Source organism: Oncorhynchus mykiss, chromosome 18 (assembly GCF_013265735.2).
Source record: "Oncorhynchus mykiss isolate Arlee chromosome 18, USDA_OmykA_1.1, whole genome shotgun sequence".
NCBI classification, from domain to species: Eukaryota; Metazoa; Chordata; class Actinopteri; order Salmoniformes; family Salmonidae; genus Oncorhynchus; species Oncorhynchus mykiss.
The window spans coordinates 51,402,365-51,474,453 of record NC_048582.1 but is presented as its reverse complement, the minus strand read 5'-3'; the positions used below and the strand labels follow the sequence as shown (position 1 = coordinate 51,474,453).

At 43.1% G+C, this 72,089-nt stretch overlaps 2 protein-coding genes across 2 annotated transcripts; one reads left to right on the top strand and one right to left on the bottom strand.

Annotated features, from left to right (window-relative positions):
• Positions 1-22,195: 22,195 nt before the first annotated feature.
• On the bottom strand, positions 22,196-40,738 carry LOC110496467 (ubiquitin-conjugating enzyme E2Q-like protein 1). The gene is made up of 3 exons (XM_021572394.2): positions 40,374-40,738; positions 39,134-40,053; positions 22,196-22,954 (listed from the first exon to the last, which is right to left on the bottom strand). The coding sequence occupies exons 2-3, from the start codon at positions 39,860-39,862 to the stop codon at positions 22,823-22,825; spliced, it is 861 nt and encodes a 286-aa protein (XP_021428069.1). The 5' UTR covers positions 39,863-40,053; positions 40,374-40,738; the 3' UTR covers positions 22,196-22,822.
• Positions 40,739-45,077: 4,339 nt separating this feature from the next.
• Positions 45,078-47,714, top strand: LOC110496466 (mediator of RNA polymerase II transcription subunit 10). The gene is made up of 4 exons (XM_021572393.2): positions 45,078-45,392; positions 45,886-45,969; positions 46,585-46,687; positions 46,950-47,714. Exons 1-4 carry the CDS (start codon positions 45,271-45,273, stop codon positions 47,043-47,045), a joined length of 405 nt encoding a protein of 134 aa, XP_021428068.1. The 5' UTR covers positions 45,078-45,270; the 3' UTR covers positions 47,046-47,714.
• The last annotated feature ends 24,375 nt before the right edge of the window (positions 47,715-72,089 follow it).

The following is a 72,089-nucleotide window of genomic DNA, read 5'->3' as shown; positions in this document are numbered from 1 at the left end:
TCAACCATTCTCATGGTGGCACATTGGTAATAATCAGTGACAAATATACCTAAGCAGGGCTTGGTTAAAACCCTGGATGGGAGACCAGGGTAGCTGTAGATCAGTGGTCACCAACCTTTGAGTTGAGATAACTTTCTGAGTCAAGTTGCAAGCCGAGGTCTACCACTGATGTTTTTTTAACACAACGTAAAAAACGTCCCTATGCAACATTAACCTATTAAAAACAGTACTGTAGTAATGAGGTTTGTGCAGTAGGTTATAGGCACAAAACACTACAGCATATTGTCTGAATTGCCCTGCCAATGCATTCTTGTTAATCTCAGATAATTAAAAAATATATATATTTCAACAATTGAAACAGGCTATATGATCACACCAGTTGTTCTATTACTTGTGAGGCACAGCTGAGGTAACAAAAAGATTTGAGCCTGCATCTGATGGTCTCCACTGACAGTCTCAGTGGAGGGAAAGGACAGCAGACCGGGTGCGCTCCTCATCCTCCGCTCTCCTTTTCCTCCACCGACACTGACAAAGTTCTACTTAAGTCGTTTTTTTGGGAATCTGTACTTTCCTATTTATATTTTTTTCAACTTTTACTTCACTACATTCCTAAAGAAAATAATATACTTTTTACTCCATACATTTTCCCTGACACCCAAAGTACTCATTACAATTTGAATGCTTAGCAGGACAGGAAAATGTGGTTTAAATCACATGGTCATCCCTCCTGCCTCTGATCTGGCGGACTCACTAAACACATGCTTTGTTTGTAAATGATGTCTGAGTGTGCCCCTGGTTATCTGTAAATAAAATAAACTCAAATGTGGCTGTCTGCTTTGCTTAAGACAAAGAATTTGAAATTATTTATACTTGTACTTTTGATACTTAAGTATATTTTGCGATTACATTTACTTTTGATACTTAAGTATATTTAAAACCCAATACTTTTAGACTTTTACTCAAGTAGTATTTTACTGGTTTACTTTCACTTTTACGCAAGTATGACTATTGGTTACTTTTTACACCAGTGCTCCTATGTCCAGAGAAAGTGAAATATTCCTTGATATTAAAAAGACCCAAGCTGCTAATAATAAGCCTATCGATACATTTTCCTGCAGCTGCAGTGCTGGTTGTAGCACAAGTGCATGTTATAACTTATGTAAGTGTTGAATAGAAAGTGTTGACCGTGCCGAATAAACTTAAGAGCTCAAAAACAGCAGCTCTGCTCTATTTGTTGACACTCTAGTCATAGATTTTATACTTTTTTAAACTGTATCAACTGTATCAACTGCAGTGACTTAGTTTTACGTCTGCTACATTACTGTAGACAGTAATCTGAGCCATCCGATTGGCCAGTGGTAGGCCTATAGTGCACTTGAGTTGCTCCCCCAGGAGCACTGTGTGCCGGGTAGGTGCGCAGTGCAGCTGAATCTGGTGCACCTACCCCCAACAGTACAAGATGAATAAATAAAAAAATTGGAACACAAGGTTTATCTCTTGGTTTTTTACAGAAATGTTTGGCATCGACCAGGAATGCCTTGGCGATCGACCGGTTGTTGACCACTGCTGTATATCAGTTCCCCAGTAGGAGGTACTGACCAGCCTATTGTTTTGTTTTCTGATAGTGGATATAATGTTGACGATCTGACGTAAAGTTACAAGGTTTGTCTGTTTTAATTTGATTACCCTGTGGTTGAAATTTCACCTTCAAAACAATTCCATTTTTCAAATCCAATGTATTTTTCACAGATTCCACATCGCAATATTGATTCCACCAGTTTTTGCACAGTAGGACTCTGGGTCTGCCCTCAATGTGTCCCGTTAAGATGATCTGTTTTAGCCGTGATGAGGGAGGGCGTGTGCTCACATGCAATTTAGGAGTCCCACCTCAGGCAAACAGGGTATTATAAATCAAGCCATTCTTCAGGGATAGAGAGTCCAGAGAGATAAGATCACCTTGAGGATCCCCAGTGCAGTCTGCATACACACATATGCAATGGAACAACCCCCCCCCCCCCCATCCACACACACACACACACTACGATCCAAGCATCTGAGAGCATTAGGAAAAGTGTCTAAAAATATTTTTCTTCCCACATGGACTGTGCCATATAAAATATTTATAGTGACTCCCAGTCCTTTAGCTCTGGCATTGATGCAGCACGACTCAGAGGGTGTGCATGTGTGTGCGCAGGAGTCAAGTTCAGGTTCTAGATCCCAGGCCACCACACAGACAAGGTTTAAGGAAATTTGTTTACTTCAAATAATAATTTTGGTTACACCATTGCACACAATACTCAGTCCCAAACATAATGTACATGCTTCTACTCATGGTGGCGCTTCTACTCTAACACTCATCCTGTATTTGCCCGTCGGAAGTCGTCGCCAGTCATTCCTCATCGTCCATTTTCATCAAGTGGGGGGGGGGGGGTAGTAAAACATGCATGAGCAGGGAGACATTCTGAACAGAAGTAGTCAACCAGACTCACATGTTTAAGGGTTGACCGTCCTGCATATAGTATCTGCCTATAGGAGAGTGTGGTCGACTCAGGTCCCCATCTGGCTGCAAGGTCGTTGGTGGCTGGGGTGACGGCGGCAGCAGCAGTTTGGCACTAGTCTTACTCCTATAGCAGCAGTCCAGAAATGAGTTAGAAGCTCTATTATAACCAAGCAGGTTCTTCTTAGGTCAATGAGGCCCAGGTGTGGCAGACCGAGGCCAATTACCGTCTCCCAAGGAGAACAGCTGTTATGTTTGAAAAGAAGCAAACCAACACTTGTTCTCAGTTGAGGCTAAACGAGTAGCATCTCACATACAACAGAAATAGAACAACCAAATCACCTAAGGACTTCTGATAACAACAGATAAAACAGACTGTGCAATTGATGATGCGAATCATAGATGCTATACCAATCAATCAGGGATAAACACAACAGACCACCAGCCAAAGGGGATGGGTCTACATTCAATAAAATAAGAAAACAAGAGAAACACAGCAAACCAAGGTAAATCATGCAAAGTGAAATGGCAGACGTTTTGGGAAATGAGAAGTCACTGCAAACTCTAAATACATATTAAATACACACAAAGAAGGCTTGTCTATAATTAGAGAAAATCTAGGGAGGGTAGCATGTGTCAAGTGTGTACCAGATTAATAGAAAGGAGACAAGGATACAGCAGTTTGTTTATATATTTGGGGCCAGATGGATTACCAGGACGTGTAGGTCACTTGACTGACATTTTCAACTTCTCCCTAACCGAGCCTGTAATACCTACATGTTTCAAGCAGACCACCATAGTCCCTGTGCCCAAGAAAGTGAAGGTAACCTGCCTAAATGTCTACTGCCCAGTAGCACCCACGTTGGTAGCCATGAAGTGCTTTGAAAGGGTGGTCATGGCTCACAACACCACCATCCCGGAAACCCTAGACCCACTCCAATTCACATACTTTCTCAACAGATCCAGAGTTGGCGCAATCTCAATCGCACTCCACACTTCCCTTTATCACCTGGACAAAAGGAACACTGACAGTGGCAAGAAAAAGTATGTGAACCCTTTGGAATTACCTGGACTTCTGCATAAACTGGTCATAAAATGTGATCTGATCTTCATCCATGTCACAACAATAGACAAACACAGTCTGTCGCCATCAAGAGCATCCTGACCAGTTGCATCACTGCCTGTCATGGCAGCTGCTTGGCATCCGACCGTACTGAGGCCAAGCTTCCTGCCATCCAGGACCTACAGTTGAAGTCGGAAGTTTACATACACCTTACCAAATACATTTAAACTCAGTTTCAAAATTTCTGACATTTAATCCTGGTAAAAAAAATCCCTGTTTTAGGTCAGTTAGGATCACCACCTAATTTTAAGAATGTGAAATGTCAGAATAATAGTAGAGAGAATGATTTATTTCAGCTTTTATTTCTTTCATCACATTCCCAGTGGGTCAGAAGTTTACATACACTCAATTAGTATTTGGTAGCATTGCCTTTAATTGTTTAACTTGGTTCAAACGTTTTGGGTAGTCTTCCACAAGCTTCCCACAATAAATTGGGTGAATTTTCGCCCATTCCTCCTGACAGAGCTGGTGTAACAGAGTCAGGTTTGTAGGCCTCCTTGCTCGCACACGCTTTTTCAGTTCTGTCCACAAATGTTCTATAGGATTGAGGTCAGGGCTTTGTGATGGCCACTCCAATACTTTTACTTTGTTGTTCTTAAGCCATTTGCCACAACTTTGGAAGTATGCTTGGGGTCATTGTCCATTTGGAAGACTCATTTGCGACCAAGTTTTAACTTCCTGACTGTTGTCTTGAGATGTTGCGTCAATATAGCACAACATTTTCCTTCCTCAAGATGCCATCTATTTTGAGAAGTGCACCAGCCCCTCCTGCAGCAAAGCACCCCCACAACATGATGCTGCCACCCCTGTGTTTCACAGTTGCGATGGTGTTCTTCAGATTGCAAGCCTCCTCATTTTTCCTCCAAACATAACGATGGTCATTATGGCCAAACAGTTCTATTTTCATTTCATCAGACCAGAGGCCGTTTCTCCAAAAAGGACGATATTTGTCCCCATGTGCAGTTGCAAACCGTAGTCTGGCTTTTTCATGGCTGTTTTGGAGCAGTGGCTTCTTCCTTGCTGAACGGCCTTTCAGATTATGTCGATATAGGACTCGTTTTACTGTGGATATAGATATGTTTGTACCTGTTTCCTCCAGCATCTTCACAAGGTCCTTTGCTGTTGTTCTGGGATTGATTTGAAGTACATTCATCTCTAGGAGACAGAACGCGTCTCCTTCCTGAGCGGTATGACGGCTGAATTGTCCCATGGTGTTTATACTTGTGTACTATTGTTTGTACAGATGAACGTGGTACCTTAAGGCGTTTGGACATTTCTCCCAAGGATGAACCAGACTTGTGGAGGTCTACAATTTATTTTCTAAGGTCTTGGTTGACTGCTTTTGATTTCTCCCATGATTTCAAGCAAAGAGGCACTGAGTTTGAAGGAAGGCCTTGAAATACAACCTCCGACTTCTTCTCCCCAAAAAATGGTCAAAAACTCCAGTCACCCAAGTCATAGACTGTTTTCTCTGCTACCGCACGGCAAGCGGTACCGGTCTAGATCCAAAAGGCTCCTTATTAGCTTTTATCCCCAAGCCATAGGGCTGAACAATTAATCAAATGGCCACCGGGCTGGCAACCCCCCCCCCCCCCCCCCCCCCCAATTTAATCAATTTTATTTTATTTTGAATGGTAAGTATGTGAAGTGATATGATTCAAATATCTGTAAAGCTGGTGTGATGATGACAAGTCAAATAACAACCCATTGCGATATGATTTATATACAGTGCTTCATATATTATTAATTACACACACACCACACGTTCATGTATTAAGAGGGGGATAACATTCATTATTTAACATTATGTCCACAGAAAGCAGTGGTGGTTGTGGGCCTGAATTAATAATGTATAAAATCAAGAATGAAGACTACTCAAAGACTATTTGAAGTATCATGGATTCCCCAGTATCACAGAAGATGCATACAGTGCATTCGGAAAGTATTCAGACCCCTTCCCTTTTTCCACATTTTGTTACATTACAGCCTTAGTCTAAAATAGATTCATTTGTTTTTTCCCCTCATCAATCTACACACATATCCCATAATGACAAAGCAAAAACAGGTTTTTAGAAACGTTTGCAAATGTATTACCAATAAAAATGGAAATATCACATTTAGATAAGTATTCAGACCCTTTGCTCGAAATTGAGCTCAGGTGTATCGTTTCCATTGATCATCCTTGAGATGTTTCTACAACTTTATTGGAGTCCACCTGTGGTAAATACAATTGATTGGACATGATTTGGAAAGGCACACACCAGTCCATATAAAGTCCCACAGTTGGCAGTGTATGTCAGAGCAAAAACCAAGCCATGTGGTCGAAGCAATTGTCCGTAGAGCTCCGAGACAGGATTGTGTCGAGGCACAGATCTGGGGAGCTCTGACAGAGGTCCAGAGTTCCTCTGTGGAGATGGGAGAACATTCCAGAAGGACAACCATCTCTGCAGAACTCCACCAATCAGGGCGTTATGGTAGAGTGGCCAGACGGGAGCCACTCCTCAGTAAAAGGCACATGACAGCCCGCTTGGAATTTGCCAAAAGGCACCTAAAGGACTCTCAGACCATGAGAAACAAGATTCCTTTGGCCTGAATGCCAAGCGTCACGTGACACGTCTGGATGAAACCTGGCACCATCCCTACGGTGAAGCATGGTGGTGGCAGCATCATGCTGTGGGGATGTTTTTCAGCAGTTGGGACTGGGAGACTGGACAGGATCAAGGGAAAGATGAACAGAATAAAGTACAGAGCGATCCGTGATGAAAACCTGCTCCAGAGCGCTCAGGACCTCAGAATTTGGCCTAGGTTTACATTCCAAAAGGACAATGACCCTAAGCACACAGCCAAGACAACATAGGAGTGGCTTCAAGACAAGTTTCTGAATGTCCTTGAGTGGCCAGCCAGAGCCCGGACTTGAACCAGATCGAACATCTCTGGACAGACCTGAAAATAGCTGTGCAGCGACGCTCCCCATCCAACCTGACAGAGGTTGAGAGGATCTGCAGATAAGAATGGGTGAAACTCCCCAAATACAGGTGTGCCAAGCTTGTAGCGTCATACCCAAGAAGACTCAAGGCTGTAATCGCTGCCAAAGGTGCTTCAACAAAATACTGAGTTAAGGTTATGAATACTTACTTGATATTTCAGGTTTTTATTTTTAATAGATTTGCAAAAATGTCTAAAAAACAGTTTTTGCTTTGTCCTTCTGGGTTATTGTGTGGAGATTAATGAGGGAAAAAAATGAATTAATCCATTTTAGAATAAGGCTGTAACGTAACAAAGTGCGGAAAAAGTCAAGGGGTCTGAATACTTCCCGAACGCACTGTACATGTAGATACACCAAGAGCCCTTAGTGGTGGTCAAGAAATATCTAACTGAACATTCCTAGATAACCTCTACTTAGATGGTGATGGTTCTAGAATGGCTGTAAAATTCCATCTACAAATGTGTAATAGAATGCGATTCTATGGGGCCTCCCGAGTGGCGCTGCGGTCTAAATCCCTTCATTGAAGTGCTTGAGACGTCACTGCAAACCTGGGTGTGATCCCAGGTTCTGTCACAATCGGCTGTGACTGGGAGTCCTATCGGGCGGAGCACAATTGGCCCAGCGTTGTCCGGTTTAGGGGAGGGTTTGGCTGGGGGGACTTTACTTGGTTCATCGCTCTCTAGTGACTCCTTGTGGCGGGTCAGGCGCCTGCAGGCTGACTTCGGTTGTCAGTTGAATAGTGTTAATTAAGGAGCGCGGTTTGGCGGATCATGTTTCGGAGGATGCATGACTCAACCTTCACCTCTCCCAAGCTCGTTGGGGAGTTGCAGTTCTCATTCCTTATACCATGGCATTGTTGAATACTAATTTCTGATTGGATTGAAGGGCATTCTAGAGTGTGCATTATTTCCTTATAAAGCATTGGTATATTTGCACGGTATAATTCAATGTCTATAGTTAATTTTTACAGGTTTTGTTTGAGCTGGTTTAAAAAGCAAAATATGAATTGAAACCTGGACTGGAGTATGGACCTCAGCTCATCTTTCAATCACCCATGTGGGTATATGCTCCTTAAAACCATTGAGGAAAATGCATGTGGGTTTTTGCTCCTAAAAACCAATGAGGAGATGGGAGAGGCGGGACTTGCAGCGTCAGGCGCCACATAGAACCAAGTTGTAACATGCTGACCACATCACAAAATAAACAAAATAAATGAACACACATATTATTCAATCATTGCACCCACACTGATCGTGCGCGTCAATGCGGTTCTATTAGTTTTACTTGTGAATCTTGATGTGCTGCAAGTCCCACCTCTCCCATCTCATTAGTTTTTAGGCGCATATGCCAATGTGGGTGATTGAAAGATGAACTGAGGTTCGCACTCCAGTCCAGTTGGTGGTGGTAATGCACCTTAAAGTTGGTTGCCAACCACCATATAAAGTCCAAAGAAGAAGAAGAAGACTGAAGGGGGAGAGATTACTAGAAATTAACTCGGTTTACCCTTTTATCTGTGGATTAATTGTCTGAGTAGAGGACCTTGTGCATTTCAGGTAAAATAACAACCCGGTGTTTATATCCCAGGACAAATGAGCTAGCAACAGCAAGCTAGCTAGCTAAATTGCCATTAAATGTTTAATGCTTTTTGATGTATCCTCTAATTTACTTGGTTTAGAGTTCATTTTGATATTTCAACCTGCGTGTCTTGATCGCGTCTGGTGTAGGTGGACAAAATTAACATGTGTGCGATGGTGCACGTGGATGAGCTGTCTGGTCAGCATGTAAGGAAGAATTTAACATCCTTCTCCAACTGTTTTATAGAAATGGGAAGGGTGAGCAGTACAGCATAAGTAGCTACCTGGCACTCCGGAGTGGGCTGAACAAGTTTCTAACTGACCCACCCATCGTCACAGCTGGTGCCTTATGAAGGACACTGAATTTACCACCTCAAATCATGTATTTCTGGGCAAAATCAAACAGCTAAGAAGGCAAGGAAAATATATCACAAACAGCCACCCTCCCATCACCGATAAGGACATGGCCCAGCTCCAAAACTCCCAGGCTCTGAATCCCGCAACACCAAGGGGTCTGGCCCAGAAAGTGTGGTTAGACCTCCAGTTACATCTGGGTCAAAGAGGGTAACAGACAACTAAAGCCCAACTCATTCCTCGTAAAAACAGATGAGAACGGTCTAAGGTATGTTGTTCATAGCCTGTTTGTGTTATTTCTAAGTTGCACTCATAATTAGGCTACTAGAAAACTATATTATAACAACGCATTCTCTCTCAGATACACCACTTTTCCATATAACAAGGCCACAACGAATCATCTGGACCCAAGGGGAGAGGGCGCAGGGAGTCCAAGAGGGGATTCTGGTTTGAGCAGCCAGGGAACCCACTACGCCCGGTTGCATCACTGGGGAAATATCTATCGAAATGCCTGGAGAACGCCCTTGCATTTTATCTCCACCCAAGGAGAGGGGATCAGGGACTCGATCTGGTACATGTCAGAGCTGATGTGCGTAAACTATCTGGCAGCACTTTTACCCAAGATCTCCAGGGCAGCGGGAACAACTATATACACAAATCCCAGCATCAGGACCATGACAGTCCAGAAACTGGCCAATGTTGGTTCAGAAGCGAGGGAGATTATGTCAGTGAGTGGGCATCGGTCCATAGCTACTGGCGTCCCTCAGTTATAGACAGAAAATGCTGGAGCAACATCCTGGCCGAAAACAGAGAATACTGCAGCACCATCAACACCCAAAAGGCTGAAATCAAATCAAATTGTATTTGTCACATACACATGGTTAGCAGATGTTAATGTGAGTGTAGCGAAATGCTTGTGCTTCTAGTTCCGACCATGCAGTAATATCTACCAAGTAATCTAACAATTTCGCAACAACTACCTTATACACACAAGTGTAAAGGAATTAATAAGAATATGTACATAAAAATATATGGATGAGCGATGGCCGAACGGCATAGCAAGATGGTATAGAGTACAGTATATACTGTATGAGATGAGTAATGTAGGGTATGTAAACATTATATAAAGTGGCATTGTTTAAAGTGGCTAGTGATACATTTATTACATCCAATTTTTTTATTATTAAAGTGGCTAGAGATTAGTCAGTGTGTTGGCAGCAGCCACTCAATGTTAGTGGTGGCTGTTTAACAGTCTGATGGCTTTGAGATAGAAGCTGTTTTTCAGTCTCTCGGTCCCAGCTTTGATGCACCTGTACTGACCTCGCCTTCTGGATGGTAGCGGGGTAATCAGGCAGTGGCTCGGGTGGTTGTTGTCCTTGATGATCTTTTGGCCTTCCTGTGACTTTGGGTGGTGTAGGTGTCCTGGAGGGCAGGTAGTTTCCCCCTGGATTGTCTTTATTTTGTCTGAACAGTGTCTGGACAAGAGAGCACATTTTCTCTGCATTGCAAAATCGCTCATCATAAGCTCATTGATATAAATGTATCCACATAAATCTAACTAGGAAATAGCTACTCTGCTGTTATTCTGTCTGCACTGTTTGACGTGACTGTAAGTTAGCCGTAGTTGCATAGATAGCGAGCAAGGAATAAGGATGTTGTCAGCCAGTATGGCAATGGAATATTTAGAAGGAACAACTCGGTCGCGTCCATGGATACAGTATATATGTCATCTATAGAGGAAGAATTATTTATTCAACAATGATGCTTATGTAGCACCCTGTGGTGTAGATGATGGATTGGGCCTTGGCACACCTCAGTTATCCTGGATCAAAGTCTAAACAACATTTTCTATCTTTTTTTAATGCATTGGGAGTCCTAACTTAGTCATACGAGTATACATCCAATTTCTTTTTAATGCACTGGGCCGTGATCTCACTCGCAAAAGAACACAGACAATCTTCTTTTTTTTTCTCATGTAAATGGTTTCACTACACTGAACAAAAATATAAATGCAACATGTAAAGTGCTGGTTGCATGTTTCTTGAGCTGAAATAAAAGATCCCAGAAATTTTTCCATATGCACAAAAACCTTATTTCGCAAAGATGTTGTGCACAAATTTGTTACATCCCTGTAAGTGACAATTTTTTATTTTGTCACGATAATCCATCCACCTGACAGGTGTGGCATATCAAGATGCTGAATAAACAGCATGATCATTACACAAGTGCACCTTGTGCTGGGACAATAAAAGGCCACCCTAAAATGTGCAGTTTTGACACACACCACAATGCCACAGATGTCTCAAGTTTTGAGGGAGCGTGCAATTGGCATGCTGACTGCAGGAATGTCCACCAGAGCTGTTGCCAGAGAATTGAATGTTCAATTTTCTACTATTAGCCGTCTCCAACGTCAGAGGATTAGGAGTATTTCTGGCTGTAATAAAGCACTTTTGTGGGGAAAACAAATTCTGATTGGCTGGACCTGGCTCCCCAATGGGTTAGCCTGTCTCCCAAGTGGGTGGGTCTATGCCCTCCCAGGCCCACCCATGGCTGCCTAATGAATTCATTTAAATCGACTGATTTCCTTACAGGCTGACTACACCGCTCGCGTCGCGTGCACGAGCGTTGCAAAATAAATTTAGAAATCTATATTATTCAATTATTGCACCCACACTGCTCGCGCGCTTCAACAAGCGTCTGGGTTGGGGCCAAGGGCTGAAATAGAAGTCAGTTTTATTTCTGACGCAGATCGCACTGCAAGTCCTGCGTCTCCCATCTCCTCATTGGATATACCCATGTGGTTGACTGAAAGACAAAATAGGTCGGTGGCGGTAATGCACGTAATTTATGAAAGTTGCCAATCGCAATATAAAGTCAAGAGAAGAAAAATCCTGGAAGGAGGAGAGATGACTAGAAACGATTTGGTTGACCGTGTTATGTGTGGATTAATTGGTGGAGTAGAGGACCTTGTGCATTTCAGGTAAAATAACAACTCAATGTTTATATCCCAGGACAAATTAGCTAGCAACAGCAAGTTAGTAAAATAGGACAAATTAGCTAGCAAGTGCAAGCTAGCTAGCTAAATTTCCATAAATGTTTAATGCTATTCGACCTGTCCCCAAATTAATAGAATTGTTTCAGAGTTTGTTTTGATATTTTAACCTGCGTGTCGTGATCGCGTTTGGGGTGGGGGGACAAAATACAATTATGCACGATGGCGCACGCGCGCAGCCGGTTTGGGTTCCGTGTTATATAAACTGTAACTAAGCAAAATCTTTGAAGTTGTTGCATGTTGTGTTTATATTTTTGTTCAGTATAAACAATAATTTACTGGTATTCATGTAACTTTTTATCATGTATTATGTCATTCAGAATGAGTTGTAAAAGTCCGAAATGGATCATGTATAGTTTATCGATGTACACTACCTGACCAAAAGCATGTGGACACCTTCTCATCCTACAACTCATTCCAAAATCATGTACATTAATATGGATTTGGGCCCCACTTTGCTGCTGTAACAGCCTCCACTCTTCTGGGAAGGCTTTGGACAATGCTGCGGGGACTTGCTTACATTCAGCCATGAGCATTAGTGAGGTCGGGCGCTGATTTTGGGCAATTATGCCTGGCTCTGAGACTGCATTCCCATTCATCCCAAAGGTTTTCGATTGAGTTGAAGTCAGGGCTCTGTGCAGGCCAGTCAAGTTCTTACACATCGATCTCGACAAACCATTTCTGTATGGACCTCGCTTTGTGCATGGGGGCATTGTCATGCTGAAACAGGAAAGGGCTTTCCCCAAACTGTTGCTACAAAGTTGGAAGCACAGAATCGTCTATAATGTCATTGTACAGTGCCTTGCAAAAGTATTCATCCCCCTTGGCGTTCCTATTTTGTTGCATTACATCCTGTAATTGAAATGTATTTTTATTTGGATTTCATGTAATGGACATACACAAAATAGTCCAAATTGGCGATGTGAAATTAAAACACTAACTTGTTTAAAAAAAAAATGTTACAAAAAAATAGAAAAAACGGAAAAGCGGTGCATGCATATGTATTCACTCCTTTTCTATACAGCGCCTTAATAAGACCTGGTGCAATCAATTACCTTCAGAAGTCACATAATTAGTTAAATAAAGTCCACCTGTGTGCAATCTAAGTGTCACATGAGCTGTCACAGGAAATCAGTATATACAGTTGAAGTCGGAAGTTTACGTACACTTAGGTTGGAGTCATTGAAACTTGTTTTTCAACCACTCCACATATTTCTTGTTAACAAATTATAGTTTTGGCAAGTTGGTTAGGACATCTACTTTGTGCATGACACAAGTAATTTTTCCATTTTTAATTATTTCACTTATAATTCACTGTATCACAATTCCAGTGGGTCAGAACTTTACGTACACTAAGTTGACAGTGCCTTTAAACAGCTTGGAAAATTCCAGAATATGATATCATGGCTTTAGAAGCTTCTGATCGGCTAATTGACATCATTTGAGTCAATTGGAGGTGTACCTGTGGATGTATTTCAACGCCTTCCTTCAAACTCAGTGCCTCTTTGGGAATTGATGGGAAATGATGTAAATATATCACTAGCCACTTTAAACAATGCTACCTTATATAATGTTACTTACCCTACATTATTCATCTCATTGACATACGTATATACTGTACTCTATATCATCATCAACTGTATCCTTATGTAATACATGTATCACTAGCCACTTTAACTATGCCACTTTGTTTACATACTCATCTCATATGTATATACTGTACTCGATACCATCTACTGTATCTTGCCTATGCTGCTCTGTACCATCACTCATTCATATATCCTTATGTACATATTCTTTATCCCCTTACACTGTGTACAAGACAGTAGTTTTGGAATTGTTAGTTAGATTACTTGTTATTACTGCATTGTCGGAACTAGAAGCACAAGCATTTCGCTACACTCGCATTAACATCTGCTAACCATGTGTATGTGACAAATAAAATTTGATTTGATTTGATTTCTTTGCTTGACATCATGGGAAAAATCAAAAGAAATCAGCCAAGACCTCAGAAAAAAAATTCTCCACCTCCACAAGTCTGGTTCATTCTTGGGAGCAATTTTCAAATGCCTGAAGGTACTACATTCATCTGTACAAACAATAGTACACAAGTATAAACACTATGGGACCACGCGGCCGTCATTCCGCTCAGGAAGGAGACGCGTTCTGTCTCCTAGAGATGAATGTACTTTGGTGCAAAAAGTTCAAATCAATCCCAGAACAACAGCAAAGGACCTTGTGAAGGTACTGGAGGAAACAGGTACAAAAGTATCTATATCCACAGTAAAATAAATCCTATATCGACATAACCTGAAAGGCCGCTCAGCAAGGAAGAAGCCACTGCTCCAAAACCGCCATAAAAAAGCCAGACTACGGTTTGCAACTGCACATGGGGACAAAGATCGTCCTTTTTGGAGAAATGTCCTCTGGTCTGATGAAACAAAAATAGAACAGTTTGGCCATAATGACCATCGTTATGTTTGAAGGAAAAAGGGGGAGGCTTGCAAGTCGAAGAACACCATCCCAACCGTGAAGCATAGGGGTGGCAGCATCATGTTGTGGGGGTGCTTTGCTGCAGGAGGAACTGGTGCACTTCACAAAATAGATGGCATCATGATGGAGGAAAATTATGTGGATATATTGAAGCAACATTTCAAGACATCAGTCAGGAAGTTAAGGCTTGGTCGCAAATGGGTCTTCCAAATGGACAATGACCCCAAGCATACTTCCAAATTTGTGACAACAGCTTAAGGACAACAAAGTCAAGGTATTGGAGTGGCCATCGCAAAGCCCTGAGCTCAATCCTGTAGAAAATGTGTGGGCAGAACTGAAAAAGTGTGTGCGAGCAAGGAGGCCTACAAACCTGACTCAGTTACACCAGCTCTGTCAGGAGGAATGGGCCAAAATTCACCCAACTTATTTTGGGAGGCTTTTGGGAGGCTACCCGAAACGTTTGACCCAAGTTAAACAATTTAAAGGCAATTCTACCAAATACTCATTGAGTGTATGTAAACTTCTGACCCACTGGGAATGTGATGAAAGAAATAAAAGCTGAAATATATCACTCTCTACTATTATTCTGACATTTCTCATTCTTAAAATAAAGTGGTGATCCTAACGGACCTAAGATAGGGAATTTTTACTGGGATTAAATGTCAGGAATTGTGAAAAACTGAGTTTAAATGTATTTGGCTAAGGTGTATGTAAACTTCTGACTTCAACTGTATACACTTGTTCTGAAATGCCCCAGAGTCTGCAACACCACTAAGCAAGTGGCACCATGAATACCAAGGAGCTCTCCAAACAGATCAGGGTTGGGTTATAAAAAAATATAGGAAACTTTTAACATTCCACGGAGCACCATTAAATACATTATTTAAAAATGGAAAGAATATGGCACCACAACAAACCCGCCAAGAGAGGGCCGCCCACCAAATCACACAAACTAGGCAAGGAGGGCATTAATCATAGAGTCAACAAAGAGACCAAAGATAACCCTGAAGGAGCTGCAAAGCTCCATGGCGGAGATTGGAGTATCTGACTCTGTATCTGACTCTGGTCAGATGAGACTAAAATTGAGCTTTTTGGCCATCAAGGAAAACACTATGTCTGGCGTAAACCTAACACCTTTCATCACCCAGAGAACACCATCTCACCATCCCCACAACATCGTGCTGTGGGGATGTTTTTCATCGGCAGGGACTGGGAGGGATACTTCTTGAGGAAAACCTGTTTCAGTCTTCCAGAGATTTGAGACTGGGACGGAGGTTCACGTTCCAGCAGAACAATGACCCTAAGCTTACTGCTAAAGCAACACTCAAGTGGTTTAATGGGAAACATCTACATGTCTTCGAATGGCCTAGTCAAAACCCAGATCTCAATCCAATTGGATGGAATCCAATCTGTGGTCTGACTTAAAGATTGCTCTACACCAGCGGAACCCATCCAACTTGAAGGAGATGGAGCAGTTTTGTCTTGAAGAATGGGCAAAAATCCCAGCGGCTAGATGTGCCAAGCTTTGACATTGGCATGTACAAACCCCCCCCCCCCCAAAATCAATTTTCATTCCAGGTTGTAAGGCAACAGAAAATGAAAAATGCCAAGGGGGGTGAATACTTTCGCAAGCCATTGTATGCTATAGTGTTAAGATTTCCCATCACTGTAACTAAGGGGCCTAGCCCGAACCATGAAAATCCACCAAACTTTGCAGTTGACACTATGTATTCGGGCAGGGAAACTTTTTCTGGCATCTGCCAAACCCAGATTCGTCCTTCGGACCTGCCAGATGGTGAAGCGTGATTCATCACTTCAGAGAACACATTTCCACTGCTCCATTGTACATGGTGATCTTAGGCTTGTGTGCGGCTGCTCGGCCATGCTCGGCCATTTCATGAAGCTCCCGATGAACAGTTCTTGTTGCTTCCAGAGGCAGTTTGGAACTGGGTAGTGAGTGTTGCATCCGAGGACAGACAATTTTTACACGCTACTCGCTTCATCACTCGGCGGCTTACCACTTTGCGGCTGAGCTGTTGTTGCTCCTAGACGTTTCCACTTCACGATAACGACACTTACAGTTAACCAGGGCAGCTCTAGCAGGGCAGAAATTTGACTAACTGACTTGTTGGAAAGGTGGCATCCTATGACGATGCCACATTGAATGTCACTGAGATCTTCAGTAAGGCCATTCTACTGCCAATGTTTGACTCTGGCGATTGCATGGAGGTGTGCTCGATTTTATACACCTGTCAGCAACGTGTGTGGCTGAAATAGCCAAATCCACTCACATGAAGGCGTGGCCACATACTTTGTATATATAGTGATATTTTAGTTATAGTGTGATGACAGAAGTCTACATGATATGTATAGTGACGTTAAGAGAGTGAGAGGCTAATTACTTAACATAGTGTTTTTAATGTTCCTAGGGGGTTTCTAGGCTTTCTCGGTTTAACATCTCCAGATGTTCTTCACAAACTCCAGAGCTCTGAAATATTCTATTGTATTCTATTCATTTGTACTTGTTTCTATTCTTTTCTATTCAGATGACATGTGATAGGTACATGTGAGATGTACCCTCCCTACTGTAAGTGACTTGGCTGTATGTGTACTCGTAAATGATCATATTAAATCAATCAATAAATACAATCAATCGACCACTTCCTCTCTGCTGAGCCAATCCAACCTGGCACAGCTGGCTGTGAAGGACTCTGGGAAATCTCATCAGCAGTCTACGGGAAACAGTGAAGTCACTCAGCTAGTCACATGTAGTATAGATAATGCTATTCTGATAGGGGATGCCTTCCACTCTCTCTCTCTTTCTCTCTATATCTCTATCTCACTCCCTATATATATATCTCTCACTCCCTTTCTCTCAATCTGTTTCTCTATCCTTCTCTCTCTCTCTCTCTCTCTCTCTCTCTCTCGCTCTCGCTCTCTGTCTCTGTCTCTCTCTCTGTTGTTGTTGTTTTCTATGGTTCTTGTGTCAAGGTAACCTTCAGGGGCTTGTTCCTTGTCTTTGACATTTTAGTGCCTTGGTGTGCATCACAGTGTGTGTGTGTGTTTTGTCCTGTTGTGAGAGAGCCACTGCCCAAACAGAGACACAGCTCGGCAGACACTATTAACTGCTGTGTAGAATAATATAATAATATCACAATAATATGATAATCAAGTCTTATAGCTGATTGCTAATTTGTTTACATTGTTGTTTCCTCTTTAGTGAGCACAGTGTGTTGTCATACAATACAGCTGCTCTCCTTTCCCTCTCTCTCTCTCTCTCTCTCTCTCTCTCTCTCTTTTCTCTGCCTCTCGTTATTCTCTGTATATCTGTTTGTCTGTCTCTCTCTCTTCTTTTCCCTCTGTCTCTGTCTGTCTTTCCACACTATATTTCTCTCTCTCTCTTTTCCCTCTGTCTCTCTGTCTGTCTTTCCACACTATATTTCTCTCTCTCTCTTTCCCCTCTGTCTCTCTATATATAATTGGGTGATGATAGAGAGACAGAAACAAGTGTGCCCATTGATCAATTAAAGGTTTGTGTGTGTGTCCTTCTGTTGCTAATGAAGGTGACTAGGTCACTGTTCACTCTCCTGACACTATCAGTTAGACTGTGATGTGCTGAACTTGTGTAGCCCACAAATGAGTCACACACACACACACATACACACACACACACACACACACACACACACACACACACACACACACACACACACACACACACACACACACACACACACACACACACACACACACACACACACACACACACACACACACAAAGGCACTCTAACACCAGCAGTCCTTGAGATATAGTCATCCATTCCACATAGTCATCCATAAATGATGTGTTAGTGCAGTATGAAGCTATTACTCATCCACTACGTCCAAACTATCTCCCTGTGCTGCACCATGTCCTCCTGTCCCTCCTGTTTTCAACCTCCCTAACTGAGCACCCTATCAGTCCACTGGGCCAGCCATAAACCTGCGCTGCTTCACTGTTTGTGTATGTGTACTGCATTTTTGGTATGACACCATCACCTAAAAAGGCATACACAAGACCCTTAGATAGAGAACCATTGAGCAACTGCAATATTTCCTTGTATGCCTTGGAACGTTTTATTTTATTTTTATCCCTAATTACTTGTTCCTTCTTGACTTTTCTGGGTCATTATTGACAGTACTTCTTTGTGTTGTGTTGGTGTGTAGATTGGGATGGAAACTCCACTCTCTGACATGTATTTGAGAGGATGAAGTAGTATGACAGGTAGACTAGTGGTTAGAGCGTTGGGCCAGTAACCGGAAGGCTGCTGGATCGAATCCCTGAGCTGACAAAAAATATGTCCTTCTGCCCCTGAGCAAGGCAGTTAACCCACTGTTCCCTGGGCGCTGTGGATGTCGATGAAGGCAGCCCCCTGCACCTCTCTGATTCAGAGGGGTTGGGTTAAATGTAGAGGACACATTTCAGTTGAATACATTCAGTTGGACAACTGACTATTAATAGCTGAGTGACTGTAGAAACATAGCGTGCTAGCCTAGTGGGTTAATACACACACACACAGAGGATGAAAGCTCATAGAAGACATTCTGTTCTGATACCACTTGAACCAGACCTGGTGACTCTTCAGATAGCAGAGACAAAAGATGAATTTAGCTAAGCTCTGAGACAATGGAGAAAGATCCTGTGTTTCAATATAAAACTGGAGCACAACGGAGACCAAAGTGGGTCTAAAGTGGGCCAAGAAAATGTGTGCAGCAGTATGTAAGTTTACCTCTTCAGGAATAACTTTTCCCTCTGAAAAACAGGTGAAAACTTGGTAAGTCAATGCTTAGTACATTTTTGGTAGAGATCCTAACATTGGACGCTGTTGGCTGTGCCTCCACTATTCAATGTACCGTAACTACTCCGGAATAGCTCTAAGGAAAAACAAAGATCTTGGACAGTGAAGAGATAATGATTCACATGGTCATGATGACATGAAAAACATCAACAAAGATCTTGAATAGAGAAGAGATCAATAGATACATTTTTTGTGTATCATGTGAGTGAATACAAACAAAACCAGGTCCATTCATCAGTTTCAATAAGCTGTAACTTTTATTGCACATTCCTGTTTGGTCTTGCAACGACCTTTCACCTTTTGAACTTTTGACCTCGGCCTGGACTAGACACTTCAATCGGGAGTAGGGTGAAGTTGCCCCAAGAAGCTGATCTAGGGGCAGATGTGCGTATTCCATTGTAATCGTGAAGGTTAGGATTTAGGCAGGGTAAGCTGATCCTAGATCTGTGCCTAAGGGCAACTTCTACCCGAGCAGTACCGAAGTCTGGAACCAGAAAAAGAAGGATGGACATCAGTGATATCACAGAAGGGAGTAGGAAATACACGTGAGAGCAGATCCGATTGATCCTTCAGTTCCAGTGGGTTCCATAGAGTTCTGCTCCCAGTGAGATTAGTTCCTGGAGAATGTTGACATCATTGTCTAGTCCTTCTTAATCTGGTTCTTTGAAAGTTCCCTACAAAATATACAACTGAACACCCTCCTTCTGACACAGATAAGCATCATCATTCTTAGTTCGGATTTATTTCTCTTTTTCTGTGACAATACCTGCGACATGCTTCAACATCTTCATTTTGGCAAACCACAAATAAATTAAAACACAAACATTCAAAGAACATAACGTGAAAGTATTTTTTAGGAAGTCGGAACGAAAAATCTAAATACAGAAAACGTAAATCAAGAGAACAAGAGAAGATCAGCATTTTGCTGTTCGTGTTTTACCCCGTCGTCGTTTTTTCCGTTGTTTTTCTTGAAAAAAAGATAGCTAGCTACCAATCACTTACCACATGCAGATATAATACAACAGAACTGATTCACCCAGTTAGTGTCTGCAAACTAACGATCTAAACTATATCACAAAATGATTCTCTTTAAACCAGCAAACACCCAATTTGGAGATATTTTGTCTTATATTAATTCTTAATTTTACAGTAGTTTTCTCCTCTCATCGTAAGCACAGAGAAACGCCCACAGCCAACCCTGACTTGACTGTCCCCAACAGAAAAGGAAGAAGACAGTCAGCACTGACTTAGGCCTCATCCCATTGGCACCCTAATTCCTACATAGGGCTCTGGTCACAAGTAGTGCACTAGATGGGTAATACAGTAGGGTACCATTTTAAAACGTACCCTTTCTCATGATTAGATACCAGATGGGGATGTCTTTAACTGTGTCCAAGAGACCGTCACACACGAGACAACCACTCTCACACACATATCACCCCCCTGATGATGAACATCGTCTATAAGGATGTACTGTATGAACATTGCTTTACACACAATGTAAAACAAAAAGTGAGTTTGTCTAGAACCCCCGACCCAGCAGTGCAGGGTGTGTGTGTGTGTGTGTGTGTGTGTGTGTGTGTGAGCAGAGCAGAGCAGGAGGTGTGACGTCATCACTCTCACTAGTTATTCATCTGACAACTCTCTGGTCAAATGTCACAGCAATTAGCAACTAGCTCCTTGTGGTGCTCATTTCCAGCCACATATACTGTACAGCATAACAAGAGGGATGTTGAAGCTACAGTGTGTGTGTGTGTGTGTGTTTGTACACACACACACACACACATGCTTTTTTTCAGCCATTCTGGATTCCAGCTGACATTTCGAGGAGCTGGCGGTAAACATCAAAGTTTGCATCCCTCTCTCCTTCCCTCTATTCCTCCCTCTCTTCCTCCCTCTCTCCTTCCCTCTCTTCCTCCCCCTCTCCCCTCTCTCTCCTTCCCCTCTCCCTTCCCCTCTCCCTCCCTCTCTCCCTCCCTCGCTCCTTCCCTCTCTCCCTCCCTATCTCCCTCCCTCCCTCCAGACATTAATCAGGAGCTCACTGAGACACAGTCATCTCTCAGAGGGCACTTGCTTATTATTCCACCACTCCATCCTCGCCAGAGTTCTGCTCTGTCCATCCTAATTTAGGGATGTTATCATCACACACAGCCACGCTGGCAGGTGTGTGTGTGTGCACGCGAGCCAACGCTAAATGCTGAGTGTGCATGTGATGTACCAATGCACACACCTTTCAGGGGCCTGATTATTAGCTTGACCATCTGGTACCTAAATCATGGATTATGAATTATAGCTGCTGGTCTTCATCTATACATGATAATGTGACCAGAGAGAGAGAGAGAAAGGGGAGAGAGAGAGAGAGAGACAGAGAGAGAGAGACAGTGAGAGAGAGAGACAGTGAGAGAGAGACAGCGAGAGAGAGAGAAAGAGAGAGAGATAGAGAGAGACAGAGAGAGAGAGACAAAGAGAGAGAGAGAGAGACAGAGAGAGAGAGAGAGAGAGAGAGAGACAGTGAGAGAGAGACAGCGAGAGAGAAAGAGCGAGAGAGAGAGAGAGAGAGAGAGACAATGAGAGAGAGAGAGCGAGAAAGAGAGAGAGAGAGAGAGAGAGGAGAGAGAGCAAGAGAGAGAGGAGAGAGAGAGAGTGGAGAGAGGAGAGATAGAGCAAGAGAGATAGGAGAGAGAGAGAGAGAGATTGCTGTGGTTGACTGTCATTCTATTAATCGTACAGTCTCTGCATATAAAGCAAGTGATTTTTTTTCTCGTTGGAAATCAATAACCGTCTACGCAACACACTGAGGTCTAAATTTAGCCACAAAGAGAGAGAGAGGAGAATTAACGATAGAAAGCGAGATGGAGAGAGAGCACAGCTCTACATACATTACAATCTTCATGTTGCATTGAACTGTGAAAAACAGCACAGTCAAAAGAAAAGAACAGAGGAGAGAAAAATCTAATCAAAAAGAAGGGGTGAATGCATGAGCTGCCGTCCTGCACTGCCTGTATATTAAACATCAGCAGCCTGGTCTGTATTTAAATGATCAGGCAGACTGGATGGACTTCAGTTCAGTGCATTGTAGTGTCAGCTTAGAGAGAGTGATGAGGGATAAGAGGAAGGAAGGTGAGATGGGAGGGTGGGACAAAAGAGGAGAGGAAGGAAGGTGAGATGGGAGGGTGGGACAAAAGAGGAGAGGAAGGAAGGTGAGATGGGAGGGTGGGACAAAAGAGGAGAGGAAGGAAGGTGAGATGGGAGGGTGGGACAAAAGAGGAGAGGAAGGAAGGTGAGATGGGAGGGTGGGACAAAAGAGGAGAGGAAGGAAGGTGAGATGGGAGGGTGGGACAAAAGAGGAGAGGAAGGAAGGTGAGATGGGAGGGTGGGACAAAAGAGGAGAGGGGATACATCTCCCTCTTCTCAGTAGTCTTTCACAGTCTTTCCACAGATCCCCACACAGTCAGTGTGGGTGTGTGGTTGGTGTGTGGTTGGTGTGTGTGTGCGTGTGTCGGAAACCCAATCCATCAACCGCTGTGACAAACACTCCGCTGACACACACACACACACTTTCCTGAATAAGTCTGTTCACGCACATCCCGCAGAACCTTCTACTCAGCCGAAGGAGGGATGAACGCAGAGAGAGAGGAGGGAGGGAGGAGTGCAGCGCAGGAGGGAGGCTTGATGATGACGAGATTATGACGATTATCGGCAAAGTGAAGACGAAGTAGGCAAGCGTTCCTTTATTTGTTCCTTCTGAAGTCTCAGTGAGCTGATGAAGACAACAACAAGAAAAAACCCAAAGCAACCGAAAACAACTGGAGCGGTGGAGTGGTATGGTCAAGGAGGAGGAGTCGAGTTAGCGTGGTGTGTCATGGTTAGCATGGCTAGCTAGCGTCATGGCCCGGCCCGTCACCTCAGCCGTCAGACACTGGGGGGGAGACCCAGCCATACTTCTCGTGGGTCTTCACCAGACTCTTAAAGGTGGCCTCCGCCTCTTTACGGCTAAACGCCTTCTTGGACTTCCCTGATTTTCTGCAGATACGCCCCTACGGAAAGAGAGAGAGAACGAGAGGGAGAGAAGGAGAGAAGGAGAGAGAGATGATTAGTAGGGAATTGACGTCATTGATACATTGAAAACACACCCACACAGAAAGAGAGCGAGAGGGAGTGAGAATGAGTACAGTATCATCTGCATTCTACAACCTACTGAGTCAATTATTGCTGAGAAAAAGAGAGACCCACAACCATCAACCATCCTTCCACAAGCTCTCTTGGTCCAACTCCCCAAGGTGACTACTAAGTCAGCTCTTTACATAAAAAACACTTCCTTGTCACAGATATTCAACACCCTTATGTCACCAGTACTGCATCAAAAGGATGAATATCCTCATAGGGATGAATGGTAAAATTATTTTACAGGTGAATAATAACATACACTACATGACCAAAAATATGTGGACAGCTGCTCATCGAACATCTCATTCCAAAATCATGGTCATTAATATGGAGTTGATCCCCCCTTTGCTGCTATAACAGCCTCCACTCTTCTGGGGAGGCTTTCCACTAGATGTTGGAACATTGCTGCGGGGACTTACTTCCATTCAGCCACAAGAGGTCAGGCACTGATGTTGGGTGATTAGGCCTGGCTCACAGTTGGTGTTCCAATTCATCCCAAAGGTGTTCGATGGGGTCGAGGTCAGGGCTCTGTGCAGGCCAGTCAAGTTCTTCCACACTGATCTCGACGCTGATCCCCACACTGATCTCAAAGGAATCCCAACTCTGATTTTTTGCCAATTATTTGTCATATTTGATATGTATAAACAGCAACAACAATCTGATCTTTGATACATTCCCAATGATACATTACGCAACCTCTGTCTGGACGCAGATTTTTTTCCACATGACTTGCTGTTACCAAAACAACCACCCAAAATGTAATGGAACAGTGACAGAAAATGGACTGAAAAAAGATCAGACATGAAGAACAAAAACTAAATTGGGTTCTTACGGCCCTGCAATATATCGGCCATCAGGGGAACGCGTTCAAAGAATGTTATGGAAGCTACTATGCTGCTTGCATTGCGATGCGTCCAAGCTCAAGAATCAGCCAGCTTTAATTCTCAATGCCTGACACGCACTTTCATTCTATCTTGTGAATTGAAATAATTAAAAATAAAGTTGATTTTGGTTGTTTTCTGTGTAGCAGGTAGAATGTCACATTGAGTGACATGTGTAGTGTAGTGTTAGGGTGGATGTGTAAACAACGTCTTTCACTTTCTTGAATGGGGAAAGATATGCTATCATCTAATCAAATGTGATAAAATAAACAAGCCATCCAAGGTTTTTATTAATAAAATATATATATATATATATATATATATATATATATATATATATATATTATTTACAAATTCTGTATGGATCTTGCTTTGTGAACAGGGGCATTGTCATGCTGAAACAGGAAAGGGCCTTCCCAGACCATTATTCCTCCTCCACCAAACTTTACAGTTGGCACTATGCATTGGGGCAGGTAGCGTTCTCCTGGCATCCGTCAAGCACAGATTCGTCCATCGGACCGCCAGATGGTGAAGCGTAATGCATCACTCCAGAGAACGCGTTTCCACTGCTCTAGAGTCCAATGGCGGCGAGCTTTACACCACTTCAGCTGACGCTTGGCATTGCGCATGGTGATCTTAGGCTTGTGTGCGGCTGCTCGGCCATGAAAACCCATTTCATGAAGCTCCCGATGAACAGTTCTTGTGCTGATGTTGCTTCCAGCAGTTTGGAACTCGGTAGTGAGTGTTGCAACCGAGGACAGATTATTATTATGACCTATGTGCTTCAGCACTCAGTGGTCCCGTTCCGTGAGACTGTGTGGCCTACCACTTCGCGGCTGAGCCGTTGTTGCTCCTAGACATTTTCACTTCACAATAACATTTCTCTAGCAGGGCAGAAATGTGACAAACTGACTAGTTGGAAAGGTGGCATCCGGTGGCGGTGCCACGTTGAAAGTAACTGAGTGCTTCACTAAGACCATTCTACTGCCAATGCTTGTCTATGGAGATTGCAACCTGTCAGCAATGGGTGTGGCTAAAATAGCAGAATAAACTAATTTGAAGGGGAATCCATACACTTTTGTATATATAGTGTATACATGACCACGGTTTTGGTGGTGAAAGCTCAGGTGCTTTGGATGCTGTTGCAACATTAGATTAATGTTGAAGGAAAGAGAAAGGAGAGAAAAACCCAAGATGTCACTCTCGATTGCCAGAGAGAAGGAGCTACTCTGGAGACTAGATCCTCTTCTCAGATCCAACAATGAAACATTTCAACATCACAAATATGAAAATAAAAAATATGGGAGATAATATTCTTGCGATGGCTGCAAAAAGCGTCCCACAAACAATTGAGTTAGTCAAAGAAGCAATTCCATCCAAACACAATCTCCCATCTTGGTAAAAAAAAAAACAATAACAACTGTATTTCCTACACACACAAAGGCTAATAATATACAGTATGTGGGAGAGGAGGAAAGAAGCGAGTGTAGGCGTTGCATGTGACGCTAAAGCTGGGATGATCTCTTAGCAACAGTGGCTCAGTCTTCTCTAAAGAGGATTGTGTGGGTGGGAGAACAAAATGACAAAACAAAAAAGCCCGGACTTTATCTTCAAAATATTAATATTTAGCCTCAGAGCCACAATAAGAGGCATACTAAAGCTAATATAAGATGCATGGCTGATTCTGCTTTTGGAGGCGTCGTGTGTTGTCTTAAATGACATCATCTAATTTATGATTCACCTCTGGAGCATAACGCTTTGAAGAGTCAACTCACACACACACACACACACACACACACACACACACACACACACACACACACACACACACACACACACACACACACACACACACACACACACACACACACACACACACACACACAGAGAGAGATAAAGTGAGAGAGATAGAGGGAGGGGGAGGAAGAGAGAGACAGAGCAAGGGAGAGAGAGAAAGAGAGGGAGGGAGAGAGTGAAAGAGATAGAGAAAGCGAGAGAGAAAAAGCGGGAGAGAGGGAAAGAGACAGAGAAAGCGAGAAAGACAGAGAAAGCGAGAGAGAAAAAGCGAGAGAGAGACTGAGAGAGAGAGACGATTAAACGAGCGGTTAGTGTGTCTGTACGGTCATTTTGCGTCAAAGGGATCAACCAAATCTCAGTAAGGCTCTGGTCAAATGTTGTGCACGATGCTGACGCTATCTGCAAATCAAATCAAATCCAAGTTTATTTGTCAAGTGCGCCGAATACAACAGGTGTAGACCTTACAGTGAAATGCTTACTTACAGGCTCTAACAAATAGTGCAAAAAATGTATTAGGTGAACAATAGGAAGGTAAAGAAATTAAACAACAGTAAAAAGACAGGCTATATACAGTAGCGAGGCTATAAAAGTAGCGAGGCAACATACAGACACCGGTTAGTCGGGCTGATTGAGGTAGTATGTACATGTAGATATGGTTAAAGTGACTATGCATATATGATAAACAGAGAGTAGGAGTAGTGTAAAAGCATCTGAAATAGCACCCTATTCCTTATATTGTGCATTATCGTAGGATGCAATTTCAGAACCATTCTTTGTCTGGTCAAAAGTAGTGCACTACGTGTGGAACAGGGTGTCTATTGAGACTCTGTTTCAGATTCAGCCATTTTGTGTCAAATGGCAGGCTTGTGTGTCTGGTCAGACATTTTGTGTCTTAAAGATTCTGGGGATGAGTAGGATGGGGTCATAATGCTGAGTGGCCAGGTGATTAGGAACACAGTTTCCATGTCTAAATGTGCTGGTTAATGAGACTCAGTGACTAAGACAGACTAGAACAGGAACATAATAAGAACAGGAGGATCATCAGCTCAGAAGGTGGGACCTTTCTCCTGTCTCACAGAGGAGACACACAGACATTAAGGCTGTATCTCAATAGTCAGAGTAGTAGTAGGCCTACTCTCTCCTCACCTCCTTCTCAAAAACCATTGGAGGTGAAGGTTAAAGAGAAGGGACCTTTGGCTTTCTCATCCAATGGGTTTGAGAAAGAGGCAAGGAGAGAGGGTACGTGAGGAGTATGCAATTGAGATTCTCCCATAGACTATTGAGATTAGTGATGCACGGATATGACATTTTTGGCCGATACCGATATCCAATATTTTCCCTGACAAAAAAAACAACACCGATAACCGATATTGACAATTTTTGCAGCCTTTTGAACATTCTAGAACAGTTAAATAGTTAACACACACACACACACACACACACATGGACGCAGCAGTCTAAGACACTGCATCTCAGTGCAAGAGGCGTCACTATAGTCCCTGGTTCGAATCCAGGCTGTATCACATCCAGCCGTAATTGGGAGTTCCATTGGGCGGCGCACAGTTGGCCCAGCGTCGTCTGGATTTGGCTGGGTTAGGCCGTCATTGTAAATAATAATTTGTTGTTAACTGATTTGCCTAGTTAAATAAAGGTTACACACACACAGACACAGACTGACCAAAAAGTTATTTTGTTGGCATTTACGTATGTCCCCATTATCAGTAAAACATAATCAAAACCTATTTATTTCACTTACTATTTAACACTATTTGACGTGTCAAATAAGTTTGTTTACCAATCAGGACCTGGATATGACTGCACGTCACATAATTATTTAACGCATTCATACATTTTATATGTAGTTATTACACATTGATTACACTATCAATCGTATTTCATATGTCACAATGACTCATCGATACGTAAGGATTTGCCACAACAGTGGACTTTTCGGTTAGCCTTCAAAATAAAAGTATGGCATAATTCTACTATTTGTGTTCATTTGCATCACTGTCAATGACATACATTTATTTTGAAGGCAAACCTGCAAATTCCAATATTGTGCCTAATCCTTATTGTGGCTAGCTTCACAACACATAACCCAGTCCCGTCGAGTCTCACTCGCCAGATGAAGCTAGTTGGCTGCTTATAACGTTAGCTTTGAGCAACAGGGCCAAGTAGCTGGCTAGCTATTTATTGTCAACAACAAGTGGCAACCTAGCTAATACTTACTTACAAGGATTCCTAAATCATTGCTAATAATAAAGAAAATGACTGCAGTTTCTACTGGTCATTGTTTTCAGGCTGGTAGTATTGGTGCTAGCTAGGTACCAAGCTAAAGTTAGCTACCCCAGAAGTTGCGGTCGAACAAATTATGCTTTATTACCAACGCGGTATTGTAAACATATCGCTCGTGGCTCTCCTCTGTGAGACAGGAGAAAGGTCCCACCTTCTGAGCTGATGATCCTCCTGTTATTATGTTCCTGTTCTAGTCTGTTCTAGTTTGACACGCAAAGACCCATACGGCGTTCCATTGTATGTATGTTGTGACGCTATTACTGTGTAACTCCGGTAGGGCAACATCGGAAAAATAGCGCACTTGGTAGTGTTAACCGGTGCTCGACCAGTCGGCGAAAGCCAACATCCCCCACGTCAGAGAGCGGTTGACTGTCAAGGGCAATGAATTCCATTATCTTGGCTTTAATGGATTTCGCCTTTGAGTTGTCTCGCTGAAATGTTGTTACTTTTTCAAATGACTGCTTGACTTGTTGACTGCTTGACCCACACAGCAGATATTGTGGGCTAAGTTGGGAATGCTGTGTTTCACGTATAGCGCAAAATTTTACGAGGCGTCATTACGTCATGTACCTACGTTATATAGGTATGCACGTCACCTTTGACATCGGTTTTGCACATCAGTGTTAAACTAGACTTCCGATATGTTCACCTATATATCGTGCATCCCTAATTGAGATGCTCAATAAAGACACTGTGTCAGCAGTAATGGCCACCCTTTCTCAAAACCACTAAAATGAGTTGAAAAGTGAGAGAAATGTATTGCTGTTTTACCAGGCAAAATAATCCAGTGAAGACTTATGACTTCGAGACAGACAAAGCCTCTTATCAATAACTCATTGAATTCCTGAAACATAGGACCCATTCCAGAGAGGTGACAGCTCAACTGGGCGAGACTGTTTAGCTTGCCTAACCTTGGTATAATCATGTCTGTGTTTTAATAATGTGCCAGTTGACTCTGTTACAACCACTGATTTATATATCCACTAGATAACTGGCAGGGGGCACAGTTTTGAAGCCACTGTGCCTTCATCTCGGCACTCCCCCACCGTAGTAAAAAAATATTTTGAAAACTATAGAAATGCATTTATTAATGTCTACATTCATTTTTGACAAATGTATTTTATTATAGACACCTTAATGCAGACTTTTAAATTATATTATATGAACATTTTTTTTTTATTATATAAAATCATTACCCTTAAAGTATAGTTTTTGGAGATTACTATTGTTACTGCCCCCACTACAACAAAAAATACTTGAAACATTAAATTGAAATACTATATAATTCCATTAATTCCTATGGAGGACTGCTCCTACTAGGGAGTGCAAATATGGCCGACCGGTGGCTTCAAAGCCTCTCAATGGCTAATGCATAGCATCAAAAATCCAGGGTTTATATACATCATTGGTTACAAGGTTTGTGGCCATCTTTGCCATGGAGAGAGGTTGCCAGGGCGATCGAGAAGAGTCATTACCTTGGTGATTAATACCAGAGGACGACTGGCCAGTGGCCATTGGTTTAACACACAACCATTATTAGAACAATTTCAATACACACACGCATGCACAGCTAAATTCATCAACCTCATCAATTATGACCAATTAAACAATTAACAAATGACATTCAAAACAATTTCCTGAATTGTCTTGCACTGATTTAATTAAACTGGATATCACAGCCATTTGAGAGCTAAGCCTTATTTCCCCTAATCAACATTGCCTGGAAGAGAGCAATGTAGAGACTGACTACCGCATTGTTTACATTACATCAATGAACAATATCACAAAACCGGCCAGCACACTCCATTAACGTGTGACGATTATGTCTGTCCCCCTAGCCACTGCACAGCGATTATTTCCTTCCCCTTGGCTGTGTGACGATTATTTCCGTCCCGTCTGCCCTGTGCAATTGGTATTTACTTCCTTCCTGTGTGTGTGTGTGTGTGTGTGTGTGTGTGTGTGTGTGTGTGTGTGTGTGTGCGTACGTGCGTGCGTGTGAACAAAATAGGGACTGAAATAACTCGTTCCAGCCCCAGGCATGTCCGGGCTGACTGACGCTTAACAAGACTGAAATAACAGAGAGCGAGAGAGAGAGATAGAAAGAGAGAGAGACAGAGAGAGAGGGTGAGAGATGGAGGGAGAGAGGGAGAGAGGAAGAGAAAGAAGGAGCAAGAGAGATGGGGAAGAGAGGGAGAGAGAGAGAGAGAGAGAGAGAGAGAGAGAGAGAGAGAAAGGTGTGTTTGTGTTTGTGTGTGTGTTACATCCAGAGTGTGCTTGAGGCTGTACAAAACAGTTGTCTATCATTGTTAATCTAGTTCACTCAAGCCTTGCTTGCTCACATCCACAGGGACACACACTAGTCCGTTGTGTGAAGTGAAGTGGTTGATGGGTAATCTTGTGAATGGAGATCAATGGGCTGGGCGGCGGGCACTCCGATCAGGGCCCCAGTGTATCTTGGTAAGAGGCTTTGGGCTTGGGATTATTGCGTAACGCCTAGCTGCATGTGCCAGAGAATCGGATCAAGCTAGAGAAACATGCTATGGTACTGGAGAGCTGGGGATATTGTCAACACATCACTGAAGACTTGTTGACTGTGGAAATTCATGTGTAATATGCAAATAGTTGTGGATTTAGTGATGTCTGACTGTGTGTAACACGCAAGTAGATACAGCACCAGTCAAAAGTTTGGACACACCTACTCATTCAATGGTTTTTCTTTATTTTGACTTATCTACTTTGTAGAATAACAGTGAAGACATCAAAACTATGAAATAACACATATGGAATCATGTAGTAACCAAAACAGCATTATCTCAACCAGCTTCACCTGGAATGCTTTTCCAACAGTCTTGAAGGAGTTCCCACATATGCTGAGCACTTGTTGGCTGCTTTTCCTTCAGTCTGCGGTCCAACTCATCCCAAACCATCTCAATTGGGTTGATGTCGGGGGATTGTGGAGGCCAGGTCATCTGATACAGCACACCATCACTCTCCTTCTTGGTCAAATAGCTCTTACACAGTCTGGAGGTGTGTTTGGTCATTTTCCCGTTGAAAAACAAATGATAGTCCCACTAAGCCCAAACCAGATGGGATGGCGTATCGCAGCCAAATATTGTGGTAGCCATGCTGGTTAAGTGTGCCTTGAATTCTAAATAAATCACAGACAGTGTCAACAGCAAAGCACGCCCACACCATCACATCCACCTCCTCCATGCTTCATTGTTTCTTGTCCCAAGAACGTTTCTTCATATTATTGGTGTCCTTTAGTAGTGGTTTCTTTGCAACAATTTGACCATGAAGGCCTGATTCGCGCGGTCTCCTCTGAACACTTGATGTTGAGATGTGTCTGTTACTTGAACTCTGTGAAACATTTATTTGCGCTGCAATCTGAAGTGCAGTTAACTCTAATTAATTTATCCTCTGCAGCAGAGGTAAGTCTGGGTCTTCCTTTCCTGTGGCGGTCCTCGTGAGAGACAGTTTCATCATAGCGCTTGATGGTTGTTGCGACTGCACTTGAAATTGACTGACCTTCATGTCTTAAAGTAATGATGGACTGTTGTTTCTCTTTGCTTATTTGAGCCGTTCTTGCCATAATATGGACTTGGTCTTTTACCAAATAGCGCTATATTCTGTATACTACCCCTATCTTGTCACAATACAAATTATTTGCTCAAATGCATTAAGAAGGAAAGAAATTCCACAAATTAACTTTTAACAATGCACACCTGTGAATTTAAATGCATTCCAGGTGACTACCTCATGAAGCTTGGTGAGATAATGCCAAGAGTGTGCAAATCTCTCTTCAAGCAAGGTGGTAACTTTGAATCTAAAATATATTTTGATTTGATTAAAAAAAAATTGGTTACTACATGATTCCGTATGTGTAATTTAATAGTTTTGATGTCTTGACTATTATTCTACAATGTAGAAAATGGTAAAAATAAAAAAATGAGTGGGTGTGTCCAAACTTTTGACTGGTACTGAATATAAAGGGTGAATGGTTTCTAGACTTTTAATAATCTCTTCCTGGTAAAAGATGAAGTGTAGAAAAGCAAAACATTTGAGAGTGAATTTGGTCTTTATTCAACAAAGGTCCTCTCTGGACGTGGTTATGTTCATGGCCATCATGACCACTGACCTAAATAGCTGTGATAATGTGTGATAACGTGTACTCCGAGCATGCGCTGACTAACTGGCAAGTGTCTTCACTGACATTTTCTGAATCTGTAATACCAACATGTTTCAAGCAGACCACCATAGTCCCTGTGCCCAAGAACACTAAGGTAACCTGTCTAAATGACTACCGACCCGTAGCACTCACGTCTGTAGCCATGAAATGCTTTGAAAGGCTGGTCATGGCTCACATCAACATCATTATCCCAGAAACCCTAGACTCACTTCAATTTGCATACCGCACCAACAGATCTGTATATAGCAATGATGTCGCTCTTGCTGCTGATGATTCTCTGATCCACCTCTACGCACACAACACCATTCTGCATACATCTGGCCCTTCTTTGGACACTGTGCTAACAAACCTCCAAATGAGCTTCAATGCCATACAACACTCCTTCCAACTGATTTTAAATGCAAGTACAACTAAGTGCATGCTCTTCAACCGATTGCTGCCCGCACCTGCCCGTCCATCTAGCATCACTACTCTGGACAGTTCTGACTTAGAATATGTGGACAACTACAAATACCTAGGTGTCTGGTTAGACTGTAAACTCTCCTTGTAGACTCACATTAAGCATCTCCAATCCAAAATTAAATCTAGAATCAGCTTCATATTTTGCAACAAAGCCTCCATCACTCATGCTGCCAAACATACCCTCGTAAAACTGACCATCCTACCGATCCTGGACTTCAGTGATGTCATTTACAAAATAGCCTCCAACACTCTACTCAGCAAACTGGATGTAGTCTATCATAGTGTCATCCGTTTTGTCACCAAAGCCCCATACACTACCCACCACTGCGACCTGTATGCTCTCGTTGGCTGGCCCTCACTACATATTCCTCGCCAAACCCACTGGCTCCAGGTCATCTATAAGTCTATGCTAAGTAAAGCCCCGCCTTATCTCAGCTTACTGGTCACCATAGCAACACCCACCCGTAGCACAAGCTCCAGCAGGTATATTTCACTGGTCACCCCCAAAGCCAACACTTCCTTTTCCCGCCTTTCCTTCCAGTTCTCTGCTGCCAATGACTGGAATGAATTGCAAAAATCACTGAAGCTGGAGTTATATCTCCCTCTCTAACTTTAAGCTTCAACTGTCAGAGCAGCTCACAGATCACTGTACCTGTACACAGCCCATCTGTAAATAGCACACCCAACTACCTCATCTTCATATTATTACTTATCCTCTTGCTCTTTTGCACCCCAGTATCTCTATTCTCTACTTGCACATCATAATCTGCACATCTATCACTCCAGTGTTAATGCTAAATTGTAATTATTTCACCTCCATGGCCTATTTATTGCCTTACCTCCCTACTCTTCTACATTTGCACACACTGTACATTTTTCTATTGTGTTGACTGTACATTTGTTTATGTGTAACTCTGTGTTGTTGTTTCTGTCGCACTGCTTTAACTTGGCCAGGTCGCAGTTGTAAATGACAACTTGTTCTCAACTGGCCTACCTGGTTAAAAAAAGATGAAATAAAAAAATACAAAATAAAAGATCCACAGCTGAAGAAATCTCTATTGCACTCCACACTTCCCTTTCACACCTGGACAAAAGGAACACCTATTTGAGAATGCTATTCATTGACTACATCTCAGCATTCAACACCATAGTGACCTCAAAGCTCATCACTAATCTAAGGACCCTGGGACTAAACACATCCCTCTGCAACTGGATCCTGGACTTCCTGACAGGCTGCTCCCAGGTAATAAGGGTAGGTAACAACACATCTGCCACGCTGATCCTTAACACGGGGGCCCCTCAGGGGTGCGTGCTCAGTCCCCTCCTGTACTCCCTGTTCACTCATGACTGCACTGGCAGGCACGACTCCAACACCATCATTCAGTTTGCTGATGACAACGATGAGACAGCCTATAGGGAGGAGGTCAGAGACCTGGCTGTAGGGTGCCAGGACAACAACCTCTCCCTCAACGTGATCAAGACAAAGAAGATGATTGTGGACTACAGGAAAAGGAGGACCGAGCACGCCCCCATTCTCATCGACAGGGCTGTAGTGGAGCAGGTTGAGAGGAGACTGGAAAGATTTGGCATGGGTCCTCAGATCCTCAAAAGGTTTTACAGCTGCACCATCAAGAGCATCCTGACTGGTTGTATGACTGCCTGGTATGGCAACAGCTCGGCCTCCTACCACAAGGGCCAATTTCAAGTTTTCATAACAATCGGTAATCTGCATTTTTGTATGCCGATTATGGCCAATTACATTGCAATCCACGAAAAGAATGCGTGGCAGGCTGACCACCTGTTATGCGAGTGCAGCAAGGAGCCAAGGTAAGTTGTTAGTTAGCATTAAACTTATCTTATAAAAAACAATCAATCTTAACATAATCACTAGTTAACTACACATGGTTGATGATATTACTCGTTTAACTAGCTTGTCCTGCTTTGCATATAATCAATGCTGTGCCTGAAATTGTGTCACTTCTCTTGCGTTCAGTGCATGCAGAGTCAGGGTATATGCAGCAGTTTGGGCCGCCTGGCTCGTTGCGAACTGTGAGAAGACCATTTCTTCCTAACAAAGACCGGAATTAATTTACCAGAATTGTACATAATTATGACATAACATTGAAGGTTGTGCAATGTAACAGCAATTTATAGACTTAGGGTTGCCACCCGTTCGATAAAATATGGAATGGTTCCGTATTTCACTGAAAGAATAAACGTTTTGTTTTCGTAATGATCGTTTCCAGATTTGACCATATTAATGACCTACGGCTCGTATTTCTGTGTGTTTACTATATTATAATTAAGTCTATGATTTGATATTTGATAGAGCAGTCTGACTGAGCGGTGGTAGGCAGCAGCAGGCTCGTAAGCATTCATTCAAACACCACTTTCCTGCGTTTGCCAGCAGCTCTTAGCAATGCTTGAAGCACAGCGCTGTTTATGACTTCAAGCCTATCAACTCCCGATATTAGGCTGGCAATACTATAGTACCTATAAGAACATCCAATAGTCAAAGGTATATGAAATACAAATGGTATAGAGAGAAATAGTCCTATAATTCCTATAATAACAACAACCTAAAACTTCTTACCTGGGAATATTGAAGACTCATGTTAAAAGGAACCACCAGCTTTCATATGTTCTCATGTTCTGAGCAAGGAACTTAAACGTTAGCTTTTTTACATGGCACATATTGCACTTTTACTTTCTTCTCCAACACTGTGTTTTTGCATTATTTAAACCAAATTGAACATGTTTCTTTATTTACTTGAGACTAAATTGATTTTTATTTATGTATTATATTAAGTTAAAATAAAAGTGTTCATTCAGTATTGTTTTAATTGTCATTATTTCAAATATTTATAAAAATCGGCCCGATTAACCGGTATCGGCTTTTTTTGGTCCTCCAATAATCGGTATAGGTGTTGAAAAATCATGATCGATCGACCTCTACTACAGAGGGTAGTGCGTACTGCACAGTACATCACCGGGGCCAAGCTTCCTGCCATCCAGGACCTCTATACCAGGCGGTGTCAGAGGAAGGCCGTAAAAATTGTCAAAGACTCCAGCCACCCTAATCATAGACTGTCCTCTCTTCTACTGCACGGCAAGAGGTACTGGAGCACCAAGTCTAGGTCCAAGAGGCTTCTAAACTGTTCCTACCCCCAAGCCATAAGACTCCTGAACACCTAGTCAAATGGCCACCCAGACTATTTGCAATGCCCCTCTTCTACGCTGCTGCTACTCTCTGTTATTATCTATGCATAGTCACTTTAAGAACTCTACCTACATGTACATATTACCTTAATTACCTCGACACCGGCACCCCCTGTATATAGCCCCACTATTGTTATTTACTGCTCTTTAATTATTTGTTATTCTTATCTCTTACTTTTTTGGGGGTCTTTTCTTAAAATTGCATTTTTGGTTAAGAGCTTGTAAGTAAGCATTTCACTGTAAGGTCTACTACACCTGTCAGACAAATGAAAATGTATTTGATTTGATAATGCTGATAATCACAAACGGTCAAACCACTTCTAAAAACCATTCAGTGCTTGAATTGGAGCGGTGCAGCTCGCATGTTCTACAGCTTGAGTACCACTTATAGAATATTCTCTCTAAGATATGAACTCTGGTACTGTCAAATTAAAGAACCAGCACCTTTTTAATTGGTCTTCAATCTGAAAACCTAAAGTCTTCTTCTGCTACCCTGGGGTCTAGTACACATCCATGTGGAAACCGTAGGAATCTATTGTCTTTCAACTGAGTAATTACATCATCGTCCCATTCAGGAGATGGTTGTTATTGGAGGTGATCATTTCTATCTTAGTGGAAACACAGTACTAGTGGCACTACAGGAGGAATTACTTTGTGTTAGTTTCACATTCAGGATGTGGCAAACCAATCACATGGGAAATCAGGAAACACACATACAGAGATGCACACGCACACACTTGCATAATTAATCAATATTGTTTTCATTAGCAAACTGGAGGAGGAAGGCACTGGGAAGTTAATTAGTGTATACTGACTGCAGAGCTTCTCTCTCTCTCTCTCGCTCTCTCTCATTCTCACTCTCTCTCTCTCATTCTCTCTCTCTCTCTCTCTCTCCCTCTCCCTCTCTCATTCTCTCTCTCTCTCTCTCTCTCTCCCTCTCTCTCTCTCATTCTCTCTCTCTCTCTCTCATTCTCTCTCTCTCGCTCTCTCTCTCCTTCTCTCTCTCTCTCTCTCTCTCTCATTCTCTCTCTCTCGCTCTCTCTCTCATTCTCTCTCTCTCTCTCTCTCTCTCTCATTCTCTCTCTCTCTCTCTCTCTTACTATCTCCCCACCAGAGTGTAATCAGAGAGATAAGATGGAAAAACCAACCGACTAATCCAGATAATGACATGACAAAAGGTCTTCACTCTCATGAGTCATTTCTAGAACCTTGTGATGTTCTGTCTTGACTGATACTGAAAAAAAAAGAAAAAAGAAAATGGTGTACTCTGAATACTGAATGTGTGTGTGTGTGTGTGTGTGTGTGTGTGTGTGTGTGTGCGTGCGTGCGCGTGTGTGCAATTTTAAGGCCTCAACCAGTGGGATGGAAATGAGAACCACTACGTTCACAGCTGCTTCTGCTCACAATGCATCATTAGGATCTAATTGGCTCGTAATACATTATACATGTATTAAGTGTAAATGAAATACTTGAGATGACGTGTACATCGCCAATCTATATTATTGATATCTTTGCTATGGATCCTTTGGGTGTTTTTCCTTACATTGCCCATGCATTTACGATTGTGACCACATCTTATGTGTCAATGTACCTGAATTATTTGAAGTGATATGCACGATATCAATGCATAATATTGAAAACAGAACCACCACACATACCTTTGCTTGACATTGTCCATTAGTCTAAGCATATTTTTCTTCCTCTCTAATAATTCATACATTCAATAGACCTATAATAACACCTGCGTGACCCAATGTCAACTGGAATTCAACTGAAATTCCGTTACATCATCAAAGGGAAAAGGGAAAAACTACCACTCTTAGGTCACTGGAGGGAAATCTGGTGACATGCTTACATAAATTCCTCCTGTCATAACGCTGTCATAACAATGACGTCACATGTGACGGGCAAACCCGAACCGTCAGCCAAAGCAGCTAGATTCAAGGAATGACAAGCAATAACGTTCAAATGCATGAAATGCTCTACTTGTTCATGTGGTGTATTTCATGCATCAGCATACTGATTGAATAGGATCAGGTCAACAAACATGATAAATTATAGGGAAATGATCATATTTGATGACAGAGGGGGTGAGCATGTAGCAGTGTCTGATTTACATAAGTTCTGCTCAGTCTGTCTCTGTCAAAGAGGACAGGACAGGCGAGAGCACAGAGGAGAGACAAGCTACTGACTGACTGGATGATGCTTGGTCAATGTGGTTCCAATGACTTCATAGGCTACCTGCAGTAGTTTAATGACATTTTTTATTACATTTTTTACATATATGATTTCAAATCATTCCTGTAGGCTTGAGGAAATGAAACCCCCATGCACATGTATTCTATATCTGGCCAATAATTAGATGATCTGGAGTGACCTTGTCATTTCTATGATAGACATTTTTCCCCCCCTTAATGGTGAGGATTTCTGGAGGTGATAAAAGATGATGCATTCCAATCAGGAGATAGGAGGAGGAATATACATCTCACACAGAGTAGAGAACATTCAGAGCACAGCAGCGAAATGGCGGCTGTAATGTCACAGCTAAAGATTAATCACGTCTAAGATGGGGAGATGGATTCCTGCCTCTCTCTTTCTCCCTCTCAGAGCTGGGTGAGAGATTTAGGTCTCACTAAATGAGATCTGTATCACAGTAAAACACCATTCTGATTCTGCTCAGTTTGGCAGATATGAGCAATGGCAAGCTGCAACTAACTCTCACAGTCTCATGACAGAATTAGACGTTCATCCAAGTTTCTCAAGCATCAAATTTCAAAGTTTTAAGGTCAAGTTAAGGCATTAACTCCGAAATCCTAAAGTACAGGCTGACGTTTGGGATAGGGTTCAAACAAAAATCTAAAAAAAAACTTTCTATTACTGGATTCCAAGTTGCAACCTTTGGAATCAGAGGCAGGTTTTTTTGCCCATCCATGTCCACAATGCAGTAGAAAAATAGAAACCTACTTGAAAGTTACAGTGCTCAGACATGGATGGACGTCGAATACTGACTTGTATCATGGGTGACCTAGCTACAACTACTTCGTATTGACAGGTTTTATGCAGTATGGATTCACTAAATTAACATTATGCATGTTGCATGAGTGTCAGGTATGAACATTCAACACTAAATATTCAGCGTCTGCAGCGTCTAATGTTTCAAAACACACACGGGAAGAATGCATTAATAAAACAAATATCCTCACCTGTCCTTTTACCAGACTTGCAGCAAATTGTCTCATCACGGCTTCCACTGTGTAGGCGCTGGACCATCCGCGGGGGGTTAACAACTCCATACATATCGCTCCACCGTCCAGAACGTACCCGTTTTCCAACCGGGGGGTGAGCACCCGCATGAATGGCGGAGAGAAGGGGAAATTGTCGGGGAAAGAGACATTCAGCAGAATGAACTCGGTGTTTGTTTCTTTCATGTCCTGCCACAGCGCCGAGTCTTTGTCCACCTGGTGGAGCTTGACGTTCCAGTCAAATAGATTGTCGTCGACCAGCTCGACCGTTATAAAGTTGTCTCCCAACCGCCGGATCTCCTGGAGTTCCTTCATAAGTCTCCTCGTCCGGACTTGGGTGCAGTGCTGCCGGTGAGGGGCTAGTGGTGGTATTGAGGCACTGGTCGCTGATTTTCCAACCCCGATCCCACCTCCTCCTCCGCCTCCCATCTGCTGTTTCTCATTGGCGTCCTTGCCCTGTTGCTTATCCTTTACGGACGGTTTGTCATTGCTGTTGTGCTGGTCCAGCTTCTTCGCTTTGATCTCGGGGGTGCTGAGGATGTTGTTCGTCTCGTTGGTGGTCTGACAGTGCTGCTTAGTGTTCTTCGTGTTCCCCTTGGTTCCCTTTAGTGAGCCCTGGTGATGCTTGGGGTCCTCTGTGTCCCGGTCGTGAAGACGAATCAGACCGATTTTCCGCAGTAGAGTGGCCATTATGTTTTCGCCGAGCGCAGGGCGATCGAAATTCACGATTCTCCCTTTACAGACAACCACTGATGTTAGACTGTGGAACCGTAAAAAAACGTCAACAGTGTGCCGCAATCGCTCAGCTATACTGCAGCCTCTGGACAGACGCTTGCATGTAGCCTAGTCTTTCTTCAGTGCATCATTCCGATGAGGTCCGACTGAAAAAACACACAAGCCATGAATACATTGATGAACTGCTGTCTAATCGATTTGCAGTCTAATAAATCTGCCACTGAATGTAAAAAATAATCATATTCAATAGTAGCCTAGTGGACTGACTGTGTTGTGGCTATTGACTGCATTCCTAGTTGCAATGGCTGCTTAATATCTCTGCTATTATCCAAAAGGCTACAAAGCGCACCGAATAGATAGCTGCTTTGAAATAAGCCTATACACTATTATGTATGTTAGAAACGAATATAGTTAACACATAGAACACCAGCTTCTCTATTTTAATATAGCCTACACTTCGACTTACCATTTATAAGCCCGTTCGGGAAAATGTAGCCTTTGCGACGAAAAGGCGAATCTGCAGCAGCTATTACAGTAGAGAGGGATATCAAACGGTTACTATCCAGCAACGTTCGCGTTGATGTGACCTGGAAGAGCGAGCTAAAGCCTTTGATGTAACTGCAGCTGCCGCGACACTATCTACTGAGGACAAACCAACTCCACTAATCCTTGGCGAGGACTCACACAATCCTCGTTAGCTCGCTGCGCTCACACACATGTAGCAGTAGCGGAACGGAACGACCGGCCAGACGTGGGTTGGCTTTGGCCGCTCTACCTTGTTGGAATGGATAATGCTGTGGACTGGAGTGAGAGCGATAGATGTGGACGGAAGAGGAGAGCGTGAAAGTGGGCTGGGCTTTTTAGCCAATGTCATCCTATCAGCCGATACATAAGGTCGTTTTCCCCACTCCCCTATAGATCTCCCCTTTGCAGGCCTATATGTCTCAGGGTGGGGTTCAATTCCCTTCAATTCCAGTCAAGTCAGAAAGTAGGGTGATGTCAGCATTAGTGGGACATCAGGTGTTGTGGTACATTTGTGTTTGAGGGTACTGTTCTGTGTTGATTTTGCAACCCAATCACAATAAATGTTATTGGGCTGTTGGTGAATCAATTAAAATGTTATTTGCCATTGCTTCGTAAACAACAGGTATACTAACAGTAGGGTTTGGTAGGTTACTTTCTAAATGTAATATTTTACAGTTACTAGTTACCTGTCCAAAATTGTAATCAGTCACGTAACTTTTGGATTACCCAAACTCAGCAACGTAATCTGATTACATTCCATTACTTTTAGATTACTTTCCCCTTATGAGGCATTAAAAGAAGACAAAAAGGTATGTTACCAATTGAACTACATCTACTGCAGGATAAATCAATGTTAAAGTTTACATAGCTGGTCATATATGGATATTACATTTGACTTTATGGGTTGGTTATGTAGGCTTCTTCTAACCCATCACTTTCTACTACATATACATACGATTAAATTATATCTTTATATTAAAAACCAAGGTCTATCAGATTCCAGTCATTCCAGTAAATATTATACCCCTTGATCTTCAAGAATAGGACCTGGAAATATGGAAGTATAGATTACCCAAATTGTTCTACCTGAGCATAACTCCAAAACTAAGGACTTATTAGCCAGCCCTACTCTGTTGTTTATGATTTTGTTGTCATGGAGGACTGATTGGGCTCATTAATAAATGCTGCGCTCATAGAATGGCATGCTTTGAGCACCACTGAAAAGTGCTATTTACATGTGAAAAATAAATGCTGTATGCTGAATTTGCTGTAGGCCTATTGTTTACCTTTTTGTTGGTGACACTTTGATATCGTGATAATATGCAGCTGTTTAAATCCACAGAAGAAACAATAACAAAACGGTTGCCCCGCCTCTGTTTTGGTTAAAAGCTGAGGGATGGGTCTGGAAAAATGAAACCACTCTCAGATTAATAGACAGAGCTATGGATGCAAGGACTGACCATCCATGATATATAAAGTATTGTTTTAACCATGTTATGAGGTTAAACCGTGTTTGTTTACAGTTATGATGTTTAAAATTATTGGAGATACAAGCTTATATTTTGGGTTCTCATGGAGTGTGACTAAATTCACGAGGCATTTATTTATAAGTTATATTCTTCAAGAATCAATGGATATATATAGTACCAGTCAAAAGTTTTTAATCACCTGCTCATTTTATGTTTTTTCTTTATTTGTACTATTTTCTACATTGTAATAATAGTGAAAACATCAAAACTATGAAATAACACATTTGGAATCATGTAGTAACCCAAAAAGTGTTTTTAAAAAAGAGATTCTTCAAATAGCCACCCTTTGCCTTGATGACAGCTTTGCACACTCTTGGCATTCTCTCAACCAACTTCATGAGGATACATTTAAAAGAACAGGTGTGCCTTCTTAAAAGTTCATCTGTGGAATTTCTTTCCTTCTTAATGCATTTGAGCCAATCAGGTGTTGTGACAAGGTAGGAGGGTATACAGAATATAGCCCTATTTGGTAAAAGACCAAGTCCATATTATGGCAAGAACAGCTCAAATAAGCAATGAGAAAAAACAGTCCGTTACTTTAAGACATCAAGGTCATTCAATACGGACAATTTCAAGAACTTTGACAGTTTCTTCAAGTGCTGTCCAAAAACCATCAAGCGCTATGATAAAACTGGCTCTCATGAAGACTGCCACAGGAATGAAAGACCCAGAGTTACCTCTGCTGCAGAGGATACATTCATTAGAGTTACCAGCCTCAGAAATTGCAGCCCAAATAAATGCTTCACAGAGTTCAAGTAACAGACACATCTCAACATAAACTGTTCAGAGAAGATTGTGAATCAGGTCTTCATGGTCCAATTACTACAAAGAAACAACAACTAAATGACGCCAATAATAAGAAGAGACTTGCTTCGGCCAAGAAACACGAGCAATGGACATTAGACCAGTGGACATTTGAGATGGCTTGGGATTAGTTGGAGCGCAGAGTGAAGGAAAAGCAGCCAACAAGTGCCCAGCATATTAGGGAACTCCTTCAAGGCTGTTGGAAAAGCATTCCAGGTGAATCTGGTTGAGAGAATGCCAAGAGTGTGCAAAGCAGTCATCATGGTTACGACATGATTCCATACGTGTTTTTTCATAGTTTTGATGTATTCACTATTATTCTACAATGTAGAAAATAGTAAAAATAAAGAAAAATGCTTGAATGAGTAGGTGTTCTTAAACTTTGGACCGGTAGTGTATGTCGGGTGAATTCAGAAAAACGGGGACACTTTTTGCATCTCCTTTTTCTGTAACCTCTTTCGACATATATCCAACATACAGTATTAGCCCAACACATGATACATTGACATGTCTGAAATCCTCAACTGAGTCTAAACCATTTGTTCAGTTTACATTTGGTAGACTGGGACAGCAGGTTAGATAAATTGGGACAACATTGTTAAAGTCCTAATTGTACCTCAATGACAATTCAATTCAATGTTGTATGATTAGGAAACTTCTGAGGATTTCAGAAATGTATCATGTGTTGGGCTAATATGTTGGGCATACAGTATGTGTACAAAACATTAAGAACACCTTCCTAGCATTGAGTTGCCCTCCCTCAGAACAGCCTCAAATCATTGGGACATGGACTCTATAAGGTGTTGAAAATATTCCACAGGGATGCTGGCCCATGTTGACTCCAATGCTTCCCACAGTTGTATCAAGTCGGCTGGTGGTCCTTTGGGTGGTGGACCATTCTTGATACACAAGGGAAATTGTTGAGTGTGAAAAATCCAGCAGTGTTGCAGTTCTTGACACAAACCTAGGCAACAGGATAGATAATAAACAGTAGCATCAGCATATGTGATCTGTCTAAAGTGTTAGTGCAACAAGTGTCAATGCAGATAGTCAGGGTAGCTATTGCTTAACTATTTAACTAACTATTTAGCAGTCTAATGGCTTGGGCGTAGAAGCTGTTCAGGGTCCTGTTGGTTTCAGACTTGGTGCATTGGTACGGCTTGCATGTGCGTTAGCAGAGAGAACAGTCTATGGCTTGGGTGGCTGGAGTCCGACAATTTTTAGGACCTTCCTCTGACACAACCTGGGATAGAGGTCCTGGATGGCTGGGAACTCGGTCCCGGGGATGTACGCACTACCCTCTGACCGTAAAAATAAAGCTTTCATTCTATCAGTTATAATTCAACAATCTTGCTTTTGGTGTTAAAATTAGTAGTTATTGGTAGTGTTTTAAAATATAATAACTAGTCATGTAAACAGTTGTTATATTTTATGAAATCAGATTTATAGCACTGTTCCACTTCCCCTGAATGGTGTTTGAATAGTGGGACAGGGACCTTTTCAGCTATAAAAATGCACAAAATGAACCTTTAATCAATGCAAATGTATTTTCCTTCATTAGATGTTGTTATAATACATTGACATGTGTTGTTTTAGTTGTTCATAACATCTCTGAATCAAGTTATTTGCTATATAGCAAATAAACAGCATAGGATGACGGTGGAAGGAATTAGAGGGAAATAATAAGATAGGAAAGAAAGGAAGCACATGATGTTCAATAAAGGGGGATAGAAAAGAGGCTACATTCATGAAAGGGGGCAGAATTTTGGGAAAGTAGAGGTGTTTCAGGATCAAGTAAAAGTTGTGCAGACTCCTTTAGTTAGATTTTCACCAAGAGCCTGGAAGGTCCCCAAATCAATTTTCCAAAGGCATGGAGAGGGTTTTGTAAAAAGGTTATTGTCACATATTTGTTAAAAACAAGTTTGTTATCGGATCGTTATCTACAAGCTTCTACAAAGTCTTATTGATGAATTCATAACAAGTGTGAGGTGAAGTGGGACACTAGGGTAAGGTTATTATATCACAAAGTGCCATTCAACCAGCTGTCCTAAGTAGCCTACAAAGTATTTTACTATATTTTGTATGTTTTATTACTTTATTGCACTGCTTTTATGAATTGAAAACATTTATAAAACACTGTCCATCAAATATAAACACATACCTTCAAATTACCTGTATTAAAAATGCATAGTGATGATGATACATTGTAACAATCAATGTTACGAGTAATAAGACCTTGTACAAATAGCAAGTTGCAACAATGTGTCTCTGACTATTTCAGAGCACGACGCTTTGCAGCAATCTGGAGCTGCATACGGCAAGCTGTCGCTACGGCAACTACACATTCGCCAATGATTGGTTCTTACCCTTCGAAAAAGCAGTGCAGCACTATGGGAGTCTGGATAGGGACTGAAATTGTGATGAATTGATAAAAGGCTTTGTTTGTCTTTTTACATTTCATGTTTATGAGAACTGAAGACATAGATAAGACATTTGGTTTGAGACATGGCTGAGAAATTCGATAACCTCGAGGAGCATCTCGAAAAGTTTGTTGAAAATATTCGACAAATGGGAATCATCGTTAGCGACTTCCAACCTAGCAGTCAAACAGGACTCAACCAAAAACTGTAAGTTTTGCCAGTTGGCTAGCTAGCTAGGTGTTTCTAGTATTACTAGCCATCATAGCTAGCCACTTAAATATGTGACTGCCAACTCCCCGTTATCAATACACGGGGCGGCAGGGTAGCCTGAACCCTGAACAGGCAGTTAACCCACTGTTCCCAGGCCGTCATTGAAAATAAGAATTTGTTCTTAACTGACTTGCCTGGTTAAATAAAGGTAAAATAAATAAAAAATAAAAAATCAATACACCACAGTTGTGTAAAAAAGGCAAACTGGTTAGTCAATGCTAACTAGCTTCCACATAGCGAGCTAGCTAGCTAGTACAGTCAATAAATGTTATAGACACACAGAATGGTATAACATATTTAACATATATTAATGACCTGATTTAATTGCTGACTATCAGTAATGTTGAGGTAGTTAGTTGTATGGTAGTTGTAGATTTTGCCTGCTAACGTTAGTTGTTGAAATGTCTCTCCTTGATTCTGTGCCTTTCAGAAACTACATGATCACGGGACTGCAGGACATTGAGAAATGTCGCCAGCAGCTACACGAGATCAACGTTCCTCTCGAGGCATTTGAGTGAGTAGATGTACCTACCAACTTGTACATACACCTGCCATTTCTAGCTCTAGTTTGTGAGCCTTGGAAGCCCAGGCTTCTCATGTAACTTTTGAAAGCCTGGGAAAGTTCACCTCATGAATAAGATAAAAATGGGTGGAGAGTACGGTGGAGTCGAGATGGAAACTAGTTATGCGCCATTTCAAACCAATCACATAGTTTGTATGGGTGACACTGGAGCAGGAAACAGATTGTTTCTGAAAATAAATCTGGCTTGCATCAGGCGAGCATGCATTCATACGATACTCAACAAATGGTGCATAAGCTATAAGACTTTGTCTGACAGGGTAGGAAAAGGGACACAGACAAAACAAGGAATTGCCTCTCTTGAGGGGAAACTGAGTAGTAATTTATTTGCAGAGCCAGTCAAATGCGAGTGTTGGATGCCAGCGCTCCCATTCAAATAGTCGAGTCAACGAGATGAGATTTGTAACGATGGCTACTCAAGACTGTGGTGAGCTTAATAGAAGGAAAGTCACCCTTATACCAGCCCTTTCTCACCCTCAGACTTCCACTTGGCCACAAACCCTCAGCCTAACTAAACCAATGTAATGTTTTGTAATGTTATGTTGTCAGATACATAGACCAGGGTCGTAACCCCCAGCTGTACACTAAGGAGTGTCTGGAAAGGGCCCTGGCCAAGAACGAGCAGGTTAAAGGCAAGATTGACACCATGACGGTAAGTGGGAGTAGATTCAAGCCTAATAAAGACATGGAAATAGATTCAAGAAGTTACTTAATGGAAAGTAGTCATGGTTACACTTTACTCAGTCTGTTGGTATAATGCCTTAGGATTATAATGGATTGTAAGACTTGTCATAAGAATATATAATCCTCTTATATTGTCTTATTACCATTAAGGCCATAATGGTTCTTACTAAATAACAGTAAATAAACTTTAGCTTCAAACTCTGACCCCTCTGTTCTGTCTCTGGTTGCAGAAGTTTAAGAGCCTGCTGATCTCTGAGCTGGGCAAGGTTTTTCCAGAGGAGATGACCAAGTACAAAGCTATCCATGGAGATGACCCCCCATCATAGTGACCCCAGAACTTTAACCCTGACCCCTAACCCCCTACTCAAAGCCACAGTGAGGTTTCACAGGGCAGGATCGATGAGTCAGCCAGATGACGTGTATTCATATTCAGGGTTTATTAATGGGAAAGTGGGTTGTTGACATTGAGAAATCACCTAGTCTGAGATAATGAGACAGCTGTAGATGTAGTTGGAGGAGAAATTATTTGATGTGTGGAGAGTAATGTGGCAGGAATTTTCCATGGAAGAGTACAAAATATTGTGGACAAAAAAAAAAAAAAATCATCACAAATGAGCTGAGGATTGGATAGTAAGAACTGGCAGCCAAGAACCTATTGCCTTTTTGACTATCTTTTTGTTGTACTGGAAATGTCATTTACTCAGAATGTGATATCTGGCTTACTGTTTCCTCCTGCTGTGTGAGATCCCACCTAGAACATGTATATAATGTTTCTACTTATACAGAACCTTTTTTGTAAAGACTAAAGATCATTGTACAACACTGAAGATCTGGACTGGGACTCTGTTTTGTATCAAGCTCAAGTATCTAAATGTATCTTGTACATGATCAACAAACTAGATCAGAGGTTTACAACACACATTTTGTGTTTTGATTGAATCTTGTTTGTTTTGCTTTTTGTTTTATATTGCAAATAAATGGTATTGTGATTGGAAGATTAGTGTGGTATTTACTCCCATGTTAGCGCCTTGTAGACTACAATTCATAAGCAGGAACTTGATTTATAACATGTATAAGTGGTAAAGGCCTCAATGTCCCATTCTTTCACCCAAAGGTCAATCACTATGGACATTACATTATAAGAGGTTGTGTTCAGTGGGTATTAAAGAAGGAAATGGAAGAAAATATTTTTAACCAACAGATATTCAATGTTTTTTTTTTTTTTTTTTACCCACCTACCAATAGGTGCCCTTTGCGAGGCTTTGGAAAACCTCTTTGGTCTTTGTGGTTGAATCTGTTAGAAATTCACTGCTTGACTGAGGGATCTTACAGATAATAGTATGTGTGAGGTACAGAGATGAGGTAGTCATTCAAAAATCATGTTGAACTATTATTGCACACACGGTGAGTCCATGCAACTTATTATGTGACTTAAGCACATTTTTACTCCTGAGCTTATTTAGGCTTGCCATAACAAAGGGGTTGAATACTTATTGACTCAAAACATTTCAGCTTTAAATTTTGAATTAATAAAAAAACAAACACATGAATCCACTTTGACGTTATGGGGTATTGTGTGTAAACCAGTGACACAATCTCAATTGAATCAATTTTCAATTCAGGCTGTAGCAACAAAATGTGGATAATGTCAAGTGGTGTGAATACTTTCTGAAGGCACTGCAGGTACCGACTTCTCAGCCGATGAGACTGCCATCAACCTTCACAATGCCCTGAGGTCGCAGTTGATTAATTCCGCTTAGGTTCTCCACAATGCAGGTGTGTGTGCTCCCTGGATGACTGGTTGCTTAGTAATTGGCGCGTTAATGACAGAGCCCTCAGTGCTCTTTAGTGACGCACAGACGTGACAATGCAACCTGTCCTCAGGGGAAACGGGTGACGTCATATGTGTGTGCAGGGTACAGGTAGGTGGCTGATGTCATCAAACAGACACTATTCTCAGTGCTTTTTTTTCTCCTTATCTTCCTTCTCTTTTTCCTCATCTCTCTTCCTCCCCTACTTGTCTTTGTCCTTTACTTGTACTGTGCTGTCAACATCGTATCTCCTCTTCCGGTGTATTTTCATCACCTGCTAACCTCTCCCATTTCTCAATGAGTTTTGAAGGAATTGTCAGTGACAAGGCATCATAGGTCAGGGGTAGACCTTTCAGTCGCCAGAAACAGAGGGAAAGGCTTTTGATGTAAATGTACTTTGGATGTTTTTGTTCAGTTTATTGTTATTCACTTTTTATTCGGTTTGCGTACGTAGATGAAAATGGCTGTGGCATTTCTCTAGCTGAATGTGTGTGTGTGTATGAGAATTACTTCTTGTGAGGTACGTTTGACTTCCTCCCTCTGTTTCCCTCGTCCTCCTCATGTGCTCTCAGGCTCCAACGCGAACATCCTCGGTCGTTACCTAGGTTACCTACCTTCTACCTTCTACCTTCTCTATTTTATGATGGCCACATTCTTTTTATTTGATTTATTTTTTGGTCTTCAGAATTCCTCCCAGGAGTGAGACAGAAAGAGAGGGGGAATGTGGGGATTCTTGATTGAAATAGTCTTGCTGCTAGAGGTGGATCCTCTTGCTCTTTGTTATATGCAGTTCCTGGCCTTGAGTAGTGTTTATGACACTGAATGCTATCTAGTTCAATGAGGGTACTGGAAAAAAATACTTTTAGTTCCTAACAGTTACTTTTATTAGTTAAAGTGATGTCGTATTCCTATTGTAATCTATAGATGGTAAATTTATGAAGTTGTGTACATTAATGCAACATCATTAACATAGTTAAGGCTCTGTCCTGTGTAGCCCAGTTGGTAGAGCATGGCACTTGCAGTGCAGGGTTGTGGGTTCAATTCCCACAGGGGTCCAGTACGAAGAAAATGTCATTTCACAAGTGTAAGTCACTTACGCAACAGCAATCTCTTCCTTGATAAGGGTCAGAAGACAGTCCTTCTGTCGCTCCTGTTACTATGGTAACACCCCTCCCCGGTCCCTGGCTAGATGCAGAGACAATTGCCCATGCCATGTGTGTGTTTAATTGCATATTAAGTGAGAAGGCAGTAGGTGTGTGTTTGTTATTCATATTAGAGCCCTAGAGGACAATAAAGGCAGCCAATAGAATCCGCTTTGATGAGACCGACACACACACACACACACACCAGCCTTAGAACAGAAGGTCGTCAGGTCACCAGAGAGGCATTGACGATCTCTAGGATCACTTTACTTATTCAGTTACCTGTAGTAGAGACGGATAGAATGACTGTTACCTAGTACGTCTATGGTTCCTCTAGGTCCATTTACACACTAGCTGTTAACATGAATCACCAAGGAAAAAGACACCTCTACCCTGGCACCATTCTGAAATATCCCTGCTTAGAGGAGATGGAGATGAGAGAGAAATACTCAGAGAGAGAGAAGAGGAGAGGGGGAGAAACATTCAGAGAGAGAGAAGAGGAGAGGGGGGAGAAACATTCAGAGAGAGAGGAGAGGGGGAGAAACATTCAGAGAGAGAAGAGGAGAGATGAGAAATAGAGGGTGATTGAGAGAGGAGATAGATGGTTGAGAGAAATGAGAGGAGAGATGAGAAATAGAGGGTGATTGAGAGAGGAGATAGATGGTTGAGAGAGAAATGAGAGGAGAGATGAGAAATAGAGGGTGATTGAGAGAGGAGATAGATGGTTGAGAGAGAAATGAGAGGAGACAGATGAGAAAAAGAGGGAAATAGAGGGGGATTGAGAGAGAAAGGAGAGAAGAGAGATGGGAAAGAGGGAAATAGATGGGGATTGAGAGAGACAGAGTCGAGAGAAAGGGGGAGAGAGATACTACGCCCAGGGGTGTAGTATTGTCCAGTGAGGAGGATGGGACACTAAATGTTAAATGAAACCTATAAATTACCAGTTAGTTGTCATCTGCACACCCAGACTCCACTGATAAATCACATTACTGAGTAGGAGAAAGTGACTGATTGCACCTTTATTGTTACAAATGGTACTAATACATGGAAGGATATCTTTATTTCAGGATTATGCCTGCTCTATCAGTATTTCTAACCATTTTTTCTCTCCTCCACTCCTCTCCTCTCTCTCCTTGACATCCCTCTCTCCCTCCCCCATCGCTCTCTCCACCCTGCCCAAAAGTCCCCATTTAATCTACAATCAGAGAGATTTGCTAAGGAGCAGTGTGTGCAGGGTGAACCAGAGGGAGCAGGAGGAGGGGAGAGACAGACAGACAGAGAAGGAGGGAGGGAGGGAGGGAGGGAGAGAGGGAGAGATATATAGATAGACAGACAGACAGACAGACAGACAGACAGACAGAAGGAGAGATTGTAAAATGAGAGAGAAAGAGAATGTATAAAAGGATTCTATAATTTCCCCCCGGTTTAATTATCTACCTTTGTAGACAGCTCTGCTCTCTCCCTATCAGTGTTAAGTGTGTGTGTGTGTGTGCAAGCGTGTGTGTAGGTGTTAGGACACTGCTCCCCGTCTCAGCATTAAGTGTGCCTTAATAACACTGAATTATAATCCCTCCATAACACACACAACCCCCCTACACACACACACACACACACACACACACACACACACACACACACACACACACACACACACACACACACACACACACACACACACACACACACATACAACCCCCCTACATACACACACACACACACACACACACACACACACACACACACACACACACACACACAACCCCCCTACACACACACACACACACACACACACACACACACACACACACACACACACACACACTACTGGATGAATGGAGGGAATAGATCACTTTCATGTTTCTCCAGCACTTTGTGTTGTTGTGATCAGTTATGTCATTACAATCATTTTGATGATGTATATGTAATCATGTATCTGTATTATGTCTGGGAAAAGTGGCAGGTATGCATAAATTGAAGTCTAGGTTAATTCCACAAGCTTAAATAACGGCTGTGAATGATACCAACAATGATTCTCACATTCTATTCATTATTTTGTCTTCAGACATTTAGCCACAGGCTGTTTCGACCTGACGCTGAGGGAATTTGGGATATCATTAACTGGGAATTTGGGAATGTGGTTGTACACTGAGTAAGCATACCAAACATTAGGAACACCTTCCTAATATTGAGTTGAACCCCCTCCTACCTTTTGCCCTCAATTTATTGGGGCATTGACTCTTATTGGCCCGTGATACACGGCAGTATTCCATGTCCATCCATGTCTGAGGTTGGGAGATGATGTAGAAAACGCCCACTAGGGGCAACAGTGAGCGATGTTACCTTCAAGTAGGTTTCGGTTTTGTTAGTGCGTTGAGGACGGGGATGGCGGTTGCAAGTTCAAATCCAACAATAGAGAGTTGTTTTCTATACTTTTGTTTTAAGCCTATTCCAAACCTTAACCCTTTCCTTAACCATTCAGAGTTGATGCCGAACCTTCAAAATTCAGTTAATGCCTAAACTTAACCTTAAACACTTCAAAATATAACGTTTGGAACAACTTTGAAATATGACGTTTGGAACAACTTTGAAATATGACGTTTGAGAAACATGACTGAACATCTCATTTTGACGTGAGACTGTGAGAGATGGCAGGGACTCCACAAGGTGTCGAAAGCGTTCCACAGGGATGCTGGCCCATGTTGACTCCAATGCTTCCCGCAGTTGTGTCAAATTGGCCGGATGTCCTTTGGATGGTTGAGCGTGAAAAACCCAGCAGTGTTGAATTTCTTGACACAATCCAATGCGGGATCATAGGTTTCACCTGGATTCACCTGGTCAATCTATGTCATGGAAATAGCAGGTGTTCTTAATGATTTGTATACTCAGTGTATGTGGTTCCTTTTGGGGAAAAAGGCCTCTGCTTTGCTCTGTAGGCGACCTCCCCAGGAACAGAAGAGGTGAGTAGAGATGTGTCCCAAATGGATGAATAAAATGTACATTTGTCTCCTCTATAGTCAGCTGTTAGCCCCGCTCACTATTGTCCTCCGAGACAACACACACACACACACACACACACACACACACACACACACACACACACACACACACACACACAGAGTCAGGCCTCATGAAACTGCCCACCACACCCAGGCTTTGTCTAGCCATGTGGCCCACACTGCTGTGCTCATATGTGGTCCTTGGTAGGGACATCGCACGCACGCTCAAACTCACACACACACCCCACAGACTGCAACACACAGGCACATGCATGCACATTTCGCCATGAGCCAACCCTCTCCCAAAGAGCCAGGAGAAGGAAAGACAGGACAGAGAGAGAGGGAGAGGGGAGAGACCACTGTTGTCTGGGGTGTGTGCTAGCAGTAAGGTTGGGGTTGGATGTAGGCGACTAAGAGTCGGAGGTGGGGTGAGGGTCAGGCAAGTGTTCAGGGACGTCACACACCTCGCCATCGGCTGTTAGAGACCAAGGACGGCGGGGGTGGGGGCATGTAGAGTGTGTATAGGTCATGTCAGGGTTTTGTGTGTGTGTGAGGGGGAGGTTGACCCCCTGGTATAATGGGGTTGTGATGGCCATATTGTTTCCGGCTCGTGCTGAGGTCTGGCCCTGTCAGCAGATGTGGTGTTACACACAACATAATGAATCACTGTCTGCTGTGTGTGTGTATGGCTAGATGGGTGTCTGTTGATGTCCATTTGTGATGTCAGTTATATGTGTGTAAGCAGTTTTTGATGATGAAGTGTGTGTGTGTGACTCACTAAGATCAGTTAATATCCCCCTAGGGACTGATGGGTTATAACAGGGACCAACAGTCTAATTTAAATCATAGCTATGGGGCTATTGTGACCCCATCTTTATAACACACACACACACACACACACACACACACACACACACACACACACACACACACACACACACACACACACACACACACACACAAATGCTCATAAAAGGCACGGGAGGGTCATCTCCCCCCCCCCCCTCCCTCCTCCCCCTCCTCCTCTTCTCTCTACCCCTCCCCCCTCCTCCTCTTCTCTCTCCTCCTCTCTCCCTCTCCCCATCTCCTCCCCCAGTCATTATCTCTTTATCAACCATTTACCATGTAGTTGCCACCACCACACCTTCAGTCACTAATAACACACATACTGTATCTGTGCTAGTTTCCACCACCACACCTTCAGTCACTAATAACACACATACTGTATCTGTGCTAGTTTCCACCACCACACCTTCAGTCACTAATAACACACATTACTGTATCTGTGCTAGTTTCCACCACCAAGCCTTCATAAAGGTTTATATGTGTGACATATGTAGGGATACTTGGCAAAACGCACATCACTACTGTACACTGGTGATGGAACATTGAAAAGGGCATGAAAACAAACAGCTAGCTGACAAAGGATTGACCTTTTAGGAGCAGGATTCTTTTTGTCGTCTCATGGTGGACATACTGTAGAGATAGAAATCCACTCTTAGTGAAACAGATGCTGTCCCCATAGGAGAACCGCTTGAAGTACCCTTTTTGGTTCCAGGTAGAACCATTTTAGTTACAGGTAAACCTCTTTGGGTTACATGTAGAATCCTTTCCACAGAGGGTTCTACCTGGAACCAAAAAAGGTTCTCCTATGGTGACAGCCGAAGGAAAGCTTCTGAAACCTTTTTTCTAAGAAGTTACATTTGAACCTTTTTATGTAACTTCTGGTCTATTTTGGGAGATTGGTGAGATACAATAGACTACCATCTAGTCACTGCAATGCCCACTCACGATTCCAACCCACGCAGGGCTGTATACTGGAGTTGTGATACAATATATACTACTCAAACCTATTTTTACACAAGATGATGAAAAAGGTGTCCACATGCTTGATGTCAAACCCACATACCTTATCGGCCTACATGTTCTTCTTATGTCTCATTCTCCTACATATACATATCTCCCTTCCTCTCTCTACCTAGCTCCCATCTCTCTCTCTACCTAGCTCCCATCTCTCTCTCTACCTAGCTCCCATCTCTCTCTCTCTCTCCCTTCCCTCTCTCTCTCTACCTAGCTCCCATCTCTCTATCTCTCCCTTCCCTCTCTCTCTACCTAGCTCCAATCTCTCTCTCTCTCTCCCTTCCCTCTCTCTCTCTACCTAGCTCCCATCTCTCTCTCTCTCCCTTCCCTCTCTCTCTACCTAGCTCCAATCTCTCTCTCTCTCTCCCTTCCTTCTCTCTCTCCCTTCCCTCTCTCTCTACCTCGCTCCCTTCCCTCTCTCTCTACCTAGCTCCCATCTCTCTCTCTCTCCCTTCCCTCTCTCTCTACCTAGCTCCCATCTCTCTCTCTCCCTTCCCTCTCTCTCTACCTAGCTCCCATCTCTCTACCTTCTCTCTCTCTCTCTCCCTTCCTCTCTCTCTCTCCCTTCCTCTCTCTCTCAGGTTCCTCTCTCTCTCCCTTACCTTTCTCTCTACCTAGCTCCCATCTCTCTACCTTCCTCTTTCTCTCTCCCTTCCTCTCTCTCTCTCCCTTCTCTCTCTCTCTCTCTCTCTCTCTCTACCTAGTTCCCATCTCTCTCTCGCGCTCTCTCTCTCTCTTCCTTCCCTCTCTCTCTCTACCTCGCTCCCATCTCTCTCTCTCTCTCCCTTCCCCCTCTCGCTACCTAGCTCCCATCCCTCTACTTTCCCTCTCTCTCTCTCTCTCCCTTCCACTCTCTCTACCTAGCTCCCGTCTCTCTCTCTCTCTCTTCCTCTCTCTCTCCTTTCTCTCTCGCTCTACCTAGCTCCAATCTCTCTCTACCTAGCTCCCATCTCTCTCTCCCTTCCTCTCTCTCTCTCCCTTCCCTCTCTCTCTACCTAGCTCCCATCTCTCTCTCTCTCTCTCCCTCTCTCTCTTCCTCTCTCTCTCCCTTCCCCCTCTCTCTACCTAACTCCCATCTGTCTCTCTTTCTTCCTCTCTCTCTCCCTTCCCTCTCTCTACCTCGCTCCCATCTCTCTCTCTCTTCCCCTCTCTCTACCTCGCTCCCATCTCTCTCTCTCTCTCTCTCCCTTCCTCTCTCTCTCTCTTCCCCTCTCTCTCTCCCTTCCTTCTCTCTCTACCTAGCTCCCATCTCACACTCTCCCTTCCTCTCTCTCTCTCTCTCCCTTCCCTCTCTCTCTCTCTCTCTCTCTCTCTTCCTCTCTCTCTCCCTTCCCTCTCTCTCTACCTAGCTCCCATCTCTCTCTCTCCCTTCCTCTCTCTCTCTCTCCCTTCCCTCTCTCTCTACCTAGCTCCCATCTCTCTTTCTCCCTTCCCTCTCTCTCTACCTAGCTCCCATCTCTCTCCCTCTCTTCCTCACTCTCTCTCCATTCTCTCTCTCTCTACCTAGCTCCCATCTTTCTCTCTCTCTTCATCTCTCTCTCTCTCTCCCTTCCCTCTCTCTCTACCTAGCTCCCATCTCTCTCTCTCTCTTCCTCACTCTCTCTCCCTTCCCCCTCTCTCTACCGCGCTCCCCTCCCTCTCTCTCTTGCTCCCATCTCTCTCTCTCTCTCTCTCTCTCTCTCTCTCTCTCTCTCTCTCTCTCTCTCTCTCTCTCTCTTTCTACCTCTCCCCTCTCTCCCCCGCTCGCTCGCTCTCTCTCTCCCTTCCCTCTCTCTCTACCTCGCTCCCATCTCTCTCTCTCCCTTCCCTCTCTCTCTACCTAGCTCCCATCTCTCTCTCTTCCTCTCTCTCTCCCTTCTCTCTCTCTCTACCTAGCTCCCATCTCTCTCTCTCCATCTCTCTCTCTCCCTCCCTTCCCTCTCTCTCTACCTAGCTCCCATCTCTCTCTCTCTCTCTCTCTCTTTCTCTCTCTCTCTCTCTCTTCATCTCTCTCTCCCTTCCCTCTCTCTCTACCTAGCTCCCATCTCTCTCTCCCTTCCCTCTCTCTCTACCTCGCTCCCTTCCCTCTCTCTCTTGCTCCCATCTCTCTCTCTCTCTCTTTCTACCTCTCCCCTCTCTCCCCGCTCGCTCTCTCTCTCCCTCCCCCCCCCTCTCTCTTTCTCTCTCCTTTCATGTCTGCTTAAACCCTATGGGGATGATGGTGATGTTTTCCCAGGTCTGTGTAATGAGTATTGATTCAGTTATTCTACCAGAACTAATTACAATACTGTTGATTCTTGGTTTCCTACAGATGACATATACTAAAGCACCATACACTGTAGTGTCTGTCTCTCTGTCTGCACCATACACTGCAGTGTGGTGTGTCCCGTCCGGCCGTCCGTCCCCATCTACCTTATTGTATTCTTACCAAGAGCAGCATCGCTACAATACATTCACACTGACCTCAGACTGAAGAGGTGTGTCTGGAAATAGCCTCCTGTTGACAGCTTTGTCCCTTGTTCTAGGTAGGACACACACACACACGTCTAATGGAGGAGCTTAGGGGGAGGACGATGCTTGTGTCAGCATGTCACGTAATAGATTTTATCATTGTGTCCAAAAGAGCATCGAGCCAAACCATCTCTCACACACACACATGCCCCACTGTGAACATCTTCAAGGTCGTGCCGACCTGCTGCTAGACATACACACACACACACACACACACACACACACACACACACACACACACACACACACACACACACACACACACACACACACACAGTATAAACATAACAGATCAAGGCGTCTTTTGAGACAGTTGCTTCAGACGCTGACGGTGTGTGTGTATCAGATGGTATCTTTAGCCCTCATTAAGCTGTGTTGTAAGGGTGATGAGCTTAATTGCCAGTCCTGGCTAGCAGGGTGCTCAGTCTGCAGAGGCAGGGGGAATTATATAAAACGATTTACAGTTTTTTCCAATTGCTAACACACTAAAATGACATGCACAGCACAATTATTTAAACTGACACACAGAGAGCAAAACCTCTTCTCAAGTCTCCAAAAGTCTAAACACATTTTCTGCTTTACACACATTTTGCAATTAAAAATGGCACTTTTTAAATGCACTGCACACGGTTCTCTGCATAAGACACAACAATCTGACATAAAGTCACATGTTTGCCATTTCAAAACACTGCCATTCAAAATGACACTACATGAGCTAATTGGCCAATACATGAGCCACCTGACCAAACACCTCAATGGTTAAATGTTACCACTTCAATCAGGAAGTAAGTACTATGAAAAGACCACAGGTGAGCGAGCACCTTTTTATTTTACAGCAACAATGGAAGCCGTTGCAGAGAGAGGAAGAGGGAGGGTGAGAATGAGAGGGGGAGGAAGAGTGAGAGGTAGGAGTAGGGCTTGTAGAGGAGTTCATGGCCAAAGAAGACAACTTTCAAATGAAATCAGAGCAACCTTAGTTGATCATGTCATCAACCATGGGCTGACAATGCGAGAGGCTGGACAGAGAGTGCAGCCCAACTTGAGCCGTTTTACTGTCGCCTGTGTCATCCGGAGATTTAGACTGGAGTACAGGTATGTAACCAACATTTCTTTCACACTATGTAGTACACCCCATGTCATAGTGTATCAGTTGGGTGACACCTGTTCATGAATGGCTGATGTCATACACTAACTGCACAAATTTCCTGTAGAATTGACTCTACTGTGGGGGAAATATCTTTAGGCTGCATTGTCCAAGTCCTATATTTAAGTTTTTTTGTTTTTCTAATGGACTGAGAGACGCAACCATGGTGGAGGAAGGGGCCAAATGTTCACCGGGGTACAGGAAGCTAACATTGTAAACTTGGTTTTGAAAAATAATGAAATCAGATTACGAGAAATTCAAAGCCACATCATCCAAGACAACACCATATTCAACAACATTCAACGAGTCCGTCTGTCCACATTGGCTCGCATTCTCACGCAAAACCAAATCAGAATGAAACAACTTTATAAGGTGCCGTTTGAGAGGAACTCTCAAATAAACAAAGAGGTCAGACGAGCATATGTGGATGTAAGTACAATATTGACTGCAGTACACTACACGCAACATTGTTTCCCAGTGTACTGGATAACACCATATTGACTGCAGTACACTACACACAACATAGTTTCCCAGTGTACTGGATAACACCATATTGACTGCTTTTGTTCTATGTTTTCAGGGAGTACTGGAAATGGATGCTCATGCAATCCCACATGAGTTCATCTTTATATATGAGGCTGGGTTCAACCTAGTAAAGACCAGAAGAAGGGGGAGAAACGTCATTGGCCACAGAGCCTTTATAGATGTTCCTGGCCAATGTGGCCATCTCCAATACGCATGGTGTCCTCCACCGTCATGCCAACCTTGGACCATACAACACAGCCCATATTCTCACATTTCTGGACAGACTCCACAACGTTCTCATACCACCAGAGCGTATGAATGATGCAGACCATCAAAGAACCCTGTACGTTGTAGTATGGGACAACGTGAGCTTTCATCGTGCAGCCCCATTCCAAAACTGGTTTGCTGACCACCCACCATTACTCGTGCAATACCTCCCACCATACTCACCATTTCTGAACCCCATAGAATAGTTATTTTCGGCACGGCGGTGGAAGGTATACGTGGAAGGTATACGTGGAAGGTATACGACCGGCAGCCCTTTGTGCGCAGGCCTCTTGTGCAGACTATGGAAGAGGCATGTGATGAGATTGATGTGGGTGCGATTCAGGGATGGATAAGGCACTCAAGGCGCTTCTTCCCTCGATGTCTGGCAAGGGAAGATATTGCCTGTGATGTGGACAAGGCGTTGTGGCCAGACCCAGCTGTGATGTGGACAAGGCGTTGTGGCCAGACCCAGCTGTGATGTGGACGAGGCGTTGTGGCCAGACCCAGCTGTGATGTGGCCGAGGCGTTGTGGCCAGACCCAGCTGTGATGTGGACGAGGCGTTGTGGCCAGACCCAGCTGTGATGTGGACGAGGCGTTGTGGCCAGACCCAGCTGTGATGTGGACGAGGCGTTGTGGCCAGACCCAGCTGTGATGTGGATGAGGCGTTGTGGCCAGACCCAGCTGTGATGTGGCCGAGGCGTTGTGGCCAGACCCAGCTGTGATGTGGCCGAGGCGTTGTGGCCAGACCCAGCTGTGATGTGGACGAGGCGTTGTGGCCAGACCCAGCTGTGATGTGGACGAGGCGTTGTGGCCAGACCCAGCTGTGATGTGGCCGAGGCGTTGTGGCCAGACCCAGCTGTGATGTGGACGAGGCGTTGTGGCCAGACCCAGCTGTGATGTGGACGAGGCGTTGTGGCCAGACCCAGCTGTGCGGCAAGATGCTGCCTAATTATTTTTCTTGCCTCTTTTTTTCTATATATTCTTTCGGCAATTTTCTTTTTCAGTTTACTGTTTTTTTTGTGAGCATATTTTTGCTCAGTCCAATGTAAATAAATATACTGTGCATATGTTGCACTGACTTGTTTGGTGAAAAATACAAAATGTTTCAACAGGATGTGTGTGTATCTGCAAATATTTCTGTGGATCTGAAGAATTTTCTACAATTTGAACTATTTTAGTATTATGGCAAAGCATACTAAAGATGAGATTGCTTTTCATTATGCCCAACAGTGTGTAGTTGGTTAGACAAAAATCTGGCAATATGAATGAAGTGTGTGCCATTTGATTTTGATAATGCTTTATGTAGTTTTGGTTGCAATGCTTCATTTTGCAGTTTGGGTGTGTGGTTTTGTGAATTGTGTTAAGTATTTTGATGAAACCGGCCTAGTTTGCAAAATTATGTATTGGCAATTGGGAAAAACTGTAACTGAAGACCTGAGCAGAGAGAGTTTAACAGGAATACTGTCACTTCACGACACAAACCAAAACAAACCAAAATATTCTGCTGCCTTCACCATTCTGGACCATGATAAATGTTTTTATCTGAGATCTGCACGCTGAAGAATTTTTTTTTTTGTGACGTCAATGAATGTGTGTGTTTGTCCGCATATGTGCATGTCCGTGCATGAGTGTATGTGCTGGTATAGAAGTGATGGCAGTATATTACTGAGTCAGTGGAAAGAGCAACAACACCTGTTCAAGAAAATGATGGATGCAGGACCCTATTCTCCTTGACAAGCCTAGGCCTCGATCTCTCTACCTGCCTGTACCACTTTCTGAAAGGCAAAGACGAGGAAATACAGGAGTTGTTTTGAGAGAGAGGGGGAGTGTGTGTGTGTGTGTGTGCGCAATTTATATATAGATATACACTGAGTGTAAAAACATGAAGAACTCTTTCCATGACATGGATTATCCAGGTGAAAGCTAATATCTCTTATTGATGCCACTTGTTAAATCTCCTTCCATCAGGGTCGATGAAGGGGGGGAGACCGGTTAAAGAACCATGTTTAAGCGTTGAGACAAAGATTGTGTACGGGTGCCATTCAGAGGGTGAAAGGGCAAGATAAGAAATGAAAGTGCCTTTAAACGGGGTATGATAGTAGGTGCCAGGAGCACCGGTTTGTGTCAAGAAATGCAACACTGCTGGGTTTTTCCACACCCGTGTGTATCAAGAATGGTCCACCACCCAAAGGACATCCAGCCAACTTGACACAACTGTGGGAAGCATTGGAGTCAACATGAACCAGCATCCCTGTGGAACGCTTTTGACGGCTTGAAGAGCTGAATGCCCTGACGGAGGGGTGCAACTCAATATTAGGAAGCTGTTCTGTGTAGATCTGCGTGCATGCGTTTTTATCTGCTTGTCGATAATGTTACATCATAAACTACGCAAGAGGAAATAAATAATTGTTGCTTAGGCCAGTTCTGAGTCCCAAGTGTACCTACTACTACTTAGGAGGAGGTGAGGGGGGGGGGGGGGGGGGGGGGGGGGGTAGTTCTAAGTGCAGCGAAGCCGGAAAAATTAGATTGGCGTAAAAGTGCTGACATTCCTACGCAGTCAGCACTTTGTGTGTTCTGTGGAGACGTGCTGAAATTAAGAGGTGAGTAAAACAAGTCCATAAAGAGAGAAAGGGTAAAGGAGAAATGACTATCCCCTCTTAGTGCAGAACATGTCTCTAACTCCTCTAACTCAGCAGAACCTGAACCTAATGGAACTCTAGGTCTATTTATATTTGACTTATGCAATGGTGCAGGTTAACATCATCAGTCTCTCTCTCTTCTCTCCATCCACCCCTCCATTTATATCTTTCCCTCTACTTTCTTTCCTCTTCCTCCATCACTCCCCTCTCCCCTCATTTACTCTATCGCTCCACCTGTTCACCCCTCTTATCCTCCCCTCCTTCCTTCCCACCCTGCATCTCTCTCTCTCTGATCCTCTCTATACCTTGTCAGAAGATCTCAGTAGGAGGATGGAGGCTGATGACAGACAGAGCTCAGTAGGAGGATGGAGGCTGATGACAGACAGATCTCAGTAGGAGGATGGAGGCTGATGACAGACAGATCTCAGTAGGAGGATGGAGGCTGATGACAGACAGATCTCAGTAGGAAGAGTTTTTTTTTCACCTTTATTTAACTAGGCAAGTCACTTAAGAACAAATTCTTATTTACAATGACGGCCTACCCCGACCAAACTTGGACGACGCTGGGCCAATTGTGCGCCGCCCTATGGGACTCCCAAATAAAGGCCAGATGTGATAGGGCCTGGATGGAGGCTGATGACAGACAGATCTCAGTAGGAAGATGGAGACTGATGACTGACAGATCTCAGTAGGAAGATGGAGGCTGATGACTGACAGATCTCAGTAGGAAGATGACAGACAGATCTCAGTAGGAAGATGGAGGCTGATAACTGACAGATCTCAGTAGGAAGATGACAGACAGATCTCAGTAGGAAGATGGAGGCTGATGACTGACAGATCTCAGTAGGAAGATGGAGGCTGATGACAGACAGATCTCAGTAGGAACATGGAGGCAGATGACTGACAGATCTCAGTAGGAACATGGAGGCTGATGACAAGCATGTTCCAGTGCTATCTCATCCCTGACATATTCAAGCATAAGCCTGTCCTTGTTTCTTGTCACGCCCTGACCTTAGAGATCCTTTATTCTCTATTTTGGTTAGGTCGGGGTGTGACTAGGGTGGGCGTTCTAGTTTCTTTATTTCTAGGTTGGCTTGGTATGGTTCCCAATCAGAGGCAGCTTTTGTGTAGTGCCTGTGAGCACTGCATTTGCGTCACGTTTCGTTACTCTTTACTGTTTTTGTGAGTTTCATTGAATAAACATGTGGAACTCTACACACACTGCGCCTTGGTCCATTTATTCCAACGATCGTGACATTTCTAGGGGTTCAGTGTAAGGCTTGGGTCAGTTCCATTTCAACTAATTCAGTTCAATTGCTCAATCTTGGTTGGGGTCAATTCCAAGTCAATTAATTCAGTCCATTTTAGTTCATTCAACTCCACCATAGATTGAGAGTAACCAAAGAGTTTTACAATACACTGCTTCACAGAAATGTCACTCATGTCCCATCCACCCCTGTAGTCTGCGTTTCGCCTTCACCTTTCTGTTAGGACAGGCTGTATAATCCTCTTTGCTGTGAATGGGAACACACTCATACACATACAGTTGAAGTCGGAATTTTACATACACTTAGGTTGGAGTCATTAAAACTTGTTTTTCAACCACTCCACACATTTCTTGTTAAAAAACGGTCAGGACATCTACTTTGTGCATGACACAAGTAATTGTTCCACCAAATGTTCACAGACAGATTATTTCACTTATAATTCACTATATCACAATTCTAGTAGGTCAGAAGTTTACATACACTATGTTGACTTTGCCTTTAAACAGCTTGGAAAATTCCAGAAAATGATGTCATGGCTTTAGAAGCTTCTGAAAGGCTAATTGACATAATTTGAGTCAATTGGAGGTGTACCTGTGGATGTATTTCAAGGCCTACCTTCTAACTCAGTGACTCTTTGCTTGACATCATGGAAAAATCAAAGGAAATCAGCCAAGACCTCAGAAAAAAATTGTGGAACTCCACAAGTATGGTTCATCCTTGGGAGCAATTTCCTAAAGCCTGAAGGTACCACGTTCATCTGTACTAACAATTGTACGCAAGTACAAACACCATGGGACCACGCAGTCGGCATACCGCTCAGGAAGTAGATGCGTTCTGTCTCCTAGAGATGAACGTACTTTGGTGCGAAAAGTGCAAATCAATCCCAGAACAACAGCAAAGGACCTTGTGAAGCTGCTGGAGGAAACAGGTACAAAAGTATCTATATCCACAGGAAAACGAGTCCTATATCGACATAACCTGAAAGGGCGCTCAGCAAAAAAGAAGTCACTGCTCCAAAACCGTCATAAAAAAGCCAGACTACGGTTTGCAACTGCACATGGGGACAAAGATTGTACTTTTTGGAGAATTGTCCTCTGGTCTGATGAAACAAAAATAGAACAATTTGGCCATAATGACCATCGTTATGTTTGGAGGAAAAAGGGGGAGGCTTGCAAGCCGAAGAACACCATCCCAACCGTGAAGCACGGGGGTGGCAGCATCATGTTGTGGGTGTGCTTTGCTGCAGGAGGGACTGGAAAATTATATGGATATAATGGAGCAACATCTCAAGACATCAGTCAGGAAGGTAAAGCTTGGTCACAAATGAGTCTTCCAAATGGACAATGACCAAGCATACTTCCAAAGTTGTGGCAAAATGGCTTAAGGACAACAAAGTCAAGGTATTGGAGTGGCCATCACAAAGCCCTGACCTCAATCCTTTTGAAAATTTGTGGGCAGAACGGAAAAAGTGTGCGAGCAAGGAGGTGTACAAACCTGACTCAGTTACACCAGCTCTGTCAGGAGGAACGGGCCAAAATTCAACTGTACATGGTTGAAGTGCACACACACACTTGCAGGCAGGCACATACATGCATGCTCAAAATGCGCGCACGCACACACACACACACACACACACACACACACACACACACACACACACACACACACACACACAGAGAGAAAGAAGCCCATACAGGGATATCCTTTAGATTTCTTCATTCTTCATCCTGTGTAGTTGGTTCCTTGAGCCATTGATAGGAGAGGATTCGGGGGAAGAACAAAGTGATGCGTGTGTGTCACCATAATAAGTGTCCCCCTTCATCCCCTCATGTAATATGTAACAGGTTGAGGAGGAACATTTCTTATTTGAAAAACCAATTGGGACGATGAGTCACTTGTTGTCTAAAGCTCTGTGCCTGTTCTCTTCTAAGTCTCACAGAGACTGTCTGGCCAACAATCTACTATAGTTGTTATAATCAAATAGTTACAATTCTGCTTCTCCACATCCACCCTTTGTAAAAGGGAGTCAATTTCAAAATCACATAGATGTTAACAGTATTGTCATTCATCCCTCTGGCTTCGTTTCATATTAACGTTTCATATTAGCCATATTAGTCCTAAAACCTCACCAACATCAAACAATCTGTACAGCGTTAGCTATAACCCTCACAACACAGCCTGTAAATAGATTCAGTGTGAGTCATGCATAGTAGTGCATCCATAGATGTGTTGACGTCTAAAGCTGTCACAAACATACACACACGGACACACACGGACACACACACGGACACACACACGGACACACACACGGACACACACACGCCATCCTGATGTTATAATGTTGTCTTTATGTTCTATTCTAACCTCAGAGGACTCTAACCTCACAGGACTCTAACCTCAGAGGACTCTAATCTCAGAGGACTCTAACCTCAGAGGATTTCTATATTGAGAAAGTAAGAGATCATCCCTCATTAGCAGGTTTCATCGGATTAAGACTGGGTGTGTGTGTGTGTGTGTGTGTGTTCAGGTCCATGTGTTAGTGTTGTAATAGGTTGGCAGAGCAGTGGGTCACAGACACAGCACCTTTGAGCCGTAAAGACGTAAACACACAAAGTAGGAATTAGGCTACAACAACAACAACAATCGTAGGCTCTGCATCTTTGTGAATCACTTAATTGACCCTCAGCCTTCCGACTGTATCTGGTTCTAAAAAAGATGGACCCAAGACACAAGAGATGAAACAGACAGGTGACTGACACAGAGAGAAAGCGAGAGAGAAAAAGAGAGAGAAAGGAAAGGGATCACTTCAGCGGAAATTAGATAATGTCACAGTAATTTGCTGCTAGCACCATTACGACAACCATACTCACATCTTTAACTTTGCGTGTGTTTTTGTTTGCATGCGTGTGTGTGTGTGTGTAAAAACCTTGTGCGGTGGGGTGAGAAGTAATTAAATGTAAGTAAATTAATCATTGAATAGGATAAAACTAGAGCAGTAGATTGATGTGAACAACCAACTCCTCTTCACTCCTCCTCTCTCCTTCTCCCTCCTCATCCTTTTTCCCTCATCCTCCTTCTCCCTCTTCTATCCTTCTCCCACCTCATCCCTTTTCCATCCTCCTCCTTCTCCCTTCTTTCACATTCTCTCACCTCCTCCCACCTTCTCCTACGTCCTCCCTCATTCCCCTCCTCCTTCTCCTCCTCCTCTCTCCCTCCTCCCTCCTTCTCCATTCTCCTACCTCCTTCTTCTCCCCCTCCTTCTCTGTCCTCCCTCCTTCTCCATCCTCCCTCCTTTTCCCATCTCCTCCCTCCTCCCACCTCCTCCCTTCTTCTCCTACCTCCTCCCTCATTCTCCCTCCTCCTCATCCTCCTTCTCCCTTCGCTCTCCTTCTCCCTCCTCATCCTTTTCCCTCCTCCTCTCTTCTTCCACCTCCTCCCTCCTCCTCCCTCCTTCTCCTCCCTCCTCCCCCATTCACCCTCCTTCTCCCTGCTTCTCGGTCTTCCCTCCTTGTCCCATCTCCTCCCACCTCCTCCCTTCTTCTCCAACCTTCTCCTACCTCCTCTCTCATTCTCCCTCCTCCTTCTCCTCCTCATCCCTTTTCCCTCATCCTCCTTCTCCCTTCTCTCTCCTTCTCCCTCCTCATCCTTTTTCCCTTCTCCCACCTCCTTCCTTCTTCTCCAACCTTCTCCTACCTCCTCCCTCATTCTCCTCCCTTCTCCCTCTTCCCTTCTCCCTCCTCCATCCTCCCTTCTTCTCCCACCTTCTCCGTGCTCCTTCTCTGTCCTCCCTCGTCCTCCCAACTTCTCCCACCTCCTCGCACCTCCTCCCTCCTCCTCCTAACTCTCCTACATTATTCAATTATCAAACATTGTCCTAACCTTTATACTGTATACATGCCTCCTCAAGGGGCAGGTGTGTGCGTGTGTGTGTGTGGATCCATGCTAGAATTGTATTGTGTGTCTGTGTATCCGTGCTTGCACGCTCCTATGTGAGTTGCTCTTTACCTTGACGTTGAAAGGTCTATTCCCCTGGGGGTTGGCTCTCTAATTCAGGTTAACAGGGTTACAGGATGTTGAAGGAAAGGTTCCTCTCTCTCTCTCTCTCTAAGCCAGGAGTAGACATACAGAGCTCTGTGCTTACATGTTCCTCTATAGGTCAGGAACACCCAGCTGCAAGAAGCTGTATACATTATGGATAATGTAAACAGTTTACAGACACAATATATACAGTTATACACACTGAAAACATACAGTATCAGTTGTGTTTTTCCTTGATCCAGCTGCCCCTCTGATCCATTCACACACTATTTAAAGGTCAGCTGCCCCTCAGAACCAACTTCGCTGGTTTTAAACGGTCTATGTGGCATTGATATGAGTCAAAACCATGAATTGTAGTATCAAAATTGACTACAAAGTGTAAATAGGATAATTTCTATCATGAAGTCAGTCTCGTCCAAAACAGAGTTGTGTAAGTGAGTTGGTTACGACTTCCTGGAGGGTTGGGTTTGGGTGACGTCCATTCCCATTTTTACCAGCGATGCCCAACAATTGTCAACAGACAATATGTTGTGGTCCATCCCCAGCTGCCATGTCTGTATATGGCTGCAACTCCCACACATTTTGCTCAGCAAATAGAAGTGGAAAGGGCTTCCATGAAGTTGGTTCAAACTTCCAATGCGTTTCAACAATATTGCCAGATGGCCAGGAATGGATTACATCTGACACGGTCACTTCTGCTGCCTGCCAACCGTCAAACCACTGGTGTTGGTGAGTACTAGAGGTTTTCACGGATTCAACTGTGCCCAAATTCCCGAGACCCGATTCTAGACCCGAGTGGGTCCCGATCCAGAATTCTGAATAATGTCACGGTTCTGGGTCAGATCTGATATGATTGTCATGGGTCTCGGGTATGTGTCATTTTAACTTACTTGTCCGGAAGAACCCATATAGATACTGCTACTGCTGCGGTAGAAGGAGAGAAAGAGAAATTGCATTATTTATGCGTTTCACAAGAGTGGTGCTTGTAGCTTGTTGTTGTTGACTAATCATAAACCATGAAAGCGACAATAGGCTACAGTCATAGAGTCTCTGTGTTAGGATAAAAAAGTTAAGATGATATCTAATCAATTCAATTAAAGTTGGAAATTGGAATTAAAATGATGGAATAAAAGTTCAAGGAGAAGGATAGGCTACAACGACCAAGAGCCAACAGGTAGGCTGCTACTTAATATTCTGAATGGAGTTGTTGTTGTTTGTAACTGTGTAGGACAAGAAAGCACATGCAGCCTCAGTTGGCCTAGCTATTTATCTAGCTTAACTCCCGGTTTGATGCAGTCAAGACAGGTACTACGTAATCATATTGGATGATAAATAACCTAGCTATGTCAGCTTTTAGCCCACTATAGCGCTAGTCATCTTGGTTAGTTGCGGTCTCTCGTCTCTCCCTCTTTCCTCCCTGTTCCTCTTGTCACTTGCTGACACTCACAGTAGCCTACACACACAGCACAGCCCCTGCTGCCACCTCCTCTCCCTCACACCTTATCACCTCCGGTTAATAAAGTAGCTTAAAAATATACTTTTCTGCTGATTCCCTCACTCGGATCAGACCGGGTCTGGATCAGACTAGATCTATACGGAACGGGTCTAGTTGTCCATGGCTCCGTTCGGAATGGGTCTCTATTTTGTAAAAATGTATTTCTGCATATCGGGTCCAGATTTTGTATTTATTTAACCTTTATTTAACTAGGAAAGTCAATTACCCAACTCACGCCCTGACCATACTAAAACAAAGACATAACAACAGAACTAAGGTCAGAACGTGACACTGTAGCCCATTGGCATTTAGAATCAATAAAGGGCAGGCACTGGGATACTAGATTGCTAGCTAATCATAGCCAGTTCCCTTTCAATAATTTTTCAACTTGAACAGGCAAGCTAACATTAGCTAGCTAGCCAACAGATTTCAACTCGGACAAAGATATGATAACTAACCCGTATTTGCAAGTTAGCTAGCATTCGGGGGCTTCGTCTGCTAACCCAAACAACATGCCTGTTCTCATAAAAGTTTATAGTTATAATTCACAGTCTACATAAAAAACTAGTGGATGTGTTGTTCAGCAGCATCGTGGGAACCACCATATCAGGAGCTGTTACAGAAGGCTGAGGCAGTGGCCAGACACCAGTCCCACTTCAGAGTAATGGAAGACACTTTGGTCACATTTGGTCACATTTGAAGTGGTCACATTTGATCTGCTCAATCTCTCCTGGAATTCACCGAACCACCATTGATAATGTAATCAGTGCTGCGTGTATATGTGTCTTTTATGTTGTAAGGAGATGCCAATGGACTACTCCTGGGCCCGAGTGAGTAATGCCAACCAGTCAGTGCCATGCTGGTACGTGTCCCTTGTGAATTAGCTGTGAAACAGGGTCGTTGATTGGATATGTTCAGCTGTGTATTTACGGTTGGCTTCCATGACTGTATGTTGACAGTCTTTCTCTCTCTCCCTCTGTGATATAGGAGCAGAAGTCGGGCTCCTTCATGACCAATATCTGTGACGAGAGGGGCCATTTCCATGGTAACATGTATTTACATGATGCGTTTGCTATCTTGCCATAATTGATTTGACAGAGAAATGTCAGCTAGATAGGATAGCCAGCTGCTGTTAGCTTGACTCAACAACGCATGCTTTAGCTGACCATCTTGAAATGGCGAGTCAGCAGGGAGAAGTCCTTCAAAACTTTGTTCTCTCAATAGCAAAACTAGCTTAGCTTACCTCGCTGTACTCACTACTGTCCTTGTATGTTGGGATTAAATGGCGAAGGCACAGCCAAGAAACAACCACATCAAACCGCACCCCCAAGACAACTCTTATTTGCCTTCAGTCACAACCGCTAGATTTTCTTAATGAGCATTGACGAAAAACAAGGCCGAATCAGGAAATCCAGTTGCCCTTTAAAATTGTGTGGACAAATTTGACATTTTGATGGAAACAATATATAAATCATGTTTGTTATGTGAGAGTGATATTTTGAAACAAAGGTATGTCTTATTTTCTCTTCTTTTGAAGCTCTTCTGCTTCTGCAGAGAGACTAAGCTGTTTTCCTCCACACTCTACCCTCCTTATCACATACAGGTAGAGCCAACGGCAGCTTTGGTTTAATATTTCAGTCATTCAGGTAATACATGAGACAGCACCATATCCAGGTTAAAGTGATACATAAGGGAGGACAATGATTAATTGCAGCTGGCTGTGAATCAGATAATTGTCATCATGGGACTGTATTGGGCCATTTATTACAGCTGTTCATGCTTGGTACAGTAAGACAGCAGGAATATGTCAGGCTGAGAGAGGAGAGGAGATTGGATTTATTGGATTTTATAAACTGGGTGGTTCGAGCCCTGAATGCTGATTGGCTGACAGCCACGGGTATGACAAAAAATAAATAAATCTCTAATTACGTTGGTAATCAGTTTATAATAGCAATAAGGCACCTCTGGGGTTTGTGATATATGGCCAATATACTACGGCCAATATTAATGTTTAAATATATTACATGCACACACACACGCACGCATGCACACTCACTCACTCACGTATGCAGGCACACACGCACACTGACAAAAAAACACACGGCTTTAGAATCTTGATAATGGTTTGTTAATTGATGAAATGTTAATTTGTCTTGAAGAATGTTCATCAATTAATCAATGGTACCTCTCTGCTCTCTGTCAATGTGATGTATAGAGGTAATACGCCGCTGAAGTGTGTGTGTGTGTGTGTGTGTGTGTGTGTGTGTGTGTGTGTGTGTGTGTGTGTGTGTGTGTGCGTGAGACAGACATATTTTATATGTCAGCAGTGAGATCAGTTGATTGATGGACCTGTGTGGACATGGCTGCTGTACGAACTGTGTTGATTAGAATTCCCAATTACATACCATCTGGAGAGGAAAAGAGAGAAAGAGTGGGAATGAGAGAGAGAAAGGGAGAGATAACAGGAGAGAAAGAGTTATAGAGAGAAAGACAGAGGAAGAACAAAAACAGGGAGGGAGATAGATAATGTCGTATAGCTCTTGAAAAGACCCTCACTAAATGTCAGAGTGAGTACACACACACACACAGGATACATTTCAGGCTTTTTGTTTCATCACACCAGATCCACATATCTCCTTTTCTCTTTCTCTCTGTCTCTGTCTCTGTCCTTCTTCCTTCCCTCTCCCCTCTCTATCTCGATATGATAAGCACTAGCTTTAGTATGTCAGTTTGTGAGGTTACAGTGACATGGTCCACTAGCTGTTATGTAACATGTTATTCTGCTCTTTGCTGTATGAACTCACTCACCCACGCACACACACACACACACACACACACACACACACACACACACACACACACACATTTGCATGCCCACGCGCACACATACACATCTGCACACACTAAACACTGGTCGTTCTCTCTCGGACCATATTTACCTCTAGGACGGTGATACAGCCAAATACAAATGACATGTCATCACATCTCTAGGCTATTACTTCTCTCTCCTTGCTTGTTTTCCTGCTGCCGTTGGTGCTTTTGGTGTGTGTGTTTGAGTTTAGGTGTGTGTTTTTTGCGTATTTCTGCAGACGCACCTACACAATGTACACATGCAATGTTTGTACTATTCTGGAGTAGCTGAATACGAATTCTAAAATCCAAACATGATTTCATAGAATGGAATATAATATACTTTAACATTATCTGAAAGGAAATTCTTTACACATCTTCTTTGCCTACAGATCTGACATCTCAATGTGATCACTCTGTTGTTGCAGATATTTTCCCTGTGCAGCAGGAAATGCAAACTGCAGTGTATTCAAGGTGTAAAAAGGCTTCTAAAGTTTGCAATTTGTCAGACTTGATTTGCCCTAACAGAAATGTATTAACTCCTACAAACATGTCCATTCATCATATTAATTATTAACAATAATTGATATTGTCTGTTGCTATAGGATTATTTTTTGGTTTTAACCCTATCACAGATCTTAACCCTTACCTTCAACATGCACAATGAGGGCCTAAACTTGACCCTTACCTTCAACATGCACAATGAGGGCCTAAACTTAACCCTTACCTTCAACATGCACAATGAGGGCCTAAACTTAACCCTTACCTTCAACATGCACAATGAGGGCCTAAACTTAACCCTTACCTTCAACATGCACAATGAGGGCCTAAACTTAACCCTTAC

What these genes read in the sequence shown, in the direction of transcription:
- LOC110496466 (XM_021572393.2), top strand. Translation starts at nt 45,271, where the DNA reads ATGGCTGAGAAATTCGATAACCTCGAGGAGCATCTCGAAAAGTTTGTT. An exon ending in ACAGGACTCAACCAAAAACT is followed by an intron (nt 45,393 to 45,885) that starts GTAAGTTTTGCC and finishes TGTGCCTTTCAG; the next exon opens with AAACTACATGATCACGGGAC. An exon ending in GTTCCTCTCGAGGCATTTGA is followed by an intron (nt 45,970 to 46,584) that starts GTGAGTAGATGT and finishes TTATGTTGTCAG; the next exon opens with ATACATAGACCAGGGTCGTA.
- LOC110496467 (XM_021572394.2), bottom strand. Translation starts at nt 39,862, where the DNA reads ATGGCCACTCTACTGCGGAAAATCGGTCTGATTCGTCTTCACGACCGG. An exon ending in CAAGTCTGGTAAAAGGACAG is followed by an intron (nt 22,955 to 39,133) that starts GTGAGGATATTT and finishes CTCTTTCCGTAG; the next exon opens with GGGCGTATCTGCAGAAAATC.